This window comes from Myxine glutinosa, chromosome 5, assembly GCF_964187855.1.
Source record: "Myxine glutinosa chromosome 5, kmMyxGlut1.1, whole genome shotgun sequence".
Taxonomy (NCBI): domain Eukaryota; kingdom Metazoa; phylum Chordata; class Myxini; order Myxiniformes; family Myxinidae; genus Myxine; species Myxine glutinosa.
The window spans coordinates 137,432,859-137,504,947 of NC_136265.1; the positions used below are offsets into that span (position 1 = coordinate 137,432,859).

At 44.0% G+C, this 72,089-nt stretch overlaps 1 protein-coding gene and 1 non-coding gene across 3 annotated transcripts; both read right to left on the reverse strand.

The window, feature by feature from the left end:
- Window positions 1–1,128: 1,128 nt before the first annotated feature.
- Window positions 1,129–30,143, reverse strand: LOC137427000 (uncharacterized). 2 transcript variants are annotated; one of them, XM_078778776.1, is made up of 12 exons: window positions 29,664–30,143; window positions 15,784–15,840; window positions 14,768–14,842; window positions 12,221–12,298; window positions 11,942–12,019; window positions 11,644–11,721; window positions 9,795–9,836; window positions 7,429–7,506; window positions 5,587–5,646; window positions 3,773–3,862; window positions 3,588–3,665; window positions 1,129–2,773 (listed from the first exon to the last, which is right to left on the reverse strand). In XM_078778776.1, the coding sequence occupies exons 1-12, from the start codon at window positions 29,743–29,745 to the stop codon at window positions 2,709–2,711; spliced, it is 861 nt and encodes a 286-aa protein (XP_078634902.1). In that variant the 5' UTR covers window positions 29,746–30,143; the 3' UTR covers window positions 1,129–2,708. The 2 variants fall into 2 exon arrangements, with proteins under 2 accessions (XP_078634902.1, XP_067972194.2); XM_068116093.2 differs by lacking the exon at window positions 3,773–3,862 and having other exon boundaries at window positions 29,664–29,841.
- A 649-nt stretch (window positions 30,144–30,792) lies between these two features.
- TRNAI-AAU (transfer RNA isoleucine (anticodon AAU)) lies at window positions 30,793–30,866 on the reverse strand. The gene has a single exon. It is a non-coding gene; the product is annotated as a tRNA-Ile (tRNA).
- Window positions 30,867–72,089: the final 41,223 nt, after the last annotated feature.

Consider the following 72,089-nt stretch of genomic DNA (forward strand, 5'->3'; position numbering starts at 1 on the left):
ACCTATGATTTGAATGCATCTATGAGCTGTTTTACTATGTTGCATAGTATAGTAAAATAAAAAGTTACTGAGGGAGATCAAAATATTGTTCAATTTTAATACAATTTTAACACAGTGCTCTATAGATGTAATGGCACCTTTTGGCATATCTAGCTAGTTAAAATTCAAAAAAAGAAATTTGGGGCTATTTTCACTCCACCCTAGTATACATGACGTTCACTCTTTCAATGTGTTTTGTCTCAAAGGTCATGCGAACATTGAACTAATCTTACACTGTATAACAACTAACTACCATGGTACAATTACAACAGATTATTCACTTTAGTTGTGTGATTAGCCACAGTTTTTACCAATTTACAAGAAAAACTAGAACAATGAGACTGTGTCGCCAATATCCCTCTGCATAGTCCCACAATGGGTAGATGCCATTACTCTGCATATGTATGGGTAGGGGATCACGTTTGTGAAGTTTCGTGTTGATCGGATAAGGTTCGTTTTTCTATCCAAGATGGCTGCCAAAACCACATAACCTATGACATAATTTTTAAACGATATGCAACAGTGCTGTTAGATGATATTTGTAAAATTTTGCATCAATAGGGTGAGCGGTTTCAGATATAATTATTTAATATTTTCCTTCAATCCAATATGGCTGCCAAACCATGTGACCTATGACATCATAAATTTAATATTTAAATACAAATGGGTCATAGATCGTGTGCATGCAATTTCAGATTTTTAGGATAAGGAATTCGATTCAAACGTTTTTGGCTGGTATATCACTTCACCAATTATGTCATCATTATCATGCTTTTGTTCCCCATTGGGAGTACTTGACAATGTGCCAAGTTTCAACTTTTTCCATTCAGTGGTTTCCGAGAAATGATTTTTTAATTATTTGCATTTAATCCAATATGGCTGCCATACCACGTGACCTATGACATCACAATTATCATGAATACATTCTGCATGGGTGTCACTCCTACCCTGAAAGTTTCGTCTCAATTGGGCATATGGTTGCTGAGAAAAACGAGGTTTAGCCCGTACCGACGGACGGACAACCCGAAAGCATAATGCCTCCGGCCACCTTCGGGGGCGGAGACATAAAAAAAACACATCACACTTGCATGACATCATCATTAACCAAAAAGGAAATCAGGTCCTGCTGGACTGACTCACAATTTGTATTTTATTTTATTGAATTTACAAGAGATAAATCAAATGTTTAAGTTGTGAAGCAAATTATTTTCCAACAAAAATTCTACGTCGAAGCAAATATGTATGCAAAAAAAATATAGGAAAAGTATAAACACAGAAACAATGCACTGCTGATCAGGTAACCATGCTCATTTAGCCGATCAGCATCACACACACACACACACACACACACACACACACACACACACACACACACACACACACACACACACACACACACACACACACACACACACGTAATGACAAACACGAATCATTCAGCACATGCAGGACAGCAATGTAAGCAGACATCAATTGCAAGCTGGAATGTTAGTAGACAATAAACAAATAACAATTGGAATTTTAGCCTGGGATCCAAGCATCGTGGGCTCTCAGCAGATGGGAATTCCTAACAAACCAACCTGATGGTTATTGGCATTATCGAAGACAATACAATCAGCTCTCACAACACAACAGCACACACTCTTACTTTTGCTCTTGGTCTTACTATGAGTACCATTGGTAGGTCCAAACTGGATTTGGATAAGTGCTTAGAAGCAACCTGGCGGAGGAGGTCACAGGGATATTGGCAGGAATGATGGATTAGCTCGCTTAGGATTATCCAGGTGTGATTGAGTTGCGATATCTGTAATATGGAGATTTCCGATAGTATCATGTGGGAATGTATAATTATTTTTTTGTGTGTAGTTATCGAAGATAAAAAAAGGCATGGGAATAGTGTTGTGACCCTGGCTTTTTGGGAATGTGGATATGACATGGGCCTAATGGGCCAAGTCACCTCTTGTGTCTGGGTTTTCTTGTTTATTCTTCACGTATAGCATATACAATTCGATCGTTAAAAAGGCTTCTACAAATTGACTTTTTAAAGGGGATTCTTTAATCAATTACTGAAATTATTGACTGTCAGTTACCTTTGAAATATTTACTTCCATTGTGACAAGTCAGAAAGTTACTTCCCTACGTCATCTGCTTTTCTGCGTTTACAGTCACGTACATTATAAAACCTTGCAAAGGTAAATTGTAATAATCAGTAGTAAGCAAGCATGCTCTTCCTCTTAAGACTTATTCTTCTTCTTCCATAAGCTAAGCATGATGAAAACAGCGAACCCCCCCCCCCCCCCCCCCCTCAAAAAGGACGATTTTTGGCGACTTTTGACGTTTTGACCTCAAAATCAATAGGTTTCAGTGATCCAAGATGCAAACACTGTTCAAATTTCATGGCAATCGGATGAAACCTTAACCATTGAACTTTTGACCTCAAAGAAAACAACATTTGGCTTCTTGCTTTTAATTTGTGAAAAGTTTAGAAATATTTGGGATGATCATAAAAACCATTATTGTTGACTGAGTTTTTATCATTCTCTTTGCCTTTGAAAATTACACTTTCTACAGGGATGAGAGATTTTCTTCCATAAGATGAAGCATCCAAACATCCTACTGTTTCAGGCTGAAGTATCAAGTATTTTTATCGACAAGTATCAAGTGAAGTTTCAGGCTGAATCATTGGTAGTTCCAAACTTCTGGGCAGCAGTTTCGTGTCTTCTTCTCGAATTCCCTGAGGGTGGTTTGGAATACAGGAAGAAGAGTAAAGGTGTGAGACATAAAACCACCAGAGGGGAAGAAGGAATATGAGCAATAAGCAAATGTATTCTGCAAAAATGAAAATGTTTCTCATCAAAGTAATTCAAACTAGAACTAGAAAGCATCTGAAAATGCAAAGGCCATCCATGTTCACTTTGTATTCCGATTTCTTCCATATACAAAACATGATGAAAACAGCCAAACCAAAAAAAGTTGATGATTTTAGGTGACTTTGGCCTCTTGACCTCAAAAGCAATAGGTTTCAGTGACCCAATATGCAAATTCTTTAAATCTCAGCTCAATTGGGTGAAATTTGATGATTTGATGTGATGCCGACATTTGACCTTTTGGCCGAGTCCTTTAACTCTGGTGTTGGTGTTTCCCCCCTCTCTCTTTTTGTTCTGTTACATCCTGATATATTCATGTGTTCTAGCTCTTCCACAAGCATCGACTCTACATTTATTTAAAAAAAAGAAGTGTTTCCAATATACGATGATTATTCAAAAGATTAAAGCAAACAGACTCATCAACTTGTACCACAACTACCTTTCAAGAAGCCGCTGCATTAATACTCTTCTTTGGCTTAAAGAAGTGAGATTTGATTGATTTCCTGGTCAAAAGTCAGTGTGTAATTTCAGTGATCCACTCCGTGTGGATTCACAAGATGCTAACACACAAACACTCTTAATTCACGATCAAACAAGTTAGACTCGCGATTAAGCCTGGATGCTCGGGAGCTATGGTTGCCGCTAACAGGCCGTGTGTGAAAGCAATCCCAGTTCACTTACGGCGTCGATAAAAGTAGATTCCTCCAAGGATGAGTCCAATGATGATCACGACTGCTACCACAGCACCCGCAATCAGACCTGGAGACCACACTCAAAGTAGTAAATGCTCAGTTTATTGTATCTTATTTATTTGCAAGTGTAGGATCATGAAAGTGACCTGGATGGCAGGTTCACATTTAACTCACCAGTGTTTGATCCCACAGGACATTTTTTGTGACATTTATCAAGCTCGCTTGCACATGAGTTTTCTTTGGACTGCGTAAACTTTTCACATTCTGTCCACGGGTGAGGATGGGACAAGGTGTGACGGTGATGAGGTTAAAAACAAGGAGAACCTAAGTTTGTATCAGTACAGTACATCTGCTAGGCTTTAAAAGGGGTTTCCTGACCTCATCTGGCTCCTAATTGGACAAAAGTTTTCATCACACCCAGTAAACTCAGTCAGCCCATGCAGTGTGAGGAGCAATTTCATTTTTAGCTGCGACGAGCAGCTCTATGAGAGGACCGCGTTGTTGTTCTTGTTGTTGGGGTGCCTTTTTGAATAGCGCATGCGCATACACTCGGACGTGCGTTGGTATGAGGTAAGACCATCGCGGACTAAAATCGCGATTTGTTTGAAGAAACCAGAATAAATTTAGCAACAAAGACAACATGAATGTTTTCATATCAATCTCGTTTCACAGAACTTGACACAAATTAGGTGTAATTATTGAATAGCGCATGCGCATACACTCGGACTTCCTCCACCGACCAAGCCCGTTTCAAATTATCCCTCTGCCACCCAGAATTAACATTAATAAATAACATTAATGAATTAACATTAACAGAAATAACATTCACGTCCATACATTATATGTAATCAGTTTATGAAGCATGTTGCGTCGCAAAACAAAGGACAAGACCAGAACTGAAAGACAAAAAGACGCCAGTGCATGCGTATAATTTAATGACTGGTCGAATTTGGTAGCGCATATTGCAACGGATATCCTCATGATTCTACACGTCGCAGCTGGTGACCACACTGTGGTCATTTTTCTCTTGTTTTGCTGTGCAACAACTACAACCAAACTCATTGAGAGGAGACGAGTAACAGCTTTATCACAAACACTTGAGCGCGGTGACACACCTCGTTCCTAAAACACGACCATCTTTTGGGTAGACTGTGGTGGGAATTTGTAGGAAATTATTCAAGTTGACAGGATGGCCTAGACAGGGGTTCTTAACCTTTTTCCTGGTCAAGACCCCCCAATGGATTGCCCACGGTGTCCTTCGCAAAAAGTAGGCGAGTATCGGCCAAATTCCTGCCCTAACTAGGCGAATGCCAGGCCTGGCCAGGCCGTTTCGTGAAAGACTTGGGCCAAGCTTCCCCTGGCCGATCCCACAAGGTGGGATAATAGTTGCCGTTAAAGAGCAACAAAACGAGAAAGAGCCACGAGATGCATCATTGTTTACTCTGAAGTTAACTTCCATCTGCTGCATCAAGCCACAACAATAACAGAATATATTCTGGAAATTTATTAATTCTCACAACATTCATTATTTACTGCTTTTTCATTTGACCCTTCATTAATATCTAATAATCGAATAATTTCAGTCATTTTTCATTCACACAATCAAGGAAAATTATAATATGGATTTGAGGACAAACTTGTCTCCTCTCAGCTAACATACAGATGTTGGCCCAACTGTGGGTTTTAAACACCGTCACGGACACATAGCTTTTACACCATATTTCACGCCATATTTTACACCTTTTTACACCATGAAATCAACATCGCTTTGACACCACATTGTCAACTTGGGACCGGCACCGGAAATCCGCTTGCGACCGTTCTGACCGTTTATCGATCTATTGCCAATGTCGACCCAACACGTCAGTGTGCTATCTGTGCTAGCTGTAAATCATTGTCCAGTACAACGGATAAAATATTACTTTTTAGACATAATCAAAAGCAGATCAACTCGAGCCAGAGCATGCCATTTCCAGCCGTGAACTTACTGTGAGGATAGCCGATTGCCACAAAAGCACATTCTTCCAGGTCAAACTTCCTGTATTTACCTGGAAAACAGGAAAAATCATATACCGTATATTAATATATCATGTCATGTCGACATTTCTATTGGCATTGCATACTGATATGTAACAATGGTATCAATCAATCAATCAAAAAGGGTTCATTAAAAGCATGTCTGGCAGCCAATGGCCGAATTACACATGCACACATATTAATAATTGACAATCAATGATTGCTTACAAGATAAAAAAAGATAATTATTTTTTATCGACCATAAATGGATGAGGTGTGTGTGTGTGTGTGTGTGTGTGTGTGTGTGTTTTGTGTGTGTGTGTGTGTGTGTGTGTGTGTGTGTGTGTGTGTGGGGGGCATACTTTTTGACGTCTATTAATTAATTACGTACTATTCAAATGTACCTTTTAACCCTTTAGACTGCTGAGACCCCTTAGACCTTGGAATACCCTTTAACACTTGAGACCCAAAAGAACCCAAGGACCCAAAAGACCCCGAGGACCCAAAACACCCAGATGACCCAAAAGTCCTTGATGACCCAAAAGACCCAGATGGCCCAAAAGTCCCCGAGGACCCAAAAGTCCCCGAGAACCCAAAAGACCCAGATGACCCAAAAGTCCCTGAGGACCAAAAAGACCCAGACGACCCAAAAAACCAAGATGACCCAAAAGTCCCCATGGACCCAAAAGATTCAAAAGGCCACATGAACCCAAAAGACCCAGATGACCCAAAAGTCCCTTAAGACCAAAAGACCCAGATGACCCAAAAAAATCTGTGAAGACCAAAAAGACCCCTGATGACCCAGATGACGCAAAAGTCCCTGAAAATCCAAAAGTCCCCAAGGACCCAAAAGACCCAGATGACCAAAACGTTCGACGAACCAAAAGTCACCGAGTACCCCAAAAAAACAGTAGCATACCTGCCAAAAAAACAGATAACTCAAAAGTCCCCAAGGACCCAGAAGACCCAAACGTCCCTTAGGACCCAAAAGTCAATGACCCAAAAGACCCACCTGAGTCTGGCAGGCAGGTATGCTACAAGGCCGTGAATACCAATGAAAATTTGGTATAACGGACCAACAGGCCAACTAGTCAATCAAAAATGGTTAAAGGTAAAGCCTTTGGCTCCTGGCTACTGGCCCAAAGGATTTACTCTTGTTTGCAAGGATACCAAGAGATCTTGTCACCCAGAGATTATGTAGCTAGCAGCCAGGTGCTGCACATGAATGAATGAATGAATGAATGAATGAATGAATGTAGGACAATGGCATGAGGATTTTTTGGCAGCTTTTATGGAGAGTAAAAAATTAAAAAACAATAAATATTTAAATAAGTCAGTGACTATGTTTACAAGTTTACAAGAGTCGACTCGTAGCTCCGCTGATGTTCACATCCACCTTCTAAGTTCTTTATTATAACAACAACAAAGCAACAATTGTTTGGAGCAACAAAAGGTTTTTACAATTTCAGACGACTGGTGAAAATGTTTTTGTTGCAGAATAATATCCGAATTTCATTGCAAGATGAACATCTCAGGCAACAACATAATGCTGTGAATGATTTCTAAGTCAGAAAATTGTGAGTGATTTATAAGATTTCTAAGTCAAGTGAGTCAAATCTTACACTCTTAAGTTGGCATGAGTTTGTTAGATGTTTCCACTTAAATGTGTGTTTATTAGAGTGAAATATAAAACTTGCGAAGTATTTTATACATGCTCACACAGTCACTGGCCTACATGATATTGGCTGTGTGGGGTGTGGCACAACAAGCCTAAGCCTTTCGTATTTAGCATCGGCATTGTTGTTTATACCTACCAGGGTCCCTGGACATGTTGCGATGGTATTCTTGCAGACAGTCCTTGATGTCATCGTAGCAGCTATCCAGAGTGCATACTGCAGTGATGTACACATTATGTTAGTCACACAGAAACACGTCAACCATCGATATCTGGTGTGGTAAATGCGGCAACCCAACCAATTTACCCTGAACTTGGATTGTGTGTTTTTTATTTAAAAGAAACATGGTGCCATAAAACACTGAGGCATAACTTTAAGTATTTGGCATTACATATTTATATTCTGATTGTTTTTTTTTTACTCTTGTTTAAGAAGACACACACAAAAGAGGAAATGGCTGCTGGATTCTCACATCCTTGTGACTGCCGAATAAAACACTGATTGATCCTTTATTAGCCCCCTTTGGACTGGTTCGGAAATGGGGGCTTTATGAATCGGGTCTCGTCTAACCGTGCGTCCGTCCGCAGCCATATCTCGGACATGTATGGACCAATTTTGTTCAAACTTGGCAAAAAGACCATACATCACAGTATACATATGCACATCATTTTGTTTTGCGATTCAATCAAAGATGGTCGACTGGCGGCCATTTTAGTTGTAAAACCCGATGTTAAACATGTCCTCAACAATTTATTGTACATGCAATTAACGATCTCGTTCAAACTTGGCACATGGATAACGAATGATGGCTTACATGTATACATCATTTTATTTCGAGTTCAGATCTAAGATGGCCGACTGGGGCCATTTCGTTACTTAAACTCCTGTCGATGGGCGGAGCATGCTGCCCGAAATGTTGAGGCCTACTTTCCTTCATTACCCTCGCCAGAGGAGAGGGTATTGCATTTGAGTCTGTTTGTTTGTCTTTTTGTTTGTCTGTCTGTTTGTCTGCACAGAATAAACATGATTTTCTCTGCAACCGTTGGCCCGATTGACAGGAAATTTTCACCATAGGTGCAACGCCACCTGTATAATTTTTATTGATAATTATGACGTCATAGGTCACGTGGTTCGGCCGCCATCTTGGAAAAACCGAAAAACGTTGCACCTCTATATCTCTGAAAGGGCTGAATAGAAAAAATTGAGACATGGCTCATTGTAAATAACTCTCCATGGGGAATAAAATATGTTAATGATGATGTCATAGGTGCCTCCAGTATGACGTCATAATTCGACAAGTATAAAATTTCATCTGATCAAGATTAAATTTCTTGAGTATAATCGAGGAATAAATTGGTTTAGAAAAAAAAATGATGACGTCACCAGTCACGTGGTTCGGCCGCCATATTTGTTTTAACACAAAAGCCTTTTAAAAAACCCACTGAAAATACATCCTGGCGAGGGTTTGCAATCTCTGATTGCTCTTTTTCTTGTTTTCTTTTGCTTTGGAGTTTTTTTTTGTAAGTAAAAAGAATATAAATACACTTTTAACAGCCAACACATGGTGTATACCATAAACCTTTTACTTTAAAGAAATGCAGAATTAAACAATTAGCACACAGAGATGCATGCACAGAGCATGTGTAAATAATTACAGAATTTAAAACTATAACGGTACTCATTTGAGTGCATACAGTTTACGTTTTGTATCCCACTGATAGGCTGGATCTGGTTCCAAACTTTAACCAAAACCCAATCAGCTTGTCTTTGTCACACACCCAACCTGTACACCAAGTTTCATCTGAATCTGTCCATAACCTTTTGAGACATCCTGCTCACATCCAAACAAACATACAGACAAACAGCGGTGAAAACTTAACCTCCGTCCACCGGTGGCGGCGGAGGTAATGAAATGCACAGGGGAATATTTAGTGATTACCATAAAGTTCCAGGACAACTAAATAATACAAGATACAAGGGAAAGCTAAAAATATGTGCAGCAGGAAATTATTACAAAGACTTTGAAAGCACAATTTTTTTAATTTTTTTTGGATACCAGATCGAGGCTTGTGCGAGAGCTAAAATAAATGATGGTTAAGTGCCTAATGCAAAGTTTAGTCATCCCAAAACATTTAACGCTCAAGCATCTTAGAATTCCACAGTACCGATATGCCACTGAGTGACTTTTTCCTTGTTCCATGTCTAAAGGAAAATACAGGTGCAAGCAATCTAGCGAAGAACAATGGGGACACTTAAGGCACCGTATCAGAAGAGGTGTACGGTATTTTGATGATGATTGTATTTCTGTTGTCAACACCTTCAACAATGATCGGCTACAAAGCAATGAATTTAATATGAAGAGTAAAATGTGCCTCATATAAGCTAAGTATATTTCAGTGAGGCTTCAAAAGAAATATATTTAAGCTTAATCACTTTGTATTATAGGTTTTCTATACCGATAATTATATGGCCTCACTTTGAATTAAAAGAGAAAGAACTCTCACCTAAGGCTTCACTGCATGTCGATTCTCCAAATTTTTTCTCAGCTGTAAAATAGCAGAAACTCATTACAAGTCGATCGTAATTTCTTTCAACATATTTTTATGTCAGGAACCCTCATATACGTACAGTGCCCTCCATAAGTATTGCAACAGTGAAGTCAAATTTGTTATTATTGCAAATTGTTTGGTATTTCTATGTATATATGTTTTACTATTGTGGAGCAATTGCACTTTTTATGTTCAGTCCCCCCATTTTAGGTAAGTATAGGTATTGGAACAGATTAACTTAAAGTAAGTTAAAGTAGTATTTGTCACTTAATATTTGGTTGCATATCCCTTGCATGCAATAACTGCATCGAGTGTGTGACCCAGCGACTTCACTAAACTCATGGTATCTTCCCTTGAGATGCTTTTCCAAGCCTAGACTGCAGCCATTTTCAGTTGTTGCTTGTTTGGGGGGGGGGGGGGGGGGGGTTTAAGTCTCCTCTTCAGCAAGTCAAATACATGCTCCATTGGATTTAAATCAGGAGCTTAACTTGGCCAGTCTAAAACCTTCCACTTTTTCCTCTGATGAACCCCTTGGTTGCGTTGGCGGTGTGTTTTGGGTCATTGTCTTGCTGCATGGTGAAGTGCCGCCCAATGAGTTTTGAAGTATTTTCTTGTACATAGGCATACAAAATGTTTCTGTACACTTCCAAATTAATTCTGCTGCTGCCATCATTAGTTACATCATCAATAAAGATGAGTGAGCCAGTTCCAGAGAAAGCATTGCAAGCCCAAGCCATGACACCACCTCCACCATGGTTCACAGATGAGGTAGTATGCTTTGAATCATATGCAGCTCCTTCATTACTCCACACTTTCGCCTTTCCATTACTTTGGTAAATGTTGCTCTTTCTCTCATCTGTCCATAAAACTTTGTTCCAGAACTCACTGACTCACCTCTGTACTTCTTGGCATATTCGAATCTGACCTTTCTATTTTTGGTGCTGATGAAAGGTCTGCATCATGCGGTGTAACCTTTGTAATTCTGCTGTCAAAGTCTTCTGCAAATGGTAGATTGTGATATTTTAAAACCCATACTCTGGAGGTTGTTGGTGATGTCACTGACAGGTGTCTTTGGGGTTTTTCTTCACAGCTCTGATGATTTTCTGTCATTACCTGCAGTTGTTTTCTCTTGTCAACCTGACCATTGCCTATTGCTAAGTACACTAGTGGTTTCTATATTTTTCAAGAAATTCCAAATTGTTGTACTTGCTATGCCGAGTTGTTGTGCTCTGGTTCTAATTGAATTATTCTGTTCTTTCTTCTTCCAAATTGCTTGCTTTTCTTTCATATACAGTTCTCTGGTCTTCTTGTTGGTTTAAGTCTACTGACCCCCAAGGCAAAAAACAAAGTCTAAAACCAATACTGGACATTCACAGCTCTTTTATGTGTGAACGATCAACGCAACAAGAAACACCTGAGCAACAAGAAACACCTGACCTGTCAGTCATCTGTTCCAATGCTTATGCTTAAAATTGGGGAAGTCAACATAAAAAGTACTATTGTTCTACAATTGTGAAATATATGTGCAGATAAATACCAATAAATAAAATCTGACCTTCTGTACTCTTGCCTCTATTCATCTTTGATCACAAATCCAAATTACTTGAGTATAAAGCAACAATAACAAATTTTACTTCCTTGCTCCAATACTTATGGAGGGCATTGTATATATATAAATATACACACACATATATATTGAAATAAACGACATGTGCATAACAAGGTTTTAGAGACATCTTTCATTCATATCCCTTTCCTCCTCCCAAAAAAGCCTTGTTCATCTTTAGTCCTTTCCCAGCCTCACCCTCTTTCTGAATCTTTCCATGATATTCATCATTAAAACATTTTTTCTTTGCCTCCAGATAACCTGTAGTTTTACAGTCTGTGGATGAAACAAACAAACAAAATGTTAAATGCATACACAAAGAATGTTGAACATTTCAGAACATAAGTTGGCTCATAGATCATCCAGCTTTGCCCAGATTCCCGAAGTAATGCTGATATTTGTAAAAACTGAAATCCCTGATAACATGTCTGTGCATCTCATGAGAGGTTGAGCAACTGAGTTATTTGGATGTGGTGAGGTGCTGAGCAATGAAAACCTATGAGATCATTTAACGAGGCGCGATGATTCTTCATACACTGTCCGTCCACAGCTGAAAATTTGTTTCCTTCACAAACTGAAAAAGAATAGGAGAAAAATCTGAAAATAAGAACTCCTGGGAAAAAGAGAAAGATGCTGTAACGTAGAACATTATGAAGTTTTACGATTAAAGCTTTTTACACAAACCAGTAATAGAGCAGTAATGTAGGTGAAAGATTCTTCACCAATCAAATGGAGAAATTGCACAGATAGACAAAAAGACAAAGATCATATTTACTCTGCTCGTTGGAAAGGTACTTGTCCAAAGGTTTTTCACACTCAATCTTTCCATTTATGCACTGGTCTGCCTGGCAATCTGAGGTAGAATGAGGGATAAAAATTCACAAGATCAGGGTTCATGTAACATTGTTGGTCAAATCCAGGAGTGACTAGGGGAAAAGTGTCCATGTGTCACATGGACGTTATTATTTAATCTAGCGTCTAGGACGAGTGGTGGTATGGGATTTGATAGGACGCAAGGGACATTTAACAACAACAACACTCCTGTGATTAACTGAATAAATGGAGACAAATCCAACAACAGCACCATGCTGTTGGTGCTGTTGGGCACATGGAGACAAATGGAGACAAATCAAGGATTGTGATGAATGGGCATGAGGCTCCGCCGACCAGGAATGCCGTGACATCATTTGGCCTGGTGAATGCTTTGACAAAAGTTTCTTTTCGAACTGAATAAAACTTGGAATGCAATGTATATGCCGCAATAAAAAAATATTCGACTGCTAATTTTGCCAACAAATTAATTTTTGTCTTCTCATTTTCAATGTCATTTCCTCATTCTTGCTGGTTTCTGTAAACTTGATTTTCTGCCTTTTCTGGTGATATTTTGATTTGCATGCCTTATTTGTACAATCATCGTGGGGAAGCAGCCAAACTAAATTTTCATTGCTGCTTTTACCTCCACCACTGAAGGTCGGCGCTGGTTACAGTACCTTCAGAAGGTAGTCACACCCCGAGACTTTCACATTTTATTGTGTTACAGCCTGAATGTAAAATGGATTAGGGTTAGGATTTTTTTTGTCGCTGATCTACACATAATATCCCATAATGTCAAAGTGGAATTTTTATTTTAGAAATTTTTGCAAAATAATTAAGAATGAAATACAGAAATGTCAAATTTACGTAAGTATTCAACCCCCTGAGTCAATACTTCGTATAAGTGCCTTTGGCAGCGATTACAACTTCCTGTCTTCTTGGGTATGTCTGTATCCGCTTTGCACATCTGGATTTGGGGAGTTTCTCCTATTATTCCTTGCAGATTTGCTAAAGCTCTGTCAATTTGGATGGGGAGCGTCAGTGAACAGAAATCTTCAGGTCGTTCCACAGATTCTCAATGAGATTCAAGTCTGGGCTTTGGCTGGACTACTCAAGGACTTTCACGTTCTTGTTCTTAAGCCATTCCAGTGTTGATTTGGCTGTATGCTTGGGGTCATTATCCTGTTGGAACGTAAATCTTCAATGCAGTCCAAAGTCTTTTGCACTTTGAAGCAGGTTCTCCTCAAGGATTTGCCTGTATTTGGCTCCATTCATTGTTCCCTTTATCCTTATAAGTCTCAGCCCCTGCCGCTGAAAAGCATCCCCATAGCATAATACTGCCACCACCATCCTTCACGGTAGGGTTTGTGTTAGATGGATGATGAGCTGTGCTCGGTTTGCGCCAGATGTAGCGCTTTGCATTTAGGCCAAAGTGTTCAATTTTCATCTCATCAGACCACAGAATATTTTGCCTCTTGTTCTCAGTCTTTCATGTGCCAAACTCCAGGCGTGCTGTCATGTGCTTTTTTCTCAGGAGTGACTTCCATCTGGCCACTCTCCCATAAAGCCTAGATTTGTGAAGTTCTGCAGAGACTGTTGTCCTTCCGGCAGGTTCTGTCATCTCAGTCAAGGAACTCTGTAGTTCTGTCAGAATGTCATAGGGTTCTTGGTCACCTCCATGACTAAGGTGCTTCATGCCCGGTTGCTCAGTTTGGTCAGACGGCCAGCTTTAGGAAGAGTCTGGGTAGTTCCATATTCTTTCCACTTCCTAATGATGGAGCTCACTGTGCTCTTGAGAGCTTCAAACACTTTAGAAATTGTTTTATACTCTTCCCCAGGACTATGCCTTCTCACAATTCTATCTCGGAGTTCTACTGACAGTTCCTTGGACCTCATGGTGGAGTTTCTGCTCTGACATGCACCGCCTGTGGAACTGTGGGACCTTATATTGAAAGGTGTGTTTATTTCTAAATCATGTCCAATCAATTGATTGGCCACAGGTGGACTCCAATTAAGTTGTGGAGACATCTCAAGGATGATTAAAGGAAAATGGATGCACCTGAGCTCAATTTGGAGTGTCATAGCAAAGGGGTTGAATACTTATTGACTCAAGACATGTCAGCTTTTCATTTTAAATTATATTGTTTTAAATTACACCAATCCAATTTGCTGTGCGCTCTGCAGGCGGAGTTGACAAAAGGTTCAGCTCTGGATTGTTCCCTTTGTCCCATCGGCTTCGTATGTTTGCCATCTCACTTGTTATTCAAAGTTCATGAACAAAGCTGGTGCAGATTGTGCTTGGAAACGCAAAGCAAGAGTTCAAAGACTAGTCCCATGCATTTTTTCCTGAAGATTGCACAGGGTAAGGTGTTCTATGAACTCTGAATGTAACACTAGTCTTCACAAAGGCTAGCATACTATTCCATTGTATCAATTGACCAAAAGTTATACATGAGATTGAAAAGGATTGTGTTCATGTTATGACATGGACATCGAGATGTGAACTGACCTGCAATCTCCGTTTGGTCTTTTCCTTCCTGTTCACATTTTTTTTTCCCAGAAAGACAGGCACTGTACTTGCAATCTGCCGGAACACATTCATGTATGCACCGTATATAAACAAAATATGAATTTTTTTATCATTTACAACGAATGTGTTATTTTTGTGGCCTTTTCGCAGACTCGAGTGACTTATGGAGTGTTTATTAGCATTTGTATGAAGCACCTGCCACCACAGCTGACAATCCACAAATGGTGTGGCCAAACTCAAGGATTCTAATCAGACGTGCCACATACACACTTGTAGACTTTTATATATTGCAATTATCATGTGGATCACACGTACAAGGAACATGTAGTGGTTTGTGCATGATATTCATGTCGTCATCATGCCTGGTGTGTCAAGTTCATAAAACTTTTTCTGAATTCACATTTTTATTTCTCAACTATGGGAACGTCCCATTCCTGAAAAGATTACTTATTCATTTGCATTTTGTTCTACAAAAAATTTACACAAAGGCCTGTGTCCCATTTTAGGTTACAATGGCCGTGTTGAGTGATACGCTTTGCTCAGAAACAAGATGAATGGTTAATGTCTGGATTGTAGTGTCACTTCTTCAATCCATTTACCCTTAACTTAGGATTCATTCAATAATGTGGTGAGCAAGCAATGCTCAAGGCTGAATGGTTTTGAATCATTCAACACTCTAGAAATTGCAGGGTTATTGTAGAAGGTTATTGCAAAATTCTCTGGTATATGGAAGAAGAAGAAGAAGAGGAAGCAGAAGAAGAAGAACACTTATGGTTTAGTTCATTGTTTTGTCAGCTCAAATTGTGCTTTCTTTTCTTAGATAAGCTTGAGCTTGTTTTCTGTATTCTTCTTCTTCCTCGTCGTAGTCCTCCGCTTCTACTTCTTCTTCTTCTCCCTCTTCATCTTCTTCTTCTACTACTTATGCCAGAATAGCCAATATTTCCCACTTAATTCCACATATGAGTTTGACTGATACAGTTGTGTGTTTGTCTTACCATGTATTTTCTCAAGGGAAAACCCACACTTTAACTGGATTTCATCATCCGTTGCATCTGTGGACAGGGCAGGAAGGAACAGCCATTGTTAATTATAATAGCTTGGACATGAACCTGGTGAAAGGTGCGACAATGACAAAAATACACTCATAAGTTGTCTGTTATTTTCAGTGGCTGTGATGCACAGAATGTCTGCTTCGATCAGGGATAAATCAATGGACTTTGCTACATTCTTACTATAAAAGGCAAAGGAGTTTGACTGAAATTGTACGGTGCAAAAATAATCTTATCGTTGATACTCAACCAATCAAATAATCTTCGAATAAAGAACTAGTCTTGCTGGTGAAGGTTGGTGTCGATCTGCATTGGCAGGCAGGTAGAACGATGGATGAAATCAACAAGACGTTGAATTATTATTTATTTATTTTTGTACACAGAATCGAGGCTCGTGTAAGAGCGAACACATTGAACATGAAAACATCCACAGACACATAAAACATGCAATGAAGGGAGCGGGAGATAAGAGAGGGGGAGAGGGAAGCACGGGAAGCACACAAGGCACAACAACAGAAGAGAACAGGGACGTCGGCAGATCTGTGGAAGGAGGGCTGGGGGAGGTGGGAGGAGTACACGGTATAAAGCAAACGAACACTTCTAGGAATTTCAGGATAGAAGTTGGGGACTTAAAGAGGCGGATTTGGGGTGTTTTAACGGGGGTAATAAAGATCAAGGTTTTTGATGGGGGAAGATAAGAGATGGTGGTGAACAGCTGTTTTAAAGACCTGGAGGGAGGAGTGGGATTGAAGAGAGTGAGGGAGTTTGTTCCAGAGGCGGGAGAAAAGAGGAATGAAGGAGTGAAGGTGAGCAGAGAGTCTTGATTTTGGCAGTTTAACCATATGAGGGTTGCAGGCAGATCTTGTGCGACCTGGAGGAATATTTGGGGGACAGAGCCCAGAGAGAGCTGGGGGGGGGGGGCAAGGCCGGAGAGGAGTCGGTAGAAGACGGAAAGACCACCAACCTGCCTGCGGTGAGTGAGTGAAAGGCCCTCGGAGTTAGCTTCATCGCGGGAGATTCCAATGATTCTGAACGCTTTGGTTTCAACAGCGTGAAGACGAGCTAGGTGTGAGGCAGGAGCACCAGCCCAGAGGGGAGAGCAGTATTCCATTGAGCTGCGGATGAAAGCCTTGTATGTGGTGACGAGCTCAGGTGTGCCAAAGAAGGACTTCGCACAACGGAGGATGCCCAGTCGGCGACTGGCTTTGGAGGCCAGATTTGAAATGTGGTTTTCCCAGGAAAGATCATGGCAGATAGTGAGACCCAAAAGCTTGAGTGACAGAACTTCTTGGAGAGGATTTTTCAGAAAGTGGATGGGAGGGTTGTCCAGTCGGTCTTTTCGGAGAGACATCATAAGAGTGTGAGATTTGTCAGGATTGAAAGACATGTTCCACTTGTTTGCCCAGTCTGTGATTTTGTCCAGGTCTGCATAGAGTGAGGAGGCTGCAGACTGCTGATCTGAGGGATGAGGAATGGAGCGACAGAGAGTAGAGTCTTCAGCAAAGAGATACAGAGGATTTTCAAGAGAGTCAGAGAGATCATTGATGAAGACCAGAAAAAGCACAGGGCCCAGAACACTGCCTTGGGGAACTCCAGCCTGAACAGGAAGAGGAGATGAGAGAAACCCATTCAGGGCCACACGTTCACTATGACTAGAGAGGAAGTCCGCCAGCCATGCGTGGAGATTTCCATGGATACCAAAGGAGGAGGGTTTGGTGAGCAGAGCGGGGTGCCAGACCGTATCGAAGGCACGTGATATGTCAAGGGAGACAGCTCTAATTTCCTGTTTGGCATTGAGGACCTCCATCCATTGTTGAGAAAGCAGAAGCAGCATGTCCAGAGTAGAGTGACCTGGTCTGAAACCAAATTGATGATCAGAGATCAAGCCATTGGAGAAGAGGGAAGATTTCTTATCCGAAGCAATGATGGATTCCATGACTTTGCTGATAATTGGGAGAAGGCTGATTGGTCTGTAGTTGCTGGGATCTGTTTTTGCACCTTTTTTGTGCAAGGCGGTGATGTTGGCTGATTTCCAAGCAGATGGCAGATGACCTTGAGCAAAAGAGAGGGTGAAGAGAACAGAGAGAGGGAGTGAAAGAGCGGAAGAACAGGATTTTATGACCCGTGGGCTGATGCCGTCAGGTCCAGTTGCAGAATCAGAGTCGAGGGTTGACAGAAACTTTTCCACCTTGTCAGGAGGAAAGAACACAGAGTCCAGGAGCAGCTGGGTACGACTGGGCATGGTGGGTACAGAGAGGGATGTGTTTGGGACACAAGATTTAGAGGCAAACACAGAGTTGAGGCATTCAGCTTTTTCACGTGCGGAGTCAGCTGTGTAGCCGTTTGAGGTGAGGGAGGAGATGGAGGGGGAACAAACACCAGAAACAGATTTGACCAGACGCCACCAGGATTTGGAAGAGGGAGACAGATAAGAGAGTTTGGTCTTGAGAATGGAGAGATATTGTTTCCTGGCTCTCCTGAGGGTGGACACACACTTGTTTCGGGCTTTGTGAAAGGAAATGAGATTTCCTTCTGTTGGATTTGCTTTCCAGGAGATGAAGGCAAGTTGCTTCTGGGCAACAGCCTCACCACAAGATTCCGTGTACCATGGACGGGAGAAAGGGTATGGCAACTGAAGACGAGATGGGATAAATCTGTGCATGGGAGAGAGCAATTTACTTTGGAAGAATTTCCAGGATGAGTTGATGTCAGAGGCGGTAGAGATGGGAGACCAGTCCAGATGATTGATGGCTGCTTGAAGACCGTGCCAGTTGGCCTGAGTGAAATGCCAGACTCATCGATGCAGAGGAGGCTCTCTGAGAATGGCCAGAGAGATGTCCACTTCAACAAGCACATGATCAGATGAGCCGATTTGAGCAGAAGAAGAGCAGCAGACATTTTCAGGGAAGTTAGTCATAACCAAGTCCAGAAGAGAAGATGCTCCATTGACTGAGATCCGGGTCGGGAAATTGACAGATTGTGTCAGTCCCAGTGAGTCGCAGAAGTCCTTTGCTGAGGAGCCATGGCTGGTGAGAGAGGTACCCACAACCAGCCATCTGGCATGGTGACAATTGAAATCACCACATATGAGGAAGAGAGAGTTGGGATGGGTCGATAGAAGTTGGTCCATATTATCAGACAGCGAGATGTAGATGGAGTCATCACTGTTTGGTGGATGGTACAACACACATATGAACAAAAGGTGGGAGCGAATGGGGTAGCCGTAGCCAGAGGTATTCCTGGGGGTGAAGTAGAGAGAGGGCAGTGCAGGGCAAGTGAGGAAGAGAGTTTTTTTTATAAAGATAGCAATCCCACCTCCAGGACGAGGCACAGGTCTATCATACCAGAGGAGGGAGTAACCTGGGAGAGATACCAAGGAATCAGAGACATCATGAAGGAGGAAAGTTTCTGTTAAGCAGATGACGTCTGGTTTGTCAGAAGCAACCTGTATGGAGAGATCAGTCAAGTTTGAGCGAAGGCCCTGGATGTTTGAGGTCCATACCGTTAATGAAGAGGAAGGGGGAGCATCGGATACAGAACAGGGGTGGGGGGAGGGGTAGGGTAAGTAGGGTAAGATGTGGAAGAGGAGGAAGAGGTAGGGAGAGTTGTTGATGGTGTGTCAGAGATTTCAGAATAGCTTGGAGAAAGGGAAGTTTGGGGTGGATAAAAGGTTTGATGGTGATTGGGTGAGGCACAGTGAGGTGTAATTTGAGGAGGGGGAAGAGCGAGGCAGAAGGTTGGGGGAGATGAAGGTGAAAGTTTGAAGGAGGAAGAAGTGGGGAGGACGCTTTGAGGAGGAGGAGGGGTGAGAGGGGAGTCTAGGAGGGGAGGGGCAAGGGAGAGTCTCGGAGGGGAGGGGTGTGGGGGCAGTTTAGGAGGGAAGGGGCAAGGGGGGACATTTGAAAGGGATGGGTGATGGGAAGGATTTGGAGGGGAGGGGCAAGGGGGAAGATTTGAAAGGGATGGGTGATGGGGAAGATTTGGAGGGGAGGGGCAAGGGGGAAAATTTGAAAGAGATGGGTGATGGGGAAGATTTGGAGGGGAGGGGCAAGGGGGTAGATTTGGAGGGGAGGGGTGATGGGGAAATTTTGGAGGGGAGGGGTGATGGGGAAGTTTTGGAGGGGAGGGGTGATGGGGAAAGATTTGGAGGGGAGGGGTGAGATTGGATTTTAGAAAGTGTACGATTAATGGAAAACGAACATTTCTTGCAAAATGAGTTTCTTGTGACCGAGTCAAAAATACGTTTGAGGACGCTGGAGGAGGGGTGGAGTGCAGGAGAGTTTCGGGAATGTAGAAAAGAGGAACTGTAAGAGATGGAATTTTTTTTTGGAATGAATAGATTTGGTGAGCAAGTCAAAAGCATCCTTTTATAGAAGAAGAAGAAAAAGGTGTTATACTATACGACAGAATACAGTACTTCAGGGGAAAGTTTAAACATTTTAAAATTGAGCAGTGAAAACTATCTGGGGAAATGGAAAATGGAAATGGTGGTGAAACACGTGATCGAAGAATGAACGAACAAATAAGAACAACGAATAAACGAATAAGAACAATGAATAAGAACAGAGAAGGAAATATATATATATTTTTTTCGAGTTGAGATTTTAAACAAATTTTTTTGAATTTTTTTTTTTGAAATAAACAAAATTAAACAATTTTTTCAATATTGCCAATAGTGTATATATATATATATATATATATATATATATATATATATATATATATATATATTGTTGCGAATATGGAATTTGGCCTCCATATCCGCTTGTAAATATTCCCCTATTTCCCCAATACTCCCCAACTATCCCCAATCCCCCATTCCCTAGTCCCATTGTCTGTAAACAACAATCAGTAGAGCCGACCTTCCCCTTTTTCCCCCATTAAATGTCGTGCCCAGGTCCACCGCACCACACGTAGACAACTTTCGGACATCTTGCTAGTTATTCTTAGTCTATGTCAGTTAAGGACTCGTTTCCATTAATTATGACTCTTCGTTGCACCAGAATGTGATTATATGGCACCAGTAGTGAGTTTAGGACCTTTCCCATACCTCCTCCCATCTTCTTCCCCAAACAACAACAACAACAACAGAGGGGCACGGCGCTGCGCGGGGGGGAGTGTGCGTCCTGACACCGGCTCGGTTAGCCGCCATTGACAATGCGCTCCAGACCATGCGCTCCACGGGGTTACCACAAAGGGGCTGGCTGTCAGCTCCTCGTCAAGGGCGGAGCCTGGTAAACCCCCCGCACGCACCCAATGAGAAGCAACGTGCCGATTCCACGAGGCGGAGCTAACGAGCCGAGGGCGTGTCACTCCCCGCCGGATATACGCGGCCACGTAGCGGACGTGACGTCAGATGCGCCCCCAGCTTGAGACGAAAAGACGCCACCTCGAGCGCTGTGCAACCTTCCGCATCTCTGGACCGGACCGGGTCGATCCTGCCCTGAGCCCAGGTGCACCTGGAGCCATCGCTACCCGCCTGTCCTTTCCATCAATCCCCGTGTGAGTCAGCTTTGTCCCGTTTATCTGTCGTCTGTTGGGAATAATATAAGGTTGTGTCTAAGTGCCTATCTTCCTTTGCTGTCCCTCTCGTCCCTGTAATCTGACCTTCCGTAACGAATATAATCTCCTCCGGAGGTCTTGAGAACTGAACCCTTGGAGTCGTGTCATTTGAAACCCAGCCGTGTGTCTGTTCCTTCATTGACCTAGCATAGCGCGACTAGTCAACTTCGAGTATAATCGGTAACTTGTGCAGACGTGGTCATCCCAAAACCGCTCGGTGAATAACATCCAAGCCACGTCTGTAACAATGGGTGTCGAGGAGTGGAATTCGAACCCGGGACTAAATTTATTAGGCCCAAATTTGTAACAAGTAGAATCGATTCGGAGCGCGTTTTCCGCGCGTTATTAGGCCCAAATTTGTAACAATTAGAATCGATTCGGAGCGCGTTTCCCGCGCGAAATTATAACGGCCGAAATATGTTTTGTTGTATAAAAACCCGAATTTTGAAAGTCGCGCTATGGCAGACCAAGACAGCTGGGGTCCGGGAGAGGAGAGTGAGGTAGGGTCGATCCAGGACCAAATTGAGGGACAAGAGGGGAGCGAAGCAGTGAGGGCGGCAGGGTCGCAAAATAGCGTTGTCATGCACGAGGTGGCCGCGGCGTCCACGCCCGCGACCGTAGTGGCGCCACTGGTGGATTCGAACCTTTTTATCCTGCAAATGAGGGCCCTTATGGAACAAATGGGTGAGCAATTGGGAGACCAAATTAGAGGTTTGAAAAGCAGTATGGGACAAATGGGGAACCGGATGGAGGCTCAGAATGAGCAATTGGGGGTAATGGGGAACCGGATGGATGCTCAGGGTGAGCAATTGTGGGTAATGAGGGACGAAGCGAGGGGTACCGGTGAGGGATTAGACAAGAAATTAGAGGGGTTAGACAATGGGATAGAAGGGGTGAAACATGGGTTAATGGGGGTAGAAAACAGAATGGCCGCTCAAGAGAATCAAATGGAAGGGATGCAAAAAGGGTTAGAGGGGTTAGAAAACACCATGGAAGGCAAATTGAGGGACATGAGGGACCAAGCGGAAAGGGAAGTTAACCAAATGGGGCAGCAGATAGAGGGGGTCAGAATGGGGGTAGAAACCAAACTGGATGCTCACAGGAAGGAAATGGAGCAGATGAGGGTGGCATCTGGGCAGGAGATGCAAGTGATGGGAGAGGAGATCAGAAGAGGTGTGAGTGAGGAGGTCGGAGGAGTGCGCGAGGAGGTGAGGCACTGTAAGGAGCACATGGAGAAGGAGGTGAGAAAGGGGACTGTAAAGTTACAAGGGGGCATAGAGGACCTGACGCAGGAGGTGGAGCAGCTGACGGTGGGACAAACGGAGTTAGTGGAGCAGGTTCAAAGGAACACTGCGGTATTAGGAGGTTTAAAAGCGACACAAAACGACATAAAAAACGATTTAATAGCGACAAAGAGGGAATGTCAGATGGTACGTGAGGGACTGACAACGAGGTTGGACGAGGTGATAGAGGTAATGGAGACGAAGGACCGGCAGGTGAGGACGCACATGGAAACGGTCAAGGTAGCCTTAGAGGATGAGCTTGAGGAGACGTACCGGGGAATGAAAGAGGTGAAGCAGAAACTAGAAGAAGTGGAAGAAGGGATGAGCGAAATTAAGAAGCGACGGAGAGGGGATAAGAAAGAAATAAAAGAGGAGATAAAAGAATTGGTCCAAAGTCTGTGTTTGGATCGTGATGATGTGCTCATTAACCGGATGAGGGATTCGCAGGTGATGGAGGAGAAGCGAAGAGGAAGAGGACCCGGTGTAAGTGGTGACCAATATGGTCGTGCGTATGATGCGCCAGGGGATTTAATAAGCTTGGGGGTCGAGATAGACCCGGGTGTTCGTGAGAGGCCGTTGGTGAAGTGTGCGACAGGTCTGGTGTGCGAAAAAGGAGGTGTGCGAGAAAGTCCGACTCTGGGGTGTGTGAGGAAAAAGTGCGTGCCAAGGAGTGAGGGTGCTGGCGAGAGTGAGTCGGTCGTAGCGCGTGTGCGAGGGGGCACATGGAAGCGCGGTGTGGTGAGTGTTACAGAGGATGTAACGGGAGAGTGTGCGCGAGAAAGGTGTGTGACGGACAGGTGCATGGGGAAAGAGTGCGCTGTCAAAAGTAAGGAAGAATGCACACCTGTGGTGAGTGTTACAGAGGGTGTAACGGGAGAGTGTGCGCGAGAAAGGTGTGTAACGGACAGGTGCATGGGGAAAGAGTGCGCTGTCAAGAGTAAGGGTGAGTGCGTTGTCAAGAGTGGTGGTGAGAGTATTGAGAGTGACAAGGAGAGTGAGTTGGTTGTGACAGGTGAGCGAGGATGTACACCTGGGATGGAAGGATGCACACCTGGAATGGTAGAGCGTGAGTGGGAATGCACGCTGGAGTTGGTAGTGAGGCACGTGAGTGGGTGTGCGAATGAGAGCACACCTGTGATTGTCACAGAGGAGGTGACAGAGGAGGGGGCGCGAAGAGGTGTATTGGTGAGGTGTGCGAGCAACGAATGTGTGCCAAAGTGTTCGGTGGTCAGGTGTGTGACCAAGGCTGTGAGTGGAATGGGTGTACCTGGGTGTGTAAGGAAAGGTACGAGGAGCATGGGCACAGCTGGATGTGTGAGCAAGGAACGGGCTGCGGGGTGTAAGCGTCCAGGTGAAGCATCGACGTTAGACGGGGTAGAGTTTAGAACGACTTTTAGCCGAAGCGGGCCCTCGGTGCGTGCCGGGCCTCGCTTTGAACGGCCGCGTCCGTGCTCCACTAGGTGGAGCGGGCAGCTGGATAGGAAGGGTCGTCATGGCGACCACGTTTTGTTGAGACGCGCCGGCAGGTCGAGATCGGGACATTGGATGGCTCCACGCCGAGGTGGTGCGTGGGATCTCGGCCCGGGTAAGCCCCCGTCCCTGCCCCGAATGCCGGACGCATCCAGCCGCCGGCACAAAACAACCAGCATCCATGGCTTGGCTTTACGAAGCCGGGCTTTGGACAGGAATTGGCGCACCGAGAGGCATTAGTGAGTAGACGGGTGATGAGGTTAGTGTTTTGGACCCAAAATTGGAGAAAAACAAAATTTGATGATTGGCAAGGGATTGGCAGTAGTGATTGGCAGATGATGGGCAGTGATTGGCAAATTTTTGATTTGTTGAAATTTGATGTGCAAAATTGGTAGTGAGAGACCCCCGATGTGGTGGGATGGCAAGTCCACCATCCTTCCCATGTGGGGGGGCAAAGGAGCAATAGCTTATGGGGTGTATGGCAGTGAAAACTAGCCCGGGTGGGTTAGGATATGGTGTGTAGGGATCTAGAAGAGATTGACATTAGGTAACGTTAAGTTTAGTTAGTGACTGATACCTGTAGTGGGGACGCAGGTAGATTAGTGTGGATGATAATGACGAGGGAGCGCAATAGTTTAAAGGGACGACTGGGAAGCGCAAGTTTCAGAAGGGAGTAGTTAGCTGAGATGATGCCGTGTGTGTGAGGATTGAACAGGTGTGATTGCACAGGTGTGCAATTGAACAGGTGTGATTGCACAGGTGTGCAATTGAACAGGTGTGATTGCACAGGTGTGCAACTGGACGGGTGTGTGGAGCAGTGCATGAGTAGTGAGTGTTGTGGATCAGCGCGAATGCGCTTGGGGAGAGAAGGATGCAGGTGGCACCAGGTGTGAGAGCACAGGTGTGCAAGTACAGGTGTGTGGAGAGAGTTGGAGTAAGTGGTACGGAGTGGTGTGCATGGTGCGAAGGTGTGAATGGGGGAAGAGTGGACCCCCATCACGGATACCCGGGGCGGGTAGTGTAAGTGTTAGGTAGAGGGTACAGGTAAATTGTGGTTGGATATTGGCATCTGTGGTGCGGTTGCAGAATGGTGTTGTGGATGGGTGCATTAGTGTTGTGGAAATGGCTGGGCGTGTAGCCTGTTAGTGTGTGTAGTTGATTGGGCACTCCACCACTGTGAGGATGTCGGCCAGGTGAGGCCGCAGGTGGGCTCTGGGAGCCGGTAGAGTTGTGGATGGGGCCCGAGGATCCGGAGGACGGACCCGGGTAGCCCAGTGCCAGAGAGGGCACCGAGTGGGGAGAGAGCCAGAGGGCCTTCCCCAGGTAGATAGGTTAGGGTAAGGAACAGGTAAGCTCGGAGGCAACTACAGTGGTGGAGGTGTGCAGGTGGGTAGACCCGCTGGGAGAGGTACACGCCACAGCCCAGAAATTGTGCGAGGGCACCGGGAGATGAATCGGGGGAGTGAGACCCCAAATTGAAGAGCACCACAGTTTGGCCAATGGGAATTGGTTTTTAGAACCCATAGTGTAAGAGGGCCAATGGTTTGGCCGGAGAAAGACCCCGGGTAGTGTAAAGTTGTTAAAGTCACTTAGGAAATAGTTAGGATTGATGAACCTGTCGCACCATACGCAGCCACTTACCTGTGGTGATGATGATGACTCCACACCTGTGTTTTCTTGGTTTGTAGCAGGAAATGAGATTGCTGTGGATTTGTGAGACGCATCACGACGTGGATGAGACATTGGGGTGATTCCATCTCTCCCTCCCTAGGAGGGACTGATGATGAATTGGTAATGGCAAATTATGATGTTGAGTTGGAGATGGCAAATTATGATGTTGAGTTGAAAATGGCAAATTTGATTGGTTAGGAGGGAGAGAAGACGAATTTGGTTTATGGGAGGAACGGGGAAGACAGTAGGGATGTTTGTTGATTTGTAAAGTAGATGTTTATGGGTAGTGTTGTGTTTTGTGGATGCAGTAAGGGGTAAGGGAGGGGCCATGTAGGTTACCTGGTGGGGGGGGGGCGTACGATAGGAACGTACCTGTCTCACCTGGTTCCCATGTGCCCCCAGTGTGCATCATCTTGTATTGCGTGCACTTTTGCGCCCTTACCACCTTACTCACTTGTCTTCTTTTTTTGTCTCCCACCTCCGAGGATCTGGCTTTGGGGTAGAGAGAGAGGAGAGAGCGGTGCTGGCTACGCAGTTGTGGGCCTGCACTTTCGCTGCTTGCTGCTTGGATCGATACACCATACGGACCGCAATGTTTGTGGTTACCCACAATGGACCGCAGTTCTTTTGCGGCCAAGCACCACCCGTGGAAGGACCTATGGGTCAACGTGGCACCTATGCCAAACAGGTGAACCACTTATAGTTGACACCACTGAAGGCCAAAATACAGAAATGGACGCGGTTGGCGCCTTTCTTTATTTTTGAAAAGAAGTAAGAAGGCCAAGTGCACCACACGAAGGCAAGACCAGCGGCAGAACATCGGCCGGCTGCGACACCACACAATGATTTATAAACACTTTATTGGTGCACCGGATGGTGCTCACTGTGTGATGGGGTGGTGCTTGATGCTTGGAAGGGGTGCTCTGCACGTTATTAAAGGCCGTCGGCCACAGAGCACTCGTGGGTTGGTGTATCGATGCTGGCAAGCGTGCTCTCTCTATGCATAACATCTGCATGTGTTCCTCCAAAAACAGGTCCTGGATCGTAGTGTAAATATCAGCGTAGTCTTGTGTAAATAATGCTCCCTACCGGCTGTATGTTTAGTTTGAGGATTCTTTCCGGATTCGGTTATCCTGTGGGTGTGTTTCTGTGAGGAGAAGGGTGCAACGTCGCAGGGGGACATATTTACTCATTTGTGAATATCTGTAAAACTGTCGCACTCAGGGTAGAGTTAATAGTAGAGGGAACTACATTGCGTGCCACACTAAAGTAGGTAAAAATTTATCGGGTCGGGACGCCCCGAGGGTAGAGAAGGGTGCAATGTTGCGAATATGGAATTTGGCCTCCATATCCGCTTGTAAATATTCCCCTATTTCCCCAATACTCCCCAACTATCCCCAATCCCCCATTCCCTAGTCCCATTGTCTGTAAACAACAACCAGTAGAGCCGACCTTCCCCTTTTTCCCCCATTAAATGTCGTGCCCAGGTCCACCGCACCACACGTAGACAACTTTCGGACATCTTGCTAGTTATTCTTAGTCTATGTCAGTTAAGGACTCGTTTCCATTAATTATGACTCTTCGTTGCACCAGAATGTGATTATATGGCACCAGTAGTGAGTTTAGGACCTTTCCCATACCTCCTCCCATCTTCTTCCCCAAACAACAACAACAACAACAGAGGGGCACGGCGCTGCGCAGGGGGGAGTGTGCGTCCTGACACCGGCTCGGTTAGCCGCCATTGACAATGCGCTCCAGACCATGCGCTCCACGGGGTTACCACAAAGGGGCTGGCTGTCAGCTCCTCGTCAAGGGCGGAGCCTGGTAAACCCCCCGCACGCACCCAATGAGAAGCAACGTGCCGATTCCACGAGGCGGAGCTAACGAGCCGAGGGCGTGTCACTCCCCGCCGGATATACGCGGCCACGTAGCGGACGTGACGTCAGATGCGCCCCCAGCTTGAGACGAAAAGACGCCACCTCGAGCGCTGTGCAACCTTCCGCATCTCTGGACCGGACCGGGTCGATCCTGCCCTGAGCCCAGGTGCACCTGGAGCCATCGCTACCCGCCTGTCCTTTCCATCAATCCCCGTGTGAGTCAGCTTTGTCCCGTTTATCTGTCGTCTGTTGGGAATAATATAAGGTTGTGTCTAAGTGCCTATCTTCCTTTGCTGTCCCTCTCGTCCCTGTAATCTGACCTTCCGTAACGAATATAATCTCCTCCGGAGGTCTTGAGAACTGAACCCTTGGAGTCGTGTCATTTGAAACCCAGCCGTGTGTCTGTTCCTTCATTGACCTAGCATAGCGCGACTAGTCAACTTCGAGTATAATCGGTAACTTGTGCAGACGTGGTCATCCCAAAACCGCTCGGTGAATAACATCCAAGCCACGTCTGTAACAATATATATATATATATATATATATATATATATATATATATATATATATATATATATATATATATATATATATATATATGTTATTGGCAATGGTGTTTTTGTTGCCACAAAGTGCAACATAGAAGTACAATGACAGTAACTTAATTCTCACAGAACTGCTATACTTTGGTTCGTATCCCACATGCTGTCGTCCATTATTTTGCAACGCACATGTCACAGATACGAGTTTCCTTACAAAGGATGTCAATGCAGGAGGACGCCATTCGGCCTATCAAGCCTGCACAATGTTTGCCAACCTATGGTTGTTTGCCCATGCTTTGTCCCTTTTAAATGCTGAGCGTCAAGCAAGGAAGCAGCACGTTTTTAAAGGCTTTGGTACGACTCGGCCGGGGTTCAAACTCACGTCCTCCCAGACTCAGAGCGGAAGCTCTAACTTTTCCGACACCAAGTGTTGTGAAATGGTAAATCTATATGACAAGAGATAGGCCTATAGTTTGTCTGTGTGTCGCCATTTTCTGAGAGATGGCCAAACGGATCTTTGTCAAACTTCCTGAGTTTCCATCAGTGAGTGTCGGGGAGTGTTTTCGGCAAATAATTATTTTAGAAATCTTTGAAAAAAAAAGTTGGATTTAAAAAATAACTTCATGGTGCTCAAGCCTTTGTAGGTATAAAACCACCGTTTAGAGGCCATTTTTCCCCGCAAAGCGGGGGTTGGCCTTTTCGGGGACCGTGGTTGTTGTTGTTTTTTTTTGTTTGTTTTTTTTGTAGGTATCTGAAAGGTAATATCAAATGATCTCCGACCGCCTAACTTAGTGGGTGTAGGAAAGTGTTTTTGGGGCAAATTTTTTTTTTCATTTCTTCTGGATCATTTCGGTGAGGAACCGGGTCTGATACAATTTTTTTTTTCCAGATATAAGAAAAAAATCTTCAAAATTCCAACAGGATTCGAACAGCAATGGGCAACGCCGGGTATCCCTGCAGCTGGTATAATATACTCGAGGCGTATTATCTTGGCACACATTGGCCTGCTCTTTTCGAAAAGGACCGTGGGCTATTTTAGGGAATCAGCAATTACTCTGGGTTCTGGCGTACTTCCAATACCTGGCTTGTCTGAGTACGCCAAAACGCACCCCACGCCGCGTTTTATGCAACCAACGTCCTGCCGACGGGATACGAGGATGACGGTTTATAGTTGGATCGGGAATCGAACCCAGACGAGACATCCCAAGGGAGAGTCTCAACCGATACTGCGAATTCAGGTTGTAAAAAAAATGACGACATAATTATATTGATTAAATCTCTCATGAGATAATATATATATATATACCTGTATTTGGGAGGAAATACAGAAGCAGCAGGTGTGATATTCAGGTTTCAATGGTTTGCGATACTTACACACGATCGCACAGGTATGGATTATATAATATATTCAATCAGCTCACCTTTATCGCCTGCTGCTGTTGCCATGGACACCAGAAGAGACAGAAGTAGCGGACCGATGAGCATGCGGGATGGCGTGGTCATCGTGGTGCTGTGTACACACCCAAGTGTCCGAGTTACAAAGGTACTTGTGTCGATCGCAGTCTCCCTTAACCGACTCGGACGCTTGATATGAGATAATGAGATGAGATACGCACGATGCCGTCTCTTTTAACTCCGCCCCTCGCCTTTTGAGGGGCGGGTTTGAAGTTCGATTGGTGAGTTAGAGGGTTACGTGGTACATGGCAAATGGGGTGGGAGTTTGGGAAATTGGGGGGGGGTTGAAGGCGAGCAAGTTCGTGTACGTTTTTTTGAAATGCGTTTCAACACATTTGTGAACGTATTTATCGAACCAATTAACAAGACAGCCTGCTTAACATACATCTGGGGGACGCCCTGCCAACGAAGCACCAATCGCACCGTTTATCATCCGGTCTGGAATCGAACCCGGACTATCTTAAGCACCGTACGCAATCATCCCAAAAGCGGCTTAACGAAACGGCCGACAAGGAACGGCCGGCTTGGCGAGCGGAAACGACTGATTGGTAATGGACACGCCCATCTGTCATATCACGTGATAAAGGAGAAACCGAATGAGATTCTGTTGTTAGCCTTAAATGCGGCTATGACAGTGTATGTACTGATAATATTAATAATAATGACAATATAAAGTTTCCCAAACGAATTATAGAACGCCAGATATATAGATAGATATATATATAGATATCACGTAATTTTATTCGGGGAGAAGAAGGGAATTTCCAATTTCTCGTGACGTCATTTCACAGAAAGACAAGAACGGAATCCCCGCCCACGCGCAAAAGAGTCCCGCCCCCTTTCTTGTCTCGTCAACGTCATTTTGTTTTTAAAACAAGTTATTAGGGGGGGGGGAAATGACCACGTGATTTAAACAAAGCTGAAGATTCTGCTGCTTAATATTTCTGCTTTCGTCTTGCGTGAAGTTGTTGATGTTAATCGGAATTAAAAACCGTTAAAGCGACGCGTCGACGTCGCATTGCGTCTTTGTTTTTGAAAAGTGTGACGTCATCGTCGGTCCAGATAATCCAAGTGGGATGAAAAAAAAACAACTCATGGCCCGTACGGGGATCGAACCCGCGACCTTGGCGTTATTAGCACCACGCTCTAACCAACTGAGCTAACCGGCCTGGTGGTGGAGATCTTTTACTACACCTTAGAAGCTTCCTCACCTTCCTTTCAAATTGCGTATTAGGGACAGCCTATCCTGTCTTCTTGGAAATATTCCCACCAGGAGGGAAAGTGTTTCCCGCAGACCAATTGAGCAGTGATCCGCAGGTGCTGAATACTGTATTTATACCTGAGATGTGTAGTAAGTTCAGGACTCTCCGACAACCAAGCGGTTTATTAAAGACGATACTTTAGGAGTCGCGGAAGGCGAGAGAACGAGGCCATTCGTAGGGTTCGAAGATGGTTTATTGTAACAGCAAGATCCAGCACACTAAACTCGAACGGAACGGAAGTCGGCACGCTTATATAAAGCCGAAACCGAAAGCCCTCTTCGGAGGGCGTGGCTCCGGCAACCGCGCGTGCGTCACGTCCGCACAACCACAAGTCCAACAGGCCCGTGCACGTGTATTATGCCCAAATAAGGTAATCACATAAGGTAACCGCCACATGCGGTTACCTGCACATAAGGTAACCTCCACAATACCAAGCTCTCACAGAACACACGGTCACCATGACGTCACTACGCAGTACGTAGTACCAATCACAACATCTCCCTTTCATTGAAATTATTATGCTTGCATGCAACAAAACACTTGCATCTTCTACCGACTCCTCTCCGGCCTTGCCCCCCCAGCTCTCTCTGGGCTCTGTCCTCCAAATATTCCTGCAGGTCACACAAGATCTGCCAGCAACCCTCTTATGGTTAAACTACCAAAATCAAGACTCTGCTCACCTACACTCCCTCATTCCTCGTTTCTCCCGCCTCTGGAACAAACTCCCTCACTCTCTTCAATCCCACTCCACCCTCCAGGTCTTTAAAACAGCTGTCCACCACCATCTCTTATCTTCCCCCATCCAAAACCTTGATCTTTTCTACCCCCGCTAATTTCACCCCAAATCCACTTTTTTGAAATACCAACTTCTGTCCTGGAAGTCGTTGGTGTCCTTGTGTTTGATACTTCTGCCACCCCCCCCCCCCCCCTTCCCTCGCCTCCTCCCCCCAAGCCCTCTCCCTCCCACACATCTCCCTGCTCTTAAATGTTGTGTGCCCTCAAGTGTTTGTGTGCTTCCCCTTCTGTTGTCTTCCGCTCCCTCTTTTTGTATATTTTGTTTGTCTGGTTGATTTGTTTGTGAAATAAATGTCAGCTCTTTCACGAGCCTCGATTCAGTATACAAAAAAAAAAAAATACTAAACTAAATCAAAATAATAAACACAATCAGACACAACTTGAACCACACATCGATGGGATCTGGGGTTACTGTTATAACTCAACCAAAATGTAATTACTGCTCAGTATGATTCGCTAAAACAGAGAAAACACAGAATCATTCCAATCAACGGATCGTCTCTGCACCAACATTACAAGGGCTGATTTCTGGTGGTCGTTATTCACTATCACGATATCTCAATGGTTTTCGAATCACACGGCCTGATCTGGTCGAGTACGAAGAGTTGTCCGGCCTTGTTGTCTCAGCACTCTCGTCATCCTTGGAGCTGGAGCAGCCGTTAGTTTCCATTGCTGAAGCGTCGTTGTTGAAATGTACGTGTCGAGCAGTTGGTAGACTTTGATGTGTTGGTTGGGTCGGTTCGTCCTTCCACTTGGCGCCACGATCGGGTGGATGAAGTTCACGCAAATGTGCCCTGGTTCTTCGAAGACGCGTCCCGCTAGGCGTCTGTACTATATACGAGCGGGGTTCATTACAGCGAGCCACAACTTTCCCGGGTTACCATTGGTGCGTGTCCTTGTTCGGAATCCGAACCCGATGTCCAATAGCCAATTCAGGTAATTCCTGCCCAGCCGTTCTGTTGTATTGCTTCGCCATCCGGTCTCCACGTTCCTTCGATCGTTCCTGATAGTTACGAAAGTGACACTGAGGCATATGAACACACCGAGCCGTTTCACGTGATCAGGGTGTCCGCACTGTGTATGAAGGAGACGAGGGATGAAGTGTACACATTGTTGAACATTGTATGCCCTGACATGAAAGGTGTATACAAACTGCAGTTGAAAGTGGATACAGGTGCGTCAGGGAATACTTTGCCAACGCGTGTTGTGAAGGACATGTATGGAAACAAATGGATGTCAAAACTGACTCCGCTTGGTGGGACCAAGCTCACTGCTTACAATGGCAGTGAGATCAAGTGTCACGGAATCCTCAAGCTCTTGTGTCGATATAAAGACTCAGATTGGTTCAAGTACAGGTTCTATGTGGTTGAAGTACCTGGACCTGCAGTACTTGGACCACCAGCGTGTGAACGGCTCAACATCATCACCATAAACAGCATTGCTGGACAACGGAGGACATTGCTGAAGGCCGCACCTCCAGCATCAAGGATTCCGAAACCAATGCGCCATGAGGAACAGGCCTACAAGGTGAATTCCGTGGATGATTTGAAAAGGCTGTTCCTGGACAGGTTTGACTGCATTGGGAATTTTAAAGGAAAAGTGAGGCTTCATCTAAAGCCTGATGCAAAGGATTCGATTGACGCACCAAGGAAGTGGAGTGTTCACATCAAAGGGAAGTTGAAGGAGGAACTAATGAAAATGGAAAAACAGGGTATCATCAGGAAAGTGGACTGTCATACGGATTGGTGCTCTTCCATCTGTAATAGTGTAAAGAAAGATGGGAGCTTAAGAGTATGTCTCGATCCGAAACGCCTAAACTCTTGGGTGAAGAGGTGTCCACATAAAATACCGACATTAGACGAGCTGAACCCAGAATTTGCTGACGCCACAATATTCTCAAAATTAGATGCTCGGGCTGGTTATTGGGCTGTGCATCTGGATGAGGAAAGCCAGGATTTGACCACATTCCGCACACCTTTTGGGCACTGGTGCTTCAAGAGATTGACTTTTGGGTTATGTGCCAGCCAGGATCTGTTCCAGCAAGCCATGGACCACATACTCGAGCAAGCACCAGGCTGTATTGGTATCTCCGATGATGTGGCAGTATCAGGACGAACTGAAGAGGAGCCTGATCGTAATCTTCTGAACCTGATGAAAGTAGCACGAAGAGAGGCTCTGGTTTTGAACTCTTTGAAATGTATCATCAAGACCGACCGTATCAACTTCTTCGGCTCGATCTACAGCAAACAAGGAATCTCACCTGATCCTGGGAAGATCTGCGACATCCGGAAGATGCCGTCACCGCAAGATAAGGAAGACTTGAGCCGATTCATTGGACTGATGAGCTATCTGTCACCGCATATTCCCCACTTTGCGGATAAAGTGGCACCCCTCCGAGATTTACTGACGAATGGAGTGCCATTCATGTGGCAGGAAGACCATCAGTTTGCATTTGAGCAACTGAAACAGAGTGTTGATGCAGACGCCTGTCTAACATGCTATCATCATGACAAGGAGACAGTTTTGGAAGTAGATGCGTCACAGAAGGGACTGGGTGCATGCCTTTTGCAGGATGACAAGCCTGTTGCTTTTGCGTCACGAACTCTGACACCCACTCAGTCTGCATATTCAAACATTGAACGAGAAACCCTGGCCCTTGTTGCTGGCATACAGAAGTTCCATACTTACGTGTTTGGGAAACGCTTCAAGGTATACACAGACCACAAACCATTGGTCATGATCATCAGCAAACCGCTTACAAGCGCCCCTCCACGGCTTCAGCGCCTTCTTGTGAAAATCCAAGGCTACGATTTTGATCTGGAGTAGGCCTATAAGGCCGGCCGTGAGATGATGCTATCAGACACGCTGTCGAGGCTACCGAACCCAGAGAACAATCAGGAACTGCAGTTGGACACACGTGTAGATGGTATTGAGCTTGATGATGTGGATGATCATCATCGCTTTGACCTCATTGATTTCAGCTCAAGGAAACAGGACCAACTCGGAGAGTGTGGAAAGGCTGATAGAACCTTTCGAGCATTGCAGCAGGTTGTTCATCGAGGGTGGCCTGCTAGGATTACAGAGCTACCTGTGGACCTACGTCCGTACTGGCCATACCGTGATGAAATTGGTATTTGTGACGGTGTTCTATTCAAAGGTCGACAGGTACTAATTCCAGAGCAGCTACGGGAGGATAACCTCGACCAGCTCCATGAGGCGCACATGGGGATCGAAAAGACAAAACGTCTAGCACGCGAATGTGTTTACTGGCCAAGCATATATCTGGACATTGAGAGAGCTGTCAGAACATGTAAGGCATGTCAAGAGAACCAACCAGAACAAAGGCGTGAGGCTCTGATAGCTCATGAGATACCAGCGGTACAATGGACAAAGGTAGCCAGTGATATGTGTGAGCTACACGGGCAGACCTACCTCTTGGTGACGGATTATGACACCAAGTACCCAGTTGTGAAGAGAATGGAATACACGACGAGCAGTGCAGTAGCCAAGGCCACATCTGAATGTTTCAGTATGTTCGGCCCACCTCTGGAGGTCATATCGGACAATGGACCTCAATGTGTGGGTAAGCCGTACCGTGATATGTGTACCAAATGGAATGTAAAACACACGACAACATCGCGAGGTATCCACGCAGTAATGGATTGGTTGAGAGACAAGTTCAAACGGTGAAGAACATGATCAAAAAGTGTATTAGATCAGGTAGTGACATAGATATTGCACTACAACACCTGAGATGCACACCTGTAGATTCCCACCTCCCAAGTCCAAGCGAAATGCTGTTCAACCGGCCCATACGCACCAACCTACCAAGTCGTCTGTTGGTTCCTGCACAACAAAGGCATCGGGAAATTCAGGACTCTCCTAGAACCAAGCGGTTTATTAAAGACGAAACCAAGCTCTCACAGAACACACGGCCACCATGACGAGCCGCCGGCAACCACCGAAGCCACGCCCCCAGACGTCACTACGCAGTACGTATTACTAATCACAACAAGATGCACTTTTATAAAAGGAAATATCAGCGCTCACATTCCATACAAGGGAGGTGATCGTTGATACGCCAAGTGGGAATTCCAGGTTTCTGGTGCCAACTTTAATGGCACATTTACCAGAAACTCGGATGAAAACTAGAACGGCACTATGCGTGGAGCGCATACCTACGCCAGGTTGAACAGTTTACCTTTTGTATCCCATTCCCACGGTCGGGTATCTGGATTCGGACATGAACCAAAATCGAATCATGTAATCCTTGTCGCACACCCGACCTGTCCATCAAATTTCGTCCAAATCCGTTCACACCTTTTTGAGATATTCTGTTCAGAGTGAGACAGACGAAAGTCAAAACATGAGCCCTGTCCACCTTCGATAGCGGACGTAATAAATATATTTGGAGAAGTTGTCACAAGTATTATATAGGTTAGGCCCTATATGTTTACGGCTTTATTCAGCATCTTTACAGGACGTGCTGGTGTGGCATATGGATTCAAGATGAACATTCCAGTGAAGATGTGCTGTTGTGTGGTGTGCAAAGAGAACGAGAAAGAGAGAGAGAAAGATAGATAGAATTGTGAGGAACAAAAAAAGGAGAAAACAACCTGTTAGTGTGTGTGTGTGTGTGTGATTGTGTGTGTGTGTGTGTGTGTGTGTGTGTGGCTGTGTGTGGCTGTGTGTCAGTGTGTGTGTGGCTGTCAGTGTGTGTGTGGCTGTCAGTGTGTGTGTGGCTGTCAGTGTGTGTGTGTGTGTGTGTGTCAGTGTGTGTGTGTGTCAGTGTGTGTGTGGCTGTGTGTCAGTGTGTGTGTGGCTGTCAGTGTGTGTGTGGCTGTCAGTGTGTGTGTGGCTGTCTGTGTGTGTGTGTGTCAGTGTGTGTGTGTGTGTGTGTCAGTGTGTGTGTGTGTGTGTGCGTGTGTGTGTGTGTATGTGTCAGTGTGTATGTGCACAAATATGTCCCCATTTAAATAACGAGTTCAACATTTGATTCAAAGTACATATGGTGGCCTTTCTCAGGCACTTAGAGATTGCTGTGCTTGTACTTATGAGAGGAAGCTGAACAGTTCCTTCAAGCTGTTTATCGTAAAAATGAGGAAAATTCATTCCATTTGTGTTTTTGGGAATTTTGATAATCAATTCTGTGTTTTACAACAATGGATTACAATTTTAAGAAATGTTGTTGACATTGTGATAAAAAGTAAACAAGAATGTATCAATTGAATGCAGGTTTATTAGCAACAACGATGAACAATCAATCTGCAAGACAATGAAAGCGATGGTAGATATTAGAATAAGATAATAGATACAGAATATGCAAATAACAATGTGCAGTATTACACAAGATGAGAACGCAATAGAGAACAGCACCATACAAGAGTTGTCTATCTCCCTTCCCCAAAAACGTTCAATTGTGACACAGAATAGAACGAAACTGGAGACCAAGAAAAAGGATCACATGAGTTTATAATTGATATTCTTCTGAATTGAATCGGGCTGGTGGTTTGATAATTCGCTTCGGGCGGCCCGTCACCACCCGATCAATCGTCGGAGTCCTCTGAGGGCAGTTCGTAATTTCTTGGTCCATTGTGGGAGTCTCCGGTGGGTGGTTCACTGTCGCCCTGTCCGACGCCGGAGTCCCCTCCAGCTGGTCCATCATCACCCGAACCGTCAAGGGGGCAGAAATAGGCAGTGACCGTGGAGGTGTGGCGGTGGTCTGCACATGCGGTTGGTTAGCGACTCTCGCGGGTGGTGTCATCGCGGTGGTGGAGCGGAGTGTCTGTGATGGTAAGCCCGGCGCAATGACATGTTGGGGTTCACCCTTCTGGGGAGTGGTAACAGGATTGAGACAGACTCTTGGAGCGGCGATGGGTTGGGTACCAGACATTAAGTATTTCGGTACGATTGGCATAACACTTGGCATAACGGTTGGCAGCATGCCACTTTTGCCAGTCGTAGTGGGAGTTGTCATGCTGAAAGGCGTAAAACGTCGCAGGAACTTACGATTCCGGAGAGTGATTCTTCCGGAGCCATCCACCTTGACAACGTATTGATCGAATTGTTTTACCTCAATCACGGTTCCGGTCCGGTCCCATTTTCGTGGTTCCAGGCCGGTCTGGTTCTGGATCCGGACATGGTCCCCGACGGCCAGTGGAGGTAGTTTTGTCGTGTGTTCAGAGAGTCTTTCGATCTCCCTGGCATGCCGAATGCGCAAAGCTTCCTCACGATTGTTGCGTGTTTCCCGCCAGGTGTCCGATGGCAAGTATCTGCCTGGGATGATGGGTATGAAGTCCTTGACTGGCCTCTTGAAGATGATCATGGCTGGAGACAACCTAGTGTCCTGATCCGGTGCATTCCGGTACTGGAGTATTGCACGTTGGAACCGATCAGTGTCTAGTTCACCATTGGAACCAGTGTTATCGGTGATCATTCTTTTCGATGTTTTGACTGCGATCTCGGCACGACAGTTGCTGTGTGGGAAGGCAGTGGATGACAACCGATGGTTAACGCCCCACCGACGCAAGAAGTCTTGGGTGTCATGTGCCGTGAATTCTGGCCCACAGTCAGATGCCAATTCGTCGGGGATACCATAAGTGGCGAAGTTCGACCGCAGACATTTCACTAGGCCTTGTGCCCCGCCAGTTGTTAGCTGAATGATTGGCCAATTAGAGTAACGATCAACGGTGACCAAATAACTCCGACCCTTGTGATGAAAGTAATCTGAACAAACGTACTGGAAAGGGTAGGCAGGTTCAGCTGAGGCTGTAGGTGGAGCGCTTGGTTGCGATGGGGCCATCCGATTGCAGTGTGAGCAGCGATTGCGCATCTCATGAATCTGGGGAGTGATTCCAGGCCAAAAGATCGAGCTGCTGGCCCGGGTGGTCATAGCCGTGACTCCTTGGTGAGCAGCATGAAGATTCTCAAGGACAAGCTTCCGTAGCTTCGGTGGGATGATAATCCTCCCCTTGTAGACCACTATGCCATCAATAGTGTAGAGGTGTTCACGGAAGGGAAAGTATTCCAAAATGGACACAGGGAAATCGTCCCGACTGGCAGGTAGACCCTGCTCAATAGAATTGAGTAACTGCAGCATCTGAGTGTCACTTGCTGTTTCGTCCCGAACATCGTCCCAAGTGACGGACCGCACAGAATCGAGTGTCTTGATGGCTGCCATAGAAATAGCCATTTCCATGCCAGTGTCGTCATCTGTGGTCCACAGCCCAGTCAAGGTGTGCTGTCTTAGTGTAGACGATGTGGCCACATCCATAATGGAGGAAATGTCATCCACCAGTGGCAGTCGTTCCGATGGTCTGGCACCCGACGGATGTCGTGAAATCGCATCTGGTACGCAGTGTCGTTTTCCCGGGATGTGGATAATTCGGAAACGATATGCTAGGGTCCTTTCTTTCAAGTTGGCAAGCCGCGTGTTATGGATGTCCTCTAATCGTCTGTCACCAAGAAGCTTGATTAAGGGCTTGTGATCGACGGCAATAATCAGGTTCTTGCATCCCAACACAAAATACTTTACTTTTTCCAGGCTGTCCACCACTGCTAGAGCTTCACCCTCTATCGGAGCATAGCGCGACTCCGCTGCATGGGTGAAGCGGCCTCCAGCAAGGGTGATTTTCCAGCCATCGGGGCAGCACTGTGGGGTTTCACCAGGGCATCTGCAGTGTTTTTGGAGGAGCCAGAAGCCAATCCCATCCTTCGACCAGTCAGTTGCGAGACATGTTGTCCGTTCCTTGTCAAAGATCCGGACCCCATTTGCGACTTCAGATATGATGAGTCGTTTTGATTCTTCGAATAGGGATTGTAGTGTTGCATCCGAGTAGAAGGGGGTGCATGGTTTTAGGAGGTCCCGAAAAGGTCGCATCCTCTCGGTCATGCTGAAGCAGTATGTTACCTGATTGACTAGCCCAAACCAGGAGCGAATGTCAGTAATTGTTTTTGGTGTGGGGAAGTCCTGTATCGCTTGGAGATACCTTTGGCATGGTCGTACACTGTCCATGGTGATCTCGAATCCAGCGAATTCGACCGTGTCCTGACCAAAATGGAATTTCGTCGGATTTTGCGTAATCCCATTACGGCCGCACAGGTCGAGCCAGTTGCATGTCTGAAAAAAGCTCTCTTCCAATGTGTCGCTCCACATGATGGTATCATCAATACATTTGGACTTGTTTTTGAAGTCCGATACAATTTCGTCAAATCGTCTGGAGTATCCATCACCTGAAGCGATGTAACCTTGGGGAGTGGTGCAGTAACGGTATCGGCCCCATGGTGTGATGAACGTTGTCAGATGGCGGTCACATTCTCTGATTGGAACGCTGTGATAGCCATTCCAGGCGTCTGTTACCGTCTTTTTGGTGTTATGTGGCACCGCCATTGCTTGATGGAAGGGTGACTGGGTGTGGTGGGTCTCACGTGTGCAGTGCGCATTCAGTGGTTGCAGATCAACTGTCCTCCGTGGGGTCCCATCCTTCTTTGGACAGACGACCATTCTGCTGCACCATGTCACTGGTTCACCAATTGGCACCGGTTCCAGAACCCCTAACCTGATGTCGCGATCGATACCAGCCTTGACTTCTGCCTGCCAGTGTAAGGGGACAGGCACTGGGGTGTGCACCGCTTTTGGTGTTGCCTCGGGGTCAACCATCAGTGTGAGAGGCGGACCTTCCATGTGGGGTAGTGGCTGGTGTTCGCAGACATTGAATGTGCTGCTTTTGTAGTACTCCAGTAGCCATTTCTCCAGCCTCTCTCGGTTCTCGTCAGTGGCCGGAAATGGGATAGATGTAGGCAGTGTAGGGGGAAGCGATCTTTCCGGGCAGTTACAATTTGCATCGATAACTGCTGCCACTGCAGCACCAACTGTGTTGGATTCGCCAATGGTTGGGAAGCTACTAGACACGAGGCCTAGATCGACGCATGCTTCACGACTGAGATACATGTTCCGTGTGTCAGGTGAGATGTAGCAGATTTGTCGGGTTTCAATAATGTCGCCATTGGCTGTGCGACCAGACAGGTGTAGGAGCATGGCGCCGATAATCCGGACCCTTCCACTGTTAACAGCATTCATCTTCAGGTTGACAGGTAACAGGTCTTGATACATTAGTAACCTGCATTCAATTGATACATTCTTGTTTATGAACAATCAACTCATCTGAAGATGCCTGCTGCAGTCTGCCCCTTCCCGAGCTGTGTCTACGTTACTGACAGCACTGACAATGCCGTTGCTGCTATCCAGCTCTCCATCCACGCCATGACTCACACGTCCATTGCACCAGCCAAACCGGACAAAGTCAGCCGTCCTCGTATCCAAACCGGCGGTACCAGCGAAGATTGGCAATATTTCACCAGAAGATGGGATGGTTACAAGGCAGCGACCCAGATAATCGGCAATGATGTTCGCGTTCAACTCCTTGAATGTTGTGATGATAACCTACGACGTGACCTCCACCGCAGCAACCCACGCATTGAAATCAAGGACGAGGCAGCTATACTACAAGCCATTCGGTCCCTTGCTGTCCAAGAGGAGAATACCATGGTGTCCCGCGTAAACCTCCACAACATGCGACAGGACCGAGAAGAACCAATTCGTACCTACGCAGCCCGTCTGGCTGGTCAAGCTGAGATCTGCAAGTTTTCTGTTGTATGCTCATGCAATCCCCCTACTGATGTCAACTACACCAAGGACATGGTTCGCGATGTCCTATGTCGGGGACTCGCCGATCAAGATATACAACAGGACATTCTCGGCGATCAAAATCAGAACATGAGCTTGGAGGAAGTTCTCATTTTCGTCGAGGCCAAGGAAGCAGGGAAACGTTCCCAGAATGCCTTGCTCGATAGTGAAGGCGCTCATGGCGCAAGCCAACGCAAAAACTCAGTCGAGCCACTAGTCTAGTAGGAAGACTAGGTCCCCCTGCACCCCCCGGAGATATACTTCTAATCAGTGTTTCTAGATTGGAAAAAATGTGTAGAAAATGACTAGCTATGGCCCCAAGCTGAAAAAATGTCCCACATACCATTTTTATGCAAATTACTGCTGCCATTATCAAAAAAAGACTAGGTCCCCCTGCACCCCCCGGAGATATACTTCTAATCAGTGTTTCTAGATTGGAAAAAATGTGTAGAAAATGACTAGCTATGGCCCCAAGCTGAAAAAATGTCCCACATACCATTTTTATGCAAATTACTGCTGCCATTATCAAAAAAACGATTTTTGACATATCTCAGCCAATATTGCAGATAATTGAAAAATGAAGGTGTCTAGACCCATGTTTTGAAGGGCATAGATCATGATAGAACTATTCATAACATGATTACATGTGTCTATGGTATACTAGTATGCTAATTAGTGCTTTATTTACAAAATAATCACAGTTTTACGAAATAATAGACTCATATTAAGGTCCGTCTACACAGACGTTAACACAAAGTTTTATTTTTCTAAATACCCTGTGAAATTCACCGAATGCCCTGTGAAACCTGGGATTCTTCTCCAGCTTTTTCAAGGGCCCGACTTTTCCCTTCCCTTTGAAGGCACTGGTGCAGTCTTCTCCGCTGAACACATAGTACCCCAGGAGAGTGGCACAGTAGTCCTCTCCCAGGGATTCTGCCAGCTCAGAGACGTTGACAAGTTGGCGATGCTTCCCTGACCCTGTATCCAGGTACACCGTCAGCTTGATGTTGTGGGCATGGTGGAGCAGGATCAGGAGGATGTCTGTGTCCGGTGTTCTGACTACAGCGTTCTTGTATCCGATGGTAGCAGCATGATGGAGGTACAGAACCACCCTGGTATCAGTCTCTTCCTGGTTGCTGTAGATCGTGGGGAGTTCACGTACCTCGACCTGAAACACAAAAAGGCACCGCATTTCAATCACCAGTCACTGCCAGTTTCAGTATATCTCCGGGGGGTGCAGGGGGACCTAGTCTTTTTTTGATAATGGCAGCAGTAATTTGCATAAAAATGGTATGTGGGACATTTTGTCAGCTTGGGGCCATAGCTAGTCATTTTCTACACATTTTTTCCAATCTAGAAACACTGATTAGAAGTATATCTCCGGGGGGTGCAGGGGGACCTAGTCTTTTTTTGATAATGGCAGCAGTAATTTGCATAAAAATGGTATGTGGGACATTTTTTCAGCTTGGGGCCATAGCTAGTCATTTTCTACACCTTTTTTCCAATCTAGAAACACTGATTAGAAGTATATCTCCGGGGGGTGCAGGGGGACCTAGTCTTTTTTTGATAATGGCAGCAGTAATTTGCATAAAAATGGTATGTGGGACATTTTTTCAGCTTGGGGCCATAGCTAGTCATTTTCTACACATTTTTTCCAATCTAGAAACACTGATTAGAAGTATATCTCCGGGGGGTGCAGGTGGACCTAGTCTTCCTACTAGACTACACTCAATGTACAGAAGTACAGTACTTCCTTTGGAGCAACGAAGCCGAGTACACCGCCCAGTCGTGAATCGCGAGATTGATTGTTCATAAACAAGAATGTATCAATTGAATGCAGGTTTATTAGCAACAACGATGAACAATCAATCTGCAAGACAATGAAAGCGATGGTAGATATTAGAATAAGATAATAGATACAGAATATGCAAATAACAATGCGCAGTATTACACAAGATGAGAACGCAATAGAGAACAGCACCATACAAGAGTTGTCTAAAAAGGACAAAAGGACCACAGCTTGCAGAAGAGAAAAAAAGCAGCATTCAGACAGGAAGGATATGAAGAAGCAGTGAAAGGAAAAGGATCAGCAGGAAACCAAGTCTGCTGTTGGCTTAATGGTTCAGGTGGTTGGCTTGAGATCGAGTTCAAGCCTGAGTGGGTTGATTGAGTTCAAACTTGAGTTCAAATTGAGTTCAGATTGAGTTCAAACCTCAAGGTCCTGAGTTCAAGCCTCAAGGTCCTGAGTTCAAACCTCAAGGTCCTGAGTTCAAGCCTCAAGGTCCTGAGTTCAAACCTCAAGGTCCTGAGTTCAAGCCTCAAGGTCCTGAGTTCAAGCTCCTGTGTCGCCATTGAATTAACACCAGGTGGGTTGACTCAGCCTGTCATCCTTTTGAGAATGGCAAAATGAGTACCAACTGACTGAGTGATGGAGGGTATTACATCAGCAGCAGCCACACCTCCAGAAAGATGATGCAACCAGCAGCCACAGGCAGCAAATCAGCAAAAGGAAAATAATTTATGGGACAAGTCTGATCATAACAAAAGAGGCTTTTTCATATGATACCGAGGCCATCCATTATCACATCTGTCCAACTGTTATTAGTCCCCTACCGGTGTACACCGGAGGTGACTATAGGTTTGCACTCCGTCCCTCCGTCTGTCAGTCTGTCAGTCTGTCAGTCTGTCAGTCCGTCACGCAAAGAACAGTTTTCCGGACTTTTTTTTCTAAACTCTTAATGCTAATGATTTCAAATTTGGTACATGGTTTCCTCATGATAAGTTACAGATCAAGTTCGAACTTCACGACGTTTTGATCATTTTTGACAAAGTTATGGCACTTTGAGCTTTGGTAATTTCCCCAACAGTTTTCCGGACGACAGACTGCCGGTAGGGGACGTGTATTGCAGCGCAATACTCAGAATGCTTGTTAGTCCCCTACCGGTGTACACCGGAGGGGACTATAGGTTTGCACGCCGTCCCTCCGTCCGTCAGTCCGTCAGTCTGTCAGTCTGTCAGTCCGTCCGTCCGTCACGCAAAGAACAGTTTTCCGGACTTTTTTTTTCTAAACGCTTAAGGCTAATGATTTCAAACTTGGCACATGGTTTCCTCATGATAAGTTACAGATCAAGTTCGAATTTCACAAAGTTTCGATCATTTTTGACAAAGTTATGGCACTTTGAACTTTGGTAATTCTGATAATTCTGATGATCCTTAACTCAGTGCCATTTTAAGTTTTAATTTCCTTTAAAAAAGATTTTCTCTGCAATAATAGGACCGATTGAGATCAAATTTTCACCGTAGAGGGGACTCGGTCTGTAGAATATTTTAATGGTAATTATAACGTCACAGGTCACGTGGTTCGGCCGCCATATTGTTTTTCGTGAAAACACGAAAACCCCTTTTTCTCTGCAACGGCTGAACAGATCGAGGCCAAGCTTTGCAGGCAGAATCGCATACCCATGCCGAACAAAAACGTCAACGAGCATGACGTCATGCATCACATGGTTTCAGAGTTATGACGTTTTTATGCATGAACCTTTAAAACCGAGCTCCTCCCTCATTTTTGATCCAATCGAGGGGAAACTTCACAGATCTGTTCAGCATGTCAGTCTACTAAAAGGTCATTTTGGAATTTTCGATAGGGCACGTGGTTTGGCAGATATCGTTAATTAAACGAAAATATTTTAAAAATGGATATCTCTTGTTTATTCTAGAGTTCTCCTCAAGCCGCACCGTGCACCCTCAGCCTCGTCTCGCGAACGTCAACAGCACGACACAGCGCGCACTTTCGGGAGGTGCGGAGCCAAGCCGAACAACATATATATATATATATACACATCGATCATTGATCGTGAACTGGAAAATATAATAAATTACTGATATTTAGCGACTCTAAAGGTTCTTTATCAACAACTTATTTTCTCGTGCTTCTGCTGACCTGTCTGCAAGGTGTATAAATCGAAGTCCTGAGTGCAATTCACAGGTGAGCCCGTCCTGAGGTAATTTGCGATTGGGAACGATTCAGAACCTGTGGGTAAATAACCCTTGGTAATTTCCCCAACAGTTTTCCGGACGACAGACTGCCGGTAGGGGACATATATTGCAGCGCAATACGCAATACTCAGAATGCTTGTTTAATTTGGTTTTTTGTTGTTGTTGGGGTGAGTTCACAGGTTATATTTTCACCCCTGTCTGTTTGTCTGTCCAAGTAAACAAGGCGATTTGTGTTCTACAGTATTCAAGTATCTACTTCAATTGAAATAAACGTTTTAAAAGCTTTATAAAAAAATATTTATTCGGAGCTTTACCGCCGTTAATGCACGGTACCTACCATCTCTTACACCACCTTATTTAATGGGTTACATTAGTTCTTTGTGCCTGTTGTTTGTGTCCTTTATGACAATCCTAAACACTAACTTACCTGTTTAAAATGATTTTCAATTCTGTTCGGCAGACAGGCAGACTTACACATTTACCTTACTCCGCCTGTACACATGTGGATTCGGGACGACATTCCATCCAATTTTCCAAATTCAGAGCTAAGTACCCCTAAAATGCAGGTTCGTGTTACAATTCATGTCCCGATCGTATTCTGGTGTTCATCATATAACATTCAATTGAAATTACGTAGTTCCTCGACCATAGACTGACATCTGTAGACAGAAAGACAGGCAGACAGACAGACAGACAGTGAACCAATTGCTTAGCCCCACTTTGCATTTTGCATGCGTGCGGGGTAACAATGCGGTGACCGATTGAATTATGCCGACCAAGTTTGGTGACGATGTGTGAAGTGGTGAGAGAAAAGTCCCGAGTGCGAAAGAAATGAAAACAGACATAGACAAACACCATCCTTGTAGTCGTGAGCAAAAATATTGGCACCCTTGCACTTTTTTCAAATAACTCACAATTGTCTCTAAAAATAAGCTGAAATTGACAAAAGTATTTGGTCTCTACAATTATTTATTTCATTGTTGATATGACAGAACATTTGTTTTTGATTCAGAACTTTTTGATTCAGAAGATTCAGAACTTTGTTTTATATCCTTTTAAATCAGAAAATAAAAATAAATGGCATTGACAAAATTATTTACACCCTCGACTTATATATTTAGTAGCACAGCCTTTGGACAAAATAACTGCAGTCAAGCGCTTCCTATAGCCATGAATGAGCTTCCTACACCTCCCTACTGGCAGTTTGGCCCACTCTTCTTGTGCAAACTGCTCCAGTTCTCCCAGATTTGAAGGGTGCCTTCTCCCAACTACTGTTTTCAGATCTCCCCACAGGTGTTCAATGGGATTTAGATCTGGACTCATTGCTGGCCACTTCAGAACAGTCCAGCGTTTTGTCTTGAACCATTCCTGGGTGCTTTTTGAAGTGTGTTTAGGGTCATTGTCCTGCTGCAAGACCCATGACCTTCGACTGAGACCCAGCTTCCTGACACTGGGTTAAACATTGCGCTCCAAAATGTCTTGGTAATCTCCTGATTTAATGATACCATGCACACATTCAAGGCACCCAGTGCCAGAGGCAGCACAGCAACTCCAAAACATCACTGAACCTCCTCCATATTTAACTGTAGGGAAGGTGTTCTTTTCTTTGAGGGCTTCATTGTGTTTTCTGTAAACATAGAGATGATATGCTTTACAAAAAAGCTCTAATTTGGTCTCATCTGTCCACAGGATATTCTCCCAGAAGGATTTTGGCTTGTTCAGGTGTGTTTTGGAAGAACTCCAGTCCGACTTTCTTATGTCTCTCTCTCAGCAGTGGGGTCCTCCTGGGTGTCCTACCATAGAACTCCCTTTCATTGAGTTGGTGACGGATGGTGTGAGTTGCAACTGTCGTACCTTGTGTCTAAAGGTCAGCTTGAATCTGTTTGGCAGTTGATCGAGGTGCTTTCTCCATCACTTGAACAATCCTTCACTGCAATCTTCGATCAAGTTTTCTCTTTCACCACGTCCATGGAGGTTGGTTACAGTGCCGGGGGCCTTAAACTTTCTGATAACATTGCATATGGTGGACACATGACCATAAAGGTCTCTGGAGATGGACTTGTAGCCTTGAGATTGTCCTTGTTTATCTACAATCTTGTGTCTGACCTCCTCAGACAATTCTCTGGTTTTCTTTCTTTTATCCATGCTCCTTGTGGTACACACAGTGACACAAAACAGCAGAATGACTCCTTTTCTCCATTGATACTGGATCAATGAGTGATTTTTATATTGCAGGCACCTGCAACTCACCACAGGTGAGTTCAATTCCAAAGTAAAGGAGAATCACCTGCTTAAATCTAATTATTTCTAACAACTACTAAAAGGTGCCAATAATATTATCGTGTGATTCCCCAGGTGAACACCACAGGGATCACGAATGGCCAATAGCGAGCTTTAACTCCGAAGCGTTCAGTTCATTTGCGGACTTGATACACACAGGGAAAGAAAGGGAAAAGGGGAGGAAGCTAAAGCGCTTACCTGAGCGATCCCGCTGGGCAGCCTTCAACCTGCAGAAAATAACTCAAACAAAAACCGGGTTTAGAAATGTACAGAAAATAACGAAAGGATTTATTAAGACGGATGCTGATAACAAGAAAACGTGATGATAAAACTAAATTTCCTATATGGAGCGCTCCTGCACACAGAACCAAACACTGACAAAAGGGATGGAAGAACTGGAAAATTAATGATGTGTGGGTGTTCTTAGCTCTGATCACTGGTGAAGTCGCGTCAGGGTCTGCGAACGGGACCGGCGTTGCGCTCGCACCGCGCGCGTTGGCAGGAACCCCGCGTCGTTGTGCCTGTTCACGCTGCAGCGCTCATACACTTGTCCACACAGCGAGAACCACAGTTCCCGGGCCGCGGCTCCTCCCGCAGCCTCTGCACATCTCTGATGGCATCTCTGAACACGGTCGGTCCAAGCACAATTCGTGCGAGGGAGAAGAAGCAAGAGAGAAGTGAGGGAGAAGAAGAAGCAAGCAAGCAAGAGGCAAGAAGCAAAAGGCAAGAGGACGTCGAGGGCAACAAAACAAGAGAGACAAGAAGGTGTGGAAGTGTAACTCAGTGTAACTCATTGGTTGGAACTGGTAACGAACCAAGGTACGAGCAGGTGGTCGTAAGAATGTCAGGAATGCATCTCGCCCTGTCGAAGCTGGGAGTCCTGTTGTGTAGCTTTAGCACGACCCCGGGCTAACACACATTCCCAAGCCCGTACTATTGTCTTTCATCGGGATGCAAAGAGGATGAAGCAAATTCCCAGCAGGGAGGAGAGTGAGCTGGTGCCAGTGAGGCGACCGAGTAACGTTTGCGGAGAACGGATTAGAAGCAGCGGAGAAGGGATTACGATTTCAGCGGACAGAGGATTAACTGAAGTTTGCCGATATAAACAGAAGAGACTTTGAGCCAGGAGAGCACTCATCCTCAGAAGCCCTGCCCGACGGAATGAACGCGTACCACGGGTTCGGCGCTGCAGCCACGAAAGAGGGACTATGCGGATAGAGTTACCTGGTCCATTGAGTTAAACGGTATTATTTGGTATTGGAATGAAGTGAACAACCAGTTAATAAAGTCATGACCTTTTGTAAAACCTGTTTCTGACCATTGGCGTCTTGAGTCTCACCCACCACTTCCCCGACAATCTGGAGGCACCGCTAGGATTTCGAGTGGACGTCGCCAAGGTAAGCATCGCGTCTTGGGATGGTCCATTATGAAATACGAATTCTGAACATGGTGGAGGATGTGTGTGTGGGGCTTGCATTCCATAGGTAATCCAAGGAGTGTAAACGTATTTTTGTCACGACCGTCCGAGGTAAAAGTCACGGATGGAACGTTTTAAATGATTCTATTATTCGTGTGCTTGCGAGGATGCGTACGGTATACGCTGGGTGTTAAGAGCCTTACTCTGGTCTGCAGGCAAATCGGCTCATGAAGTGCACCATGAGGCGATTTGTTTGCCGGTTCGGTAAGGTTCGGTAAGGTCCGTACACGTGTACAATCGTGTACACCCGTTTTAAATAAATAAATAAATAAATTTTTCTTCAGTTTTCCCGCCATGTCTAAAACTCGTTTGATTACAATATAAATTAATGACAGACAACGCCATCTCATGCCGGTCCAGAATTATTGTGAAAGATGGCGATTGGACGAAAATTGCATACCGACACGCCCTCACTGTCCCTCATTGTCCCTCATGTTCATTCCGGCTACCTGTCTCTTGCTCCCGCTCCTTCCCCTCCCTCTAGTTCCCATTGGTGGACGTTTTGCGAGAAGCAAAGCGTTTTGCAGGAAGCTTCCAGGAAGCAAAACCAGTGCTGTTGTGTTTTTTTTTTTGACGAAATTTGTCAGACAGATAGCATGCGTGACACGGATGAAAATTGAGGATTTTTGAAATTGTTGTTGACTTTGGCCTATGTTGAATAAAATAGTTGTTGATTGAACTAGTTGACGGATATATAAATCCGATTCAAAAGTCAAGTGAATCGGATGAAAATTGAGGATTTTTGAAATTGTTGTTGACTTTTGGCCTATGTTGAATAAAATAGTTGCGGGTTGAACTAATTGACTGATATATAAATCCCATTCAAAAGTCAAGTGAATCGGATGAAAATTAAGGATTTTTGAAATTGTTGTTGACTTTTGGCCTATGTTGAATAAAATAGTTGCGGGTTGAACTAATTGACTGATATATAAATCCCATTCAAAAGTCAAGTGAATCGGATGAAAATTAAGGATTTTTTGAAATTGTTGTTGACTTTGGGCTATGTTGAATAAAAAGTTGTAGATTGCACTAAATTGACTGATATATAAATCCCATTCAAAAGTCAAGTGAATTGGATGAAAATTAAGGATTTTTGAAATTGTTGTTGACTTTTGGCCTATGTTGAATAAAATAGTTGCGGGTTGCACTAATTGACTGATATATAAATCCCATTCAAAAGTCAAGTGAATTGGATGAAAATTAAGGATTTTTGAAATTGTTGTTGACTTTTGGCCTATGTTGAATAAAATAGTTGCGGGTTGAACTAATTGACTGATATCATTCAAAAGTCAAGTGAATCGGATGAAAATTGAGGATTTTTGAAATTGTTGTTGACTTTGGCCTATGTTGAATAAAATAGTTGTTGATTGAACTAGTTGACGGATATATAAATCCCATTCAAAAGTCAAGTGAATCGGATGAAAATTAAGGATTTTTTGAAATTGTTGTTGACTTTGGGCTATGTTGAATAAAAAGTTGTAGATTGCACTAATTGACTGATATATAAATCCCATTCAAAAGTCAAGTGAATTGGATGAAAATTAAGGATTTTTGAAATTGTTGTTGACTTTTGGCCTATGTTGAATAAAATAGTTGTGGGTTGAACTAATTGACTGATATATAAATCCCATTCAAAAGTCAAGTGAATCGGATGAAAATTAAGGATTTTTTGAAATTGTTGTTGACTTTGGGCTATGTTGAATAAAAAGTTGTAGATTGCACTAAATTGACTGATATATAAATCCCATTCAAAAGTCAAGTGAATTGGATGAAAATTAAGGATTTTTGAAATTGTTGTTGACTTTTGGCCTATGTTGAATAAAATAGTTGCGGGTTGCACTAATTGACTGATATATAAATCCCATTCAAAAGTCAAGTGAATTGGATGAAAATTAAGGATTTTTGAAATTGTTGTTGACTTTTGGCCTATGTTGAATAAAATAGTTGTGGGTTGAACTAATTGACTGATATATAAATCCCATTCAAAAGTCAAGTGAATCGGATGAAAATTAAGGATTTTTTGAAATTGTTGTTGACTTTTGGCCTATGTTGAATAAAATAGTTGTGGGTTGAATTAGTTGACTGATATATAAATCCCATTCAAAAGTCAAGTGAATTGGATGAAAATTAAGGATTTTTTGAAATTGTTGTTGACTTTTGGCCTATGTTGAATAAAATAGTTGCGGGTTGAACTAATTGACTGATATATAAATCCCATTCAAAAGTCAAGTGAATCGGATGAAAATTAAGGATTTTTTGAAATTGTTGTTGACTTTGGGCTATGTTGAATAAAAAGTTGTAGATTGCACTAATTGACTGATATATAAATCCCATTCAAAAGTCAAGTGAATCGGATGAAAATTAAGGATTTTTTGAAATTGTTGTTGACTTTGGGCTATGTTGAATAAAAAGTTGTAGATTGCACTAAATTGACTGATATATAAATCCCATTCAAAAGTCAAGTGAATCGGATGAAAATTAAGGATGTTTTGAAATTGTTGTTGACTTTTGGCCTATGTTGAATAAAATAGTTGTGGGTTGAATTAGTTGACGGATATATAAATCCCATTCGAATTGTAAAAATTGTGGTAACGTTTCTTTGTAACTTTGTAACTTTGTAAAGTTGTAACTTTGTAAAGTTTCAACAAAAGTTGTTGTAAAGTTGTAAAGTAAAGTTTGCAACATTGAAATAATGTTGTTGTAAAACGTTTCCACAACGTCACTACAACGTTTCACTTTCGTTGTTGCAACGTTTTGCTCCAACGTTTTGGGAACATTCAAATGTTGGGTTTTGCTAACGTTTCCACAACGTCGCCACAACGTTTCACTTTCGTTGTTGCAACGTTTTGCTCCAACGTTTTGGGAACATTCAAATGTTGGGTTTTGCTAACGTTTCCACAACGTCGCTACAACATTTCACTTTCGTTGTTGCAACGTTTTGCTCCAACGTTTTGGGGACACTCAAATGTTAAGTAAATCGGATAAGAATTCACGAGTTATTTAATTATTAGCGATTAATGAAGTACTTATTTAATTAATTACATTTCTTATTACGTTACAGTAATTACATTACAGTAATTACCTGAGGTAATTACAGTAATTACAGTTCCGGTAATTACAGTAATTACAGTAATCATTACAGTAATTGCAGTAATCTTATTACAGTAATTACATTACATTAACTCAGGCACCTTTTGAGTAAGGAAGCTGATATTTGGACATGACACTGACCAAGTGATGTGGCTGTCAAGGAAAATTTTGATTTATTGATTAATCATTTAATAAATTAACTCGTTGATTTATAAATGACTTATTTAATTAAAATTCCTCAGAGATACATCTTCGGATGAGATACTTGCAGATTGGTTATGCTATGAGCCAATGGATTAAGGAAAATATTTTGTGATGGCCATATTGGCAATTTCGTGGCCATATTCGTGGCAACTCAGTTAGTGCCACTGCACCTTTAAAATGCATCCCTGCGTTCATTTTTCGATCGATTGAGTTGAAATTTTGAACAATCGGATCTGGACTGTCGTTGTTAACGACTCTAGCATGCACCCGTCCAATCAGGATGGAGCGGTATGGTCCCCGGATCATCACTGCCCGCAGTTTTAATTAGTTTTACTTTTTCTCTTGGTCATATAATTTTGAAGACATGCATGTCATGATATAGGAAATGTTTGTTCTGTTGAACGGAATAAATGTTGTTTATTTGTGTGGGTGTGTATTTTTGTGTATTTTGGATATATTTTCACGACTAATTCCAGTTAACATCCTGCAAAATTTGCTCGTTTTCTGGCCGAGTCGAAATTGCGTTGAGTTCCTATGGCATGCGCCATTAAAAGCGCTGTGTAATGGTTGAGCTCCCTTTATTTCGTTTTGGTCATGCGGATGAGCAGACAAAGTGACGAATGCTGCGGCTGGAGCAGTAGAAGCGATGTTTTTTTAAATTGAAATGATGTAATTTAATTAAACGTGGTAGGTGGGCAACACCGCAAAGCATACCTCTTTTAAGGTGTGTTCAAACCCATGAACATTTCAGCAATCAATACGATGCTGAAATGATGTAATTTAATTAAACGTGGTAGGTGGGCAACACCGCAAAGCATACCTCTTTTAAGGTGTGTTCAAACCCATGAACATTTCAGCAATCAATACGATGCTGAAATGATGTAATTTAATTAAACGTGGTAGGTGGGCAACACTGCAAAGCATACCTCTTTTAAGGTGTGTTCAAACCCATGAACATTTCAGCAATCAATACGATGCTGAAATGATGTAATTTAATTAAACGTGGTAGGTGGGCAACACCACAAAGCATACCTCTTTTAAGGTGTGTTTAAACCCATGAACATTTCAGCAATCAATACGATGCTGAAATGGTGTAATTTAATGAGAAATTTAATGAGTAATTTAATGAGTAATTTAATGAATAATTTAATGTGTAATTTAATTGTGTAATATGGTCGACCTTGGGTTTGTTTGGGTTTTGTTGTTTATTTTTGTGGGTGGGTATTTTTGTGTATTTTGGATATATTTTCACGACTAATTCCAGTTAACATCTTGCAAAATTTGCTTGTTTTTCTGGCCGAGTCGAAATTGCGTTGAGTTCCTATGGCATGCGCCATTAAAAGCGCTGTGTAATGGTTGAGCTCCCTTTATTTCGTTTTGGTCACGCAGATGAGCAGACAAAATGACGAATGCTGCGGCTGGAGCAGTAGAAGCTATTTTTAATTGTTCAATGATTATTCGATATTGTTATGACTTATTGTCAATAGGTATACTAAGTGGCCATGAGGTAGCCTGTTGCTATGTACAGTTTTATTCTATTGTTGATTATACCACATAGCTGTGGTGATAAAGGAAATGTTCGTTTTAAATAGATGATTATGATAGGACCATGACTATAAAATCATGATGATTATTATGAATGATATCATAGGGTTCAAATGCAGAATGATTGCACGAACTTGGAAAAGAACTTTCAAGCCCTATGGGATAAATTGGGTATTACAAGCGATGGAGTTTCAAAATTTAGCATGATTGAAGGAATTTTACAGTCTTATTTCAGGAGTTTTACGAAATTTATATTGCCAAGAGATTTTGGGTACTATTAAAAGAAAAATGATGAGATATTTTTCCCAATGAACTTTAATATCTGCCATCCATGTTGGCTGTCTCACGAATGAAGGATGAGTTGCCTTTAGTGGTTGGAAAGAAAATTTGTGGAGACCAGGCAAAATGGGGAAATATGTCAGATATGACCCTAGGACAGAACGGTGATTCATCAATTGACATGAGGTATGAACCAGAGGTGACGACCGATGAGATTCGATCTCAGTCAATGGATGGACCTGTCCTGACATCATTGGGGAAAGGGCTTATGCAAGGAGTCATCCAAAATGATTAATTTGATTTATTGATGAATATTGATGAATTAATTGAAATTGAATAATTGATTGAATTGTTGATTGATTGAATCTAATTGATTGAATTTAATTGAATAAATTTAACTGGATAAATTGAATTGAATAAATTAAATTGAATATATTGATCGTTTGATTGATGAAAATGCGGTCTCAAGAAAGAAGCTTTAATATCTTTGTGAGATATTATCAATGTGAAGACAACCTTGGAAAATTGAGCAAGGTGGTGAGTTTATATATAGATATATATGTGCGGTTACCATTGTATGATTTCCCCTTCAACAGAGCGGACACCTGAGGATTCACCCATTTCATACTGACCCTCTGGCTCATCTGCAAATACTGATCTGTGAGATTGGATTGTGCAAAAGCCACAGGTGAGAGAGATTCTCTGGAAATCACCGTTTGAACAGGTGGAGAGATCCTTCCTGGAGGTACGAGTGAAGCTTTAGAGGAACAAACTACAACACATCCAACGCTACTTTGATAAAAGGCAGAATGGGAAATGGAGCCTGCAAGAATACACAAGGACAACCAGAGATTCCACAAAAAAGGTACTTGTACACATCATATGTACGACCGTTATGGTGCCGAAGCTATAAGGCAGGTCGAGAATTGGTATTTGTGGACAAAGGGACATGATGAGGAGTTTCCAAGAGATGGTACATTTGAGCGAAGTCGATTGGAAAGATTGGAACAAAGATTGAAAGCCAGGAAGAGACAGAATCTAATGGTAGACTGGCTTGCATTCCATCTTTGGGATGGTGAATCCAGACAACGGGAACAGCAAGAACGGATAACGGATCTAGAACTTAAAATAAAAAGGATACAGGATACAGTGGAGGAGACAAATGCACAACTGCCCTCGAAATTAGGAATGAAAGTGACAGTTGTCCCATCTGATTTCCAGTTGTCTCCCCAAAAAGGACGGTACAGAGAATTTTTTCGTGTTTCAGGAGATAACGAGAGATTGCAGTGGCAACTCAGGGATGTAGAGATGCAGCCCAGCAATACAAGTGCACAGGTGCACAGACCAGGCAACGACAGAAACCGGTGTTTCAAGTGTGGACGGATGGGACATTGGAAAAGAGGATGTCCGTATACCAAAAGGAAGACAAGTTCATAGGGTAAACCAAGATCAAGGGTACCAGTGCTGACCGATACCTCAGACAATGATTAGGCCTTCATTGCGACAAATCCCAAATGACGATTGGCCTCAACAAATTAGATTACTGGACAAACATGAATAACTGTCGATGATTCTTGGGTCTGAAAAGTTTTCGGAGCAAGAATTATTCATTTTTTCTTTTGCTTGTAAGCAAATTGATAATTAATTGATCAAATGCCGAAATTGGATCTTTTATGTTGGGCACAAAATTTTAAATTTACAAAGTTTGGAACAATTGCTTTGCAATTTTTTTTTGACAAACCAAGTGACAAGAGTCACATCATGATCAGGTGGGAATTTCGGACTATTGTTCCACACGATTGATAGGTCAGTGGTCGACTGACATACAAATGGGTGGGTAGTCAAATTTGGATAAATTATTGTGGGAACTGAAAGGGTAATGTCAATGTGACGTCATAGGGGTTTTCTAAGAATAAACTTTTTGGTCCATTTGTGCATTAGCGCTTATAAAATTGAAGGACAAATTTTGAGAAATTGAAATAAAGTTGACACCCATCCGGATCTGTAAATAAGGGTTCCAACGCAAACAAATACGCATAATGCATGTGTGTGTGGGTATTTTGTGTGTCAGTGTTTTTTGTTTTTGTGTATCAATCTTACAAGATTGTTGACACCGACAGTGTGCCTTGTCTGAAAAATAGATAGTTCCATGGGGATGGGATCGCATATCGAGAGAATTCGTAAAATAAAAAATAGAAATATAATTTGATTATGAAAATTATCACTTTTGTCAAGGGAGATGGAGAATAAAGATTTGATTTGCTGAGTTATGAGCAGCTATTCATTAACAGTAAAAATTGGGAGTAATCTTGGGATTCCATTGTGATCGAATTTATATGAGAATCAAAGCTATTTATGGATATGAGCTTCATAAAAATGTGGGAGTACAAAATTAGCCAAATTTTGGAGAGGTCTTACACTGACTTCCCAGAGTACTCTGCTCATGGATTTTTATATATATAAACTTGAATTTTATCAGCATATAAATTGTGCTGTATGTATGGATGTGTTTTAGGCATAGATGATATGGGAAAATAGTAAAGAAAATTTTGCTGGTTTGAACTATTGTGAGTTTTCAGTTCTGGAGTTCAAACAAAGTCACTGGTTAACAGATGAGAAAGGATAGTAAATAAATTATTCGATGCTGGGTAAATTAAGTACGATATTACTAAGACTTATGAGAGCTATTGTTCTTCCTTACAGCAGTGGAAAATTATTGGAAAAAATTAGATCCAACATCATGAATCTATAAAAGAATGTGATAGGGATAATATCCTCAATTTGTACTAATTATTTGATTGTGGGTAAAGGAATTAATTTATCGTAGTGGATTGTTAACAGCAGCCTGAAAATGTCCTGAGAGTGCATCCATGTAATCAGAAATCCCAGATTTGTTTTTACAAACAACATTTTGGTAGAGGTCTTGTGTGGACGAGCACTTCCTTGGTAGATAAAAAACGGTACTGCATGCTGGCAGCCACTTTTGCGGCCAGTTAGGCCAAACAAATTGAGAGGAAATTGTAGTTAAATACGTAAGTTACACATGGCTATTTGTAAAAAAGGAAATTTGTTGAGATGGGAAACATTTTTCGAAGGTTTATTAAAGTGTTATAATATGACATGTGGCAAGGCAAACTATTGGATGGGAAAATTAGATCTGGTGATAGAATAAATTTATTGACCCCTTGAAGTTAATTCCTCGAATCATTGTTTCACTGGCATTTTTTGTTCACATTGGAAATAGTTTGGTAGAGCTTTGGTTAAAACCTTTGGTTGCGGTATCTTGGAACGAATTGATAAACCATAGGAGATTGATAAGAATAGAAACAAATATGGACCCAAAATAGAAAGTTGGATTCATGCCTCTCATTGCAAGCAAGCACATGGGGCTAAGGTGGACGATCCCACAGAAAATGAGGCTGCACCTAGCAGCCCAGCAGAACATGGCGGATAAATGATAGTCGTGATATACATTCATTTGAATTACATTTTAACACCCCTTGCATTGATAAACATTACAATTTCAACATGTAATATTCCTACTTGAATTAGGGAAGATAGTGACATTTATTTGCCTACATGACATACCAGTATCTACTGATATTAGCGCAACATGAGGGATAATGTATCACAACTACACTCATGATTAGGGGATTTAGTTCGACCCCGGGAGATAGGGGGATCAGGGTAAGACAAATAATCTGATTTATGTTACATATTAAGGGATTTTCTTTATTTACCTTTTAGGAAGCTTGTTAGTTTGGTATACAATGTTGAATGTCATTGACATATAATTATGTTATAGGTATGAACATATACAAGGGGTAGCTCACATGTTTTACAGATGGCTACAGGTGGGACGAGAGGGAGCAAGATACCACGATTATATAAAAGGGGGTGCCTTTGCATGGTTGGGAAACACATTTGGAGGGGTGGTAGCTAAGATACTCCAATATTTGTTTGTTGGTTTAGTAGTTATATTGGCAATTGTTTTAGTGGTGGCTTGCTTGAAAGCCTTAGTGACGGTGTGTCTGAATAAGGCAACCAACAACACGATGATAACGCATGAAGTGACAAATGAGGAAAGAAATGTGGAACCAGAAAAGGAAGACTTTTATGGCGACATAAATACTGAGATTAAAAGATTAAATCAAGTGATGTTGCAAATGAATACAGTAGAATTAAGATAATGGCATAACGACAATGTTATGAGTTGTGTCAATTACAATATCAGTGAACTCATATCACCACGAGTGACACACTGTTAGGGAAAAAAAAAAAAAAAAAAAAAAAAAAGTGGAGAGGAATTATGGTAATAATACATTATGCTTAATTTGTTGGTTTGGGAAAATTGTTGTTGGGAATTAGATATTCCCGTTTGTGATTGTAATCATATACAATTTATTTTCTTAGAGTAGTGCTAAAATACCTGCATGAGTTAATTTTTGAACTATATTAACCTGAAAGCAATTGTGGATGCTATTCTTAGTTTAGTAATAAAATACATACCTGATTGAATATTATTTGTGTGACGCATATAAATGAATATAACTTTTTTGTGTTAAGGAAAAACAACAAATTGTTGAATGTGAAACTGTCGGAAGATATACATGATTATGCTGATTTCATGGTAAGATGTACCCTATCTGATTCAGTGTGTGTGGAAAGCAGATTCAGATGTCACTGAGCATAAGGATAAGACGAGATCACATTTGAAAGGGGTGCTAACGGAATTGGGAAGAAGTTCGAGAAAGAAAATTTGTGGCTAAAAAATGAAGTTAAACATGGCATACACCCTCTTTCTCAAAGAATGATGAAGACATTCTCCCGTGTAACTTGGAGATGGATGCTTACCTTCACCAAGGAAATTTATGTGACCATTTGCCTGGATCACACTGCAACATATGAAAGAAAGGCGATCACTTACTCTTGTTCGAAGGCTTCGAACATTCACCACATCAGAAGTTGCAGGACAACGACATTTTACCTGCAACCTCTGTGAAATGCGGGGACATATGTTATTACTTCACCAACGTCCGGGGAACCAGCATGGAGCTGCAAAAAACGGCTGTGCCCTTGTCACAACAGCTGTGCACGATTCTGCTGGTTGCTCCTGGTATGGACCATGAATGACCTGAACACCATGGTCCCAACATCATTGTGGATGCATCCGGCATCCCTGTTCCACATCTTGCTGGCCAATCAACATTACACCAACACTTGCTGCCCACTCATAATGAGGGAGGAGGCAAGTCGACTACAACTGGGCGAAGGCCTTGTTCAAGGAATCATTATGGTTCACAGCAAGAGTGGCAAGAATGCTACATGGAGAGCAGGGTCAGTCTATGACTCCGCACCGTTACCACAACAGCGAAATCCTACACGAAGTAGTGCAGGTGCTTATAAAGACAGAAGAAAATGTTTCATACCCGAATTCAAACACAAGTGATCAGCCCTTCCTTTCAAACAAAGAATCAACATTTGTTTGGAGGGAAACGTTTTTGCCAGATGTTGCAGATGCTTTAAAAACTTGAAAATGGTGAAGCAAAATTGTTGTATCTTGGTGATGGTGAAGTGTTGTTTTACAAAGATATTTGTGATGCAAATGAAATAGATTGAATTAACAATATGGAAGGAGTCAATAACCAACGAAATGTTTTGTGATCAGATTCTTGCAGGATGACGGTGTATGCCTAAGGAAATTGTATTGATGTTTACTTGTAGTGATTGATTGTTTACTTATATTGATGTTTAGATTAATGGTTAATATAAACAAAAACAAAAAGATGAGGGAATTGTGGAAGTGTAACTCAGTGTAACTCATTGGTTGGAACTGGTAACGAACCAAGGTACGAGCAGGTGGTCGTAAGAATGTCAGGAATGCATCTCGCCCTGTCGAAGCTGGGAGTCCTGTTGTGTAGCTTTAGCACGACCCCGGGCTAACACACATTCCCAAGCCCGTACTATTGTCTTTCATCGGGATGCAAAGAGGATGAAGCAAATTCCCAGCAGGGAGGAGAGCGAGCTGGTGCCAGTGAGGCGACCGAGTAACGTTTGCGGAGAACGGATTAGAAGCAGCGGAGAAGGGATTACGATTTCAGCGGACAGAGGATTAACTGAAGTTTGCCGATATAAACAGAAGAGACTTTGAGCCAGGAGAGCACTCATCCTCAGAAGCCCTGCCCGACGGAATGAACGCGTACCATGGGTTCGGCGCTGCAGCCACGAAAGAGGGACTATGCGGATAGAGTTACCTGGTCCATTGAGTTAAACGGTATTATTTGGTATTGGAATGAAGTGAACAACCAGTTAATAAAGTCATGACCTTTTGTAAAACCTGTTTCCGACCATTGGCGTCTTGAGTCTCACCCACCACTTCCCTGACAATCGGAAGGCAAGAGGAGGGCAAGAGGAGGGCAAGAGGAGGGCAAGAAGAGGGCAAGAGAGAAAATGTCGGTCCAAGAGTCCTTTTAACATTGCGTCGTGATGTCATCGGCGCTTCTCCACCAATCAGCCTGCAGGCCACCACTGCCTACTCAGCTCGCCACCAATCAGCACCCGCTTCTTGCCTGCCCTTCTTTCACAAATTGATGAGTGCCTTCTTGCTCCGCCCTGGCCAATCAGCGAGTCCTTTCTTACCCGGCCTTCCTGTTGGTCAACTCCCGCCCAATCACTGTCCTTCTGGGCATGGCTCTCGGCCTGCCCGAGCGATGTGTGCGTGCCAGGCGGGATTGTCAGCCCCAGTGCCCGATGCCTGGCTTCCGGTTGGTTTTATTTTTATGTGTGGTTTAATGGCCAATTCCTGCACTAGCGTCTATTGCGGTGCCATAAGGGACAAAGGATAAATCACCATGGGTAAGACATACAAGGGATAATTTATCCTTATGCCCTAAGCTAGTTAACATGCCCCGCCCCCTCGTGACGGGGACAGATATACACTTATCCGACATTCGGCTAAACAAAACTTATTACATGGTGATGGTTCTTACCCGACATCCGGAGCATGTTAATTTATACAAATCTACCTGACTCTACATATCACTGCCTACCCCACATACATAACAATATTTTCTGGGCCATTTTAGGATTTGTGTGTGGAATAAGCTAACACTTCGTAAGTTTTTCAGGTTTTTTTGCTTTGTTCCACTGCAAACCAAAGAAATACATATGTGGATCCCAAAATATTTTTTAAATTTCAACAATTTTATGGAAGAAATGGTGCATTATTTGAAAAAAGTACAAGGGTGCCAAAATTTTTGGCCATGACTGTATATGTATATTAGCACAACAAGCAACAAATCAACACAACAGTTAATACCTCAATTCCTCTTTACATTCCCAGGGTACAATTCCCGATTGACCCAATAATGAGAAAGACAATAAGCATAAAACCTTATCTCTATTCCCACAAGACTTGCTTAAGTACAAATTGTGAGTTAGTGAGTATGGGAACAAAGGAAGTACAGGAAGTGAGAGGTGGAGAAATGAAAGGGTGAGAAAATAATTGGGGGTTATATGTTGAGGTCTTGGCCTGCTCCACAAGTGAGGCACGTGGTGTATACAGCTTCACCCGATCAAGTTCAAAAGCACTGAAGCACATAAACTGGTGCTAAAGGAGAACAATGCAACAACTCACTCTCTGCCTTGTGCATCTGCACAGTCCACTCGCCTTGTGCAAACTCTGCTGCGCACCATTGACACCAACCATTATTTTATGATATTAACACAATCAAATTGAATATATACTTGCGTGGATCGGCTCACAACGCTCGCCTCACCACACGTCTCTACAGAGGCACAGGCTTGTTTTAACTGAGTTTTCAATACATTGGTGTGAGATGCAAAATAAAAATTTCAAGGATTTGTTTAATATTATGAAGTTGGCGTGTCATATGGGTTATGCTATGAGATCAAATTTGAGCCAGTAACTACTGAGACGTTGCAATATCAAAGTGCACAAATTTCACCAACGTCAAGAAATAGCGGAAATACTGAAAAAGTGACATTTTGACATGGGTCCCAAGAGGACGTGAGAAAACATAGACCCAAAGTGTTTTTTCAATGTTAATATCTTTTTTCCATCAAAGGGGATATAAATGAACATACTTATGTTCATTACCTTGGATTATAGGAGAGGGGGTGGGGAGCAATGTAGGTTTCCTTGGCCCACGGACTAATACTGTACTCACAATATAGTCCCACGTTTTTTCAAATGTTTTAAATTTTTAACGTATTTACGTTTTAATATGCTAACCTTTAAAATTTTTAACGTGTTTACATTTTAACTTGCTACGTTTGAAATTTTAAACATGTTTATGTTTGAACATGCTACCGTTTTTAATTTTTAATGTATTTACATTTTAACATGCTAACATTTGTAATTTTAAACATGTTTACATTTTAACTTGCTAACGTTTAAAATTTTCAACGTGTTTACATTTTAACGTGCTAACCTTAAAATTTTTTTAACATGTTGACGTTATAACTGCTAACGTTTTTAATTTTTAATGTGCTAACGTTTAAAATTTTTAATGTGCTAACGTTTTAAATTTTCTAACATGTTGACGTTTTAACGTGCTAACGTTTTTCATTTTTAACATGCTGATGTTTTAATGTGCTAACGTTTTTCATTTTTAACATGCTGACGTTTTAACGTGCTAATGTTTTTAATTGTTAACGTGTTTACATTTTAACGTGCTAATGTTTTTAATTTTTAATAGGCCAACGTTTTAAATTTTCTAACATGTTGACGTTTCATTTATAACATGCTGACGTTTTAACGTGCTAACGTTTTTAATTTTGAACGGGCTAACGTTAAATTTTTTTAATGCATTTACATTTTAACATGCTTACATTTTACATTTTTAAGATGGTGACGTTTTAACGTGCTAACGTTTTAATTTTTAACATGCTGACGTTTTAATGTGCTAACGTTTTAAATTTTTAACTGTTGGCATTTTAACGTGCTAATGTTTTTAATTTTTAACGTGTTTACATTTTAACGTGCTAATGTTTTTTATTTTTAACTGTTGACGTTTTAACATGCTAATGTTTTAATTTTTAACGCGTTTACATTTTAACGTGCTAATGTTTTTAATTTTTAATGTGCTCACGTTTTAAATTTTCTAACATGTTGACGTTTTAACGTGCTAACGTTTTTTATTTTTAACATGCTGACGTTTTAACGTGCTAACGTTTTTATTTTGTAACGTGCTGACGTTTTAACGTGCTAACGTTTTTTATTTTTAACATGCTGACGTTTTAACGTGCTAACGTTTTTATTTTGTAACGTGCTAACGTTTTTAATTTTCAATGCATTTACATTTTAACATGCTAACATTTAAAATTTTTAACATGTTGACGTTTTTAAAATTTTAACTGTTTACATTTTAACATGCTATCGTTTTTTTCATTTTTCAATGTACGTATACAATTCGTAAAGAGGTCAAAGGTTAAAGGTCAAAGTCAGTAATAGGTCTATAACTTGAGAATTGCTAATTGGATCTATTTTAAACTTGGTACAGATATGTATAATGATGTAAAGATTAACTAATTAGATTTTGGGGGTGCCGAGGTCAAAGGCCAAAGGTCAGAGGTTTTGTCAGGTAAAAATGTGAGAACTTGTGAACAGCTTAAGGGATTTAAATTAAAACTTGGAACAGGTATGTATAATGATGTAAACATGAACTGATTAAATTTTGGGGTCAACAGGTCAATGGTCAGAGGTCATGACAGGTAAAAATGTGCTAACTTGGGCACAGCTGAATGGATTTAAATCAAACTTGATGCAAGTATTATAATGATGTAATAATGTGGGTGGAGGCATATCAGTCGATGTCTTGACGTTGAAGAGTGTCGTTCTAGTTGAAGAGTGTCGTTCTAGTTGAACTTTTGGAAACTACAGAATATAACCCACCAGCAAACCAACATTTTCGTTTTCCTGGAAATCTATCTATAATTCCAGTAATCTCTGTGTGTGTGTGTGTATGTGTGTGTGTATGTGTGTGTGTATGTCTGTGTGTCTGTGACTGCTGTTTCTCGACAACCACGGGTCCGATATACTTGAAACTTGCCAGGTATATTGCTGGGGACCTGAGGATGTGCCTTTTCAAGGTTTGAAATTAATCGGAGAAGTAGTTACCGAGCTATGGCGATTTAGCCGTTCGCCGTTCGCTTTGGCTTTGCGAATGGACCAAACCATTTCATGTAAATAGAGGGGGGGGGGGGGTTCTGTGGTCGTTGCGAATGGACCAAACCATTTCATGTAAATAGAGGGGGGGGGGTTCTGTGGTCGTTACTGCCACGTGGTTTCAAAGTTTTTTTTTGTTGTTGTTTGCACGCATGTTTTTTTGCACCCACGTACGGGCATGCCCTAGTCTATCTATAATTCCAGTAATCTCTGTGTGTTTGTTTGTCTGTGACCGCTGTTTCTCGACAACCACGGGTCCGATATACTTTAAACTTGCCAGGTATATTGCTGGGGACCCGAGGATGTGCCTTTTCAAGGTTTCATATTAATCGGACAAGTAGTTACTGAGCTATGTCCAAAAAACGATTCAACCAATCAGAGAGCAGCGAGCTATCACGTGTGCCGAACGTGCCGAACAGACTCTGCCTCGGACGGCACATTTGAGAGCGTATTCATTTATTTCACGTTGGCAAACTATGTTGGCGTTAAACTATGTTTTAAAACTAATTAAAACTAATTTGCGATTCTTTCGCTTTCCTGCGCGTTTGTGCACGCTATGGCGATTTCTTTACCAAACTCCGCAAGCCGTTCGCTTTGGACCAAACCATTTCATGTAAATAGAGGGGGGGGATTGTCACCGTACTCGCAAGCCGTTCGCTTTGGACCAAACCATATCATGTAAATAGAGGGGGGGGATTGTCACCGTACTCGCAAGCCGTTCGCTTTGGACCAAACCATTTCATGTAAATAGAGGGGGGGGGGGGGGGATTGTCACCGTACTCGCAAGCCGTTCGCTTTGGCTTTGCGAATGGACCAAACCATTTCATGTAAATAGAGGGGGGGGATATAATTTTAGATATATATATAGTACGGGCATGCCCTAGTATGTATTAATGTGCACAACACATACAAACATGAAATGTGTGAATGTGGTGGTAGCTATCTCGTTCGTAGAACTTTTGACCTTCCGATACATAGGAAGAGAATCACAAGTTTGAACGGCAGATAAGAGATTTGAGGAAAAATTACAGTACTGGAAAAATAGTGATAACAAGTAATAATGAAACAAATTGTTAATTTTAACTCATTTTTTAGGGCAAAGTGTACATTTTTAAATGTTACACATCACAGAAGTCCATTTTTCTCATTGTGAAAACAAGTATATTTTGATAAATTCCTCGATGTGTTTTCCAATCACAGCAGTATAATGTTTTCATGATAAAATCTGTGGAATGTTGTCCTTCATGGAAGGGTTGGCAGGATAGTTTAGAGATAAGTGTGCTTTGAGCTGTCTAAGCCAGAGTTTTAATATAGACCTACTAGTCCGGTTCACTATGTTCAAAGCTTAGCTGTCGTTGAGTTTTTTTGGACATTTTAAAACTGATAAACTTTTGGAAACCACAGAATATAACCCACCAGCAAACCAACCTTTTCGTTTTCCTGGAAATATGTATTAATGTGCACAACACATACAAACATGAAATGTGTGAATGTGGTGGTAGCTGTGTTTATAGGTGGTGGTTCCCTTTGCTGTATTTGCAGGTTCCAGTAGGTGTATATCATGAGTGAGACACCCAAACCTGGTCAAGGAGCCCATCAAACCCAGGAATACACAAATCAGAAGCTGCATATTCTGTGCCAGGCTGATGATGTGAGGAATGCAGCACTTGTGCGACAGCACAGAATAGACTCATATCAGCATCTGTTGAAGACAGTTCAACAGAGAGCCAGTTTGTTTGATGGCAACTATGTTCAAGTGCAAAAGCGACTACAATGTTGCACAAAAGAAAGAATTTCCATAGAGAAAGCTATATGGCACCGGACTTGCTACTCCAATGCCACTAACAAGGTCCAGCACAGCGTGCCAGAGACCGCAAAGCGCCCATGCATTACCAACTGGATCCTACACTGTCAAAACACGCAGACAGAAAAGAGGAAGCACCCAGATCAGATGAGTCTCATCTGATCTACTTCTGCATCTTCATCGCCGTTCACACGCTTGTTCACAGTGCCACTGGACAAGGACCGTTGCTTCTTCTGTCAGAGGATGATGGCCAGGAATTGTTCAAAGTCAAGACTGAAAATGCTGGGAATGATCTCAGATGCTGTATAGATGTCTCCCAAGATGCCTCATTCAAAGCGAGAATGAACACATGTATATCACCCTGTGATGCACATGCAATTGACAGAAGCAGCGCACACGAAGAGGACATGCTGTGAAGGGCCTGTATGAGATGGTTGTGGACTTCAGGAGGGATGGGATGGAGCTTTCGCCTCTGGTCATCAACGGCCAGGTGGTGGAGCAGGTGTGTAATTTTAAGTTTCTCGGCAGCATCATCTCCTCCTCTCTGAAGTGGGAGGATAACACCAACTCTATCATAAAAAGGGTGCACCAGAGACTATTCTTTCTGTGGCAACTCAGGAAGCTCATGGTGTCAAGGGAGGGCATGCTCCAGTTTTATTGCGCTGTCATTGAATCCACACTTACCTTCTCAATAACTGTTTGGTTCAGCAGTATCACGGCCCAGGAAAAAAGGAGCTGGACAAAGTCATACGTACAGCCTCCAAAATCATTGGAACTGACCTGCCCTCTCTCTCCTATATCCACGAGTCCCGAATGCAGAGGGTTGGCCTGAATATCCTGAAGGATGCTTCTCATCCAGCCAACCCCCTGTGCCAACTCCTACCCTCAGGGAAAAGACTCAGAGCCCTCAAGGTCAGAACCTCCAGGTTCAGGAACGGCACCTATGCTACTGCCATCCGCATTCTGAATGCACAGTACCACTCCTATAACTACCCATGAGCTTAGAATGCACTTGGCACTTTAGCTACAGGCCATTTTAAATGCTTTTATACGCACCTTATAATGTATACTATGACCACTGAATGTTTGGATGTTTACCATGCCCCATTAATGTATGGGGTTTTTTTGTCTTTAAGAGGACACTACCTCAAATTCCTAACAACTGTCAAGTTGATGTGGCAATAAAGTATTGAATCTTGAATGAAGCAATTCTTGAATTCTTGAAATTCTTGAATCTTGAATGCCACAACCAATGAAGGGAACAGAAGAGTTTGCCGTCAACAAGGCAGCCTGAGAGCCTCAGGATCATATCAGCTGACAGCTTGGATGGGTTGTCGCTTCTGCTTTATCCAGGACTAGCAGAAGTACCCGGCGTTGCCAGGAGGGGGGAGGATGGGAGGTGAGGGGGGAGAGGAGAGAGGGGAAGGGGAGGGAGGGGGGAAGGGGAGGGGAAGGGGGAGAGGGGGGCAGGGGGGAGGGGGGAGGGAGGGCAGAAGGGGAGGGTAGGGAAGAGGAGGGAAAGGGGGGAGTGGGGGAGGCAAGAGAGGAAAGGGGTTCATATATATGCTGGTGGGTGAATGGGGTGAATGTGGCGTTCATCACATTTCTGAGTTAAGTGTAATGCCGATCAGGAAGAAGAAGAAGCCATACTAGCAAATTCGTACACTTCCAGAATTGTTTGATTAATTTGTATTCAAATGTCTGGTGATTGTTTTGTATTTATTTATGCGAATGTGTACTTGTATATAACTGTCATTAATTTTAAAAGGTTAGGCACTATCGAGCAATTTTTAAAACAAAAAAAACTCCAAAAAACGATCTTTTTTTCAATTTTTTTTTGCTTTTTTTTGGCCTAAAACACTCCCAGGCACTCACTAATGAACCTCTGAAAGTTTGATGAAGATCCGATCAGCCATCTCTGAGAAAAATGGCGACACACAGACATCTCTCTTATATAGCAGATGAAAGGATTTACCTCAGCGATACCTCAGGTAGATATTTACCTCAGCGCATTTCAGCGAAGTACCTGCTAATCTCAGCCGGTGCCAGAGCTCGCTGATTCGCTCAGAGCGATCACGTGATGTTCCATCCCGTCACACGTCACACGTTTGCATGTAATTCAGGGCGAAAAGCGATTGCGATTTTTCACCTTTATGCGATCGTGTTTTGTGTCGATTTTGTGCGACATGAATTACATTTTAATTCATATTTCGTGTTTACGAATTCGAATACGAAGGATTTCCCCTTTCGATTTCGAATACGAATCGAATACGAGCTTGAGTCGAGAGGGCGAATGTACGGGTTGGGAATGTACGGGTCTCCCTTGCCCCGCCCGGCAACGCCGGTACTGGAGGGCGTGGGTCACAGGATCGGTGAGTCTCCAAAATCCGCTTCGTGCTCTTGCGAAGATGCAGGACGATGTCGCGATTGTTGTGCTGCTCTCCGACCATGAGAACTGCAACGTCATTGTTGACTGGCCCTCCCCCTCCCTCCCAATTCCCCCTCCCCTCCCCTCCCTCCCCCCTCCGTCCTCCCCCTCCCTCCCCCCTCCACCCTACCCCTCCCCTTCTCCCCTCCCCTCCCTTTTCCCCCTCCCCCTCCCTTTGCCCCTCCCCCCCTCCCCCTCACTCTCCCCCCCCCCTCCACCATCCCCCTCCCCCTCCCGTTTCCTCCTCCCCCCCTTCCCCCTCCCCTTCCCACGCCCTCACCCTCCCATCCCTCCCCCTTCCCCCTCCCCCTCCCCTCTCCCTCCCCCTCTCTCCCCCATCCCCCTCCCCCTCCCCTCCCTTCCCTCACCCTCCCCCCTCCCCTCCCCTCCCATCCCACTCCTCCCCTCCCGTCCCACCCCCTCCCCTCCCGTCCCTCACCCTCCTCCTCCCCATCCCCCCTCTTCTCCTCTCTCCCCCTCCCCCTCCCCCTCTTCTCCACCTCTCCCCCTGCCCCTCCCCCTCTTCTCCACCTCTCCCCCTCCCCTCCCCCTCTTCTCCCCCCCCCTCTTCTCCCCTCCCCTCCGTTCCCCTCCCCTCCCCTGCCCGGCAATGCCGGGTACTTCTGCTAGAAGCAGAAGCAGAAGCTATCTGCTAGCAGAAGTACCCGGCATTGCCGGGCGGGGGAGGGGAGGGGAGGTGGGGGGGGCAGGGGGAGGGGAGAAGAGGGGGGAGGGGAGAAGAGGGGGGGGAGGAGAGAAGAGGGGGGAGGGGGGAGAAGAGGAGAAGGGGGGAGGGGGAGGGGGAGGGTGATGGGGGAGGGGGAGGGGGAAGGGGAGGGAGGGGGAAGGGGAGGGGAGGGGGAGAAGGGAAGGGGAGGGGGGGAGGGGAGGGGAGAAGAGGGGGGAGGGGAGAAGAGGGGGGAGGGGAGAAGAGGGGGGAGGAGAGAAGAGGGGGAGGAGGGGAGAAGAGGGGGAGGAGGGGAGAAGAGGGGGAGGGGAGAAGAGGGGGGAGGGGGAGGAGGGGTGATGGGGGAGGGGGAGGGGGAGGGGAGAAGAGGGGGGAGGAGAGAAGAGGGGGGAGGGGGAGAAGAGGGGGGAGGAGAGAAGAGGGGGGAGGGGGAGAAGAGGAGAAGGGGGGAGGGTGATGGGGGAGGGGGAGAAGGGGGGAGGGGAGGGTGATGGGGGAGGGGGAAGGGAAGGGAGGGGGAGGGGGAGGATGGAGGGGGGAGGGGAGAAGAGGGGGGAGGAGGGGAGAAGAGGGGGGAGGAGAGAAGAGGGGGAGGGGGGAGGGGAGGAGAAGGGGGGAGGGGGAGGGGAGGAGAGGGGGGAGGGGGTGAGGGGAGGGGGGCGTGGGAGGGGGAAGGGGAGAGGGAGGGGGAGTGGGAGGGGGGAAGGGGAGGGGGAGGGAGGAGGGGGGAGTGGGAGGGGGGAGGAGGAGGGGAGGGGGACGGGGGGGAGGGAGGAGAGGGGGTGAGGGGAGAAGAGGGCGGGGAAGTACCCGGCATTCCGTGTATAAACGTAAGGGAGAAGAGGGGGGAAGGGGAGGGGGAGGAGAGGGAGAGGGGGGAGGGGGAGGGTAGGAGAGGGGGGAGGGGGAGGGGGAGGGGAGGGAGGGGGGAGGGGGAGGGGGGAGTGAGGAGGGGGAGGGGGAGGGGGGAAGGGGAGGGGGAGGGGAGAAGAGGGGGGGGGAGTACCCGGCATTCCGTGTATAAACGTGAGGGAGAAGAGGGGGGCGGGGGAGGGGGGGAGGGGAGGAGAGGGGAGAGGGCGGAGGGGAGGAGAGGGGGGAGGGGAGGAGAGGGGGGGAGGAGAAGGGGGGGAGGGGAGGAGAGGGGGGAGGGGAGGAGAGGGGGGGAGGAGAAGGGGGGGAGGGGAGGAGAGGGGGGGAGGGGAGGAGAGGCGGGGAGGGGAGGAGAGGAGGGGAGGGGAGGAGATGGGGGGAGGGGGAGGGGGAAGGGGAGGGGAGGAGAGGGGGGAGGGGGGAGGGTGCACGAATTGTCGAATCAGCGCGCTGCTCTGCCACCGATTCAGAATCCGTGTATAATATTCCTCGCTGAAAAAAAAAATGGATCTCAAGATGAAAGAAAAAAAAACCTATGTGATGTGAATGGAAATGTTCGTCGCTGAAATGTGAAAAAACGTAATCGCGTGGCAAGGAACATCACGTGATCGCTCTGAGCGATCGATTGCAACTCTGTGTCGTGTCGTGGGCGTGGCCAACGTGGCCTCATGCTCCCAGGTGATTGGCTAACTCGAGCTCGAGAGAGCCATAATGCGCTACATTATGGCAAAAAATATGGATCTAAAGATGAAAGGGAAAAAAACCTATGTGGTGTGAATGGCAATGTTCGTCGCTGAAATGTGAAAAAACGGAATCGCTTTTCGCTCTGAAATACGTGCGAACGCGTAACTGAGTTAATGGCGGCAAGGAACATCACATGATCGCTCTGAGCGAATCAGCGCGCTGCTCTGCCATTCCGGTCATAATATTCCTCGCTGAAATGCGCTGAGGTAAAAATATGGTTTAAAAATATTATCAAATAAATTTTTAGGTCGACCATGTTCTTCCCAGGCTCAATGGCCATGTTTGTGCTAAATATCAAGTACGTGAGCCTCTCCGTTTAGGAGTCTACCGGTAACATTACACACACACACACACACACACACACACACACACACACACACACACACACAAACTGTGTTTTATATACTAGGGCATGCCCGTACGTGGGTGCCCGTTCCTTGCCAAAAAAAAAAAAAAACGCTACCCGTACGCTCTACCCCGCCCGTACGCCCGTAAACAAAAAAAACAACGCTCTTCGCTTCCGCCCTTCGCTCTGACTGAATTGGGAGAAATAATGCGCATAAGAAATCGAGAAATTATTATTTTCTCCGGAAGAAATCGAATTACGAACCGTAATGGCGCACGCGCTCGGCTCGGCTCGCTCTCACATCGGCCACGCCTACGCAACAACGCGTTCTGTGATTGGCTGCCGGAAGTGCAGTCTTCACTGTCCGGAAGGTCGCAAATCGCAGTTACGATGAATCGCAAATTAGTTTTAATTAGTTTTAAAACATAGTTTAACGGCAACATAGTTTTCCAACGTGAAATAAATGAATACGCTCTCAAATGTGCCGTCCGAGGCAGAGTCTGTTCGCCACGTTCGGCACACGTGATAGCTCGCTGCTCTCTGATTGGTTGAATCGTTTTTTGGACATAGCTCGGTAACTACTTCTCCGATTAATATGAAACCTTGAAAAGGCACATCCTCGGGTCCCCAGTAATATACCTGGCAAGTTTCAAGTATATCGGACCCGTGGTTGTCGAGAAACAGCGGTCACAGACATACAGACATAC

Excerpts from the sequence above, each read along its gene's own strand:
- LOC137427000 (XM_078778776.1), bottom strand. The coding sequence starts at position 29,745 with ATGACCACGCCATCCCGCATGCTCATCGGTCCGCTACTTCTGTCTCTT. Across the intron at positions 15,841-29,663 it reads AACAGCAGCAGGCGATAAAG|ATGCAACGGATGATGAAATC; the intron begins GTGAGCTGATTG and ends CCCTGTCCACAG. Across the intron at positions 14,843-15,783 it reads TTCCCTTGAGAAAATACATG|ATTGCAAGTACAGTGCCTGT; the intron begins GTAAGACAAACA and ends GTGTTCCGGCAG.